At 39.9% G+C, this 72,089-nt stretch overlaps 2 long non-coding RNA genes across 2 annotated transcripts; both read right to left on the bottom strand.

Moving 5' to 3' along the window:
• Positions 1 to 31,361: 31,361 nt before the first annotated feature.
• Positions 31,362 to 64,439, bottom strand: LOC310741434. The gene is made up of 3 exons (XR_014537954.1): positions 64,100 to 64,439; positions 45,875 to 46,011; positions 31,362 to 31,526 (listed from the first exon to the last, which is right to left on the bottom strand). It is a non-coding gene; the product is annotated as an uncharacterized lncRNA (long non-coding RNA).
• Positions 35,727 to 36,663, bottom strand: LOC310741416. The gene is made up of 3 exons (XR_014537932.1): positions 36,309 to 36,663; positions 35,932 to 36,092; positions 35,727 to 35,773 (listed from the first exon to the last, which is right to left on the bottom strand). It is a non-coding gene; the product is annotated as an uncharacterized lncRNA (long non-coding RNA).
• Positions 64,440 to 72,089: the final 7,650 nt, after the last annotated feature.

Genomic DNA, 72,089 nt, shown 5'->3' with positions numbered 1-72,089 from the left:
GCTTGGCCCAAGGCCGGGTGAAGGCACAGGAGCACGTTGGTTTGGCGCAGGAGATGTAGGGGAATAATCATTGGGAGACCAGTGTGAGGGATAGGGAGAAAACGGTGGGGGACAGGAGCCTTCACTGCAGTTGTCATCATAAGCTCGATAGCGGGTAGCAGAGAGATCAGGAGAGGTCTGTGTGCCCATGTCGCGCGTAGCAGTGCTCTGCACTATGCGAGGAGGCAGATAGGGATTCGCTGGAACAGTTAGGCCAGAGAGTTGTTCAAGGAAATGAGCAAGCTCAGCAGCAAGTGAGGAGAGCTGGAACTGGCGGTATTGTCTGCGAAGAAGACCCATTGGAGATATTCCAGAACGTTTGCGTGGCGGAGCTGAGCAAAAGAGACCAACAGAGATAAGATGTTAGACAGGGTAACATCACGGTGACTGCTAGGTGTAGGCAAAGGATAACACACATTCAAGAGAAAATTCTATATACTATGCAACAATCGGTTCAGAATGCACAATTAAAATATAACCTGGGCACTTGCAGCTATCAAATAAAATAATATAATCAAGCACATGTATACAGACAATCTAATACACTGAGATAACTCAATTCAATAAATGTAGAATAGCAAACAGCATTATAAAAAGAGTAAAGCATAACACTTACCCATTGCAGGTGCAGGAAGACAAAATAGGCCGCAAAAATGGTGTTCACACTTGGAGGACTGAAAACAACGTATGGTTGGATCCAGAAAAATAAGGGCTTTATACTCACTTATTTTTTTTTATATAAAATCAAGGAAAAGGCCGAATATAAGGGGAATTGGGAAAAAACAGGAACTCCAAATATGGTGTTGTTTGGAGGAATAAGCACCAAGGTCAAAGATAAGGGGAATTGAAAAAAAGAGGGCAAGATCGGAAAATAAGGGGAATTACTCAAGGTGAAGAAATTAGAAAAAATAGAAAGATACGGTGGCTACAGAGTATAAATACAAGCGTGAAACAGACAGTACTTGTACTTCCTCACTTTGGCGTGCTCTATCATTTTTGATGTGCTGTTCATTTTGATGTGAGGTACCCATCTTCTATTGAGCTCATTGGAACGTGTATGGAATAAAGAAGTTTGCTTTTACTCACCTTAGACTGAGGATCCTTCATTGGCAGTTTGTGTCTATTATATTTAAGTTTTTCTAGAGTTGGCTGAGCATTATTGGGAATCTTTTAAACAAAAGAATCCACCCTCGATGTGTCGCCTCAGAGACGGGCTCTGAGTTCCGACATATTTAATGGCGCCCAACGTGGGGCCCTGAAGGTCAGCGTAAAGGTCGAAAACCTGAACAGGGGACCGAACATTCTGTGGGCTGCAGCCGCTGACAACAAGATTCAGAGAAAAAGGTAAGCAGACACCTGTTATACTCAAAGTCTGTGATTAGTAACTGTATGCCCATAGGGTTGTCGGCCCCGGGGAGGGTATAGACTGCTGACCTAGGGTCCAAAAACTATTGGGTGGAAAAAAATTTAGTGTTGGATGAGAAAAAGCAAACATGAAATAAAGTTGAAAAGGTGGAGAGTCACTGCGTATAAGAGGCGCAGGGTGGGACCCACATGAAATAAAGTTGAAAAGGTGGAGAGTTACTGCGTATAAGAGGCGCAGGGTGGGACCCACGTAGAACTACGGCTAATTATTTGTACCTTAGTCTGTTAGACTTTCCATATGGTCTAATAGGTTGCAGACTATGCAGACCGAAATCGCGTAGACCCAAAGGTGAAGCCTTGGTGATTCGGGTTCAAGTCCCGGTGTGAGAAGATAACACTTCTCATATGGTCTAAAAACAGGATAAGATACCATAGGTCTTTACTAGGGGATCCAGATTCGCAAACTGGTGTGGAAAGGGTACATTTAAAAGGTTGAGAGTTGTTAGTATAAGAGTAAAAAGGCTCGGAGAGTCACCGTAATGAGTACGGGGTGGGACCCAAAGATATGAAGTGATGGCCATGGGTACATGTACGTTGTGTTAACTGCAGTGTGTAAATATTTTGCTGTCATATTAGTTATAAAGAGTGTGTTTGTGAAAGCCGGATTGAAGAGTGTATTTCTATGAATGCTTGTGTGCTGTCTGTAGATAAAATTGTGATTATACTTGTATTATTGTCATATCTGTATTATTAATAAAATAGTATGATATATACGCGCACACATTAGAAGTACAGGAGAGCTGCGCGTGGACGAGAGAAGGAGCAGAGAAGGAGGGGGCGCGGGCACGCGCATACAGACACGGAGCGCACGAGGAAGGGTGCGCATGCGCATAGGCTCACAGAGCATAGTACACACACACACACACACACACACACACACGCAGCGCGATTGAATAAAGAATAAATAAATAAATAAACAAGTAAATAAAATAAAGGGAATATAGCAAAATAAATGCGTGAACTTGATGGACATAGAGATAGAAACGAACGGACTTAGAACCCATTTTTGGGACGAAAGGACATACAAAGATAGAAACGGTATAGAGAGGAGACAGACAGAGAAGCAGATACAAGACAAATTGTGGGCTATTACACGTTTACATGGTATAGAGGTATTACACCAGATATTTCCAGAGGAAAACTGGTATGAAAAAATAAGAAGCATCTGGAAACCCCAACTGTTAAGCCCAGTATTGCGCACCCTAGTGGAAGCCCCTACACCTAGTAAAGCAGTGATACACCTGTTTGATTTCATAGCAGACCCAAACAGTGAAGACGAAGAACCATTGATAGAATTAAATGCAGAAGTACCTGAACAATCTAATTATTGCTCGGGACTGACAGCAACTGTTGTAGTAGAGCCTAAAAAGGTAGTGTGGGAAAGAGGTGCAGCCACCTCAATTCTAGTTGATAAAATCAACTCGTTAAGTGGACAAAGCCGGAAAAATCCAACACGACCTTGTAAAACAGTGAGACGAATAAACGTCTACCTAAAGTGGTCTGCTCAAAATAGAAACCCAGGCCACCGTAGAGAAGCACACAGAGCGAGACAAGGGTGCATCATGAGTACGGAGGAATCTCCAATCACACCTGTGGATGTGATAATTATAAGGCATAAAGGGGCTGAAAAGGAGATCAAAAAATACATGAAAAAATGGAAAGACCTGACAACTGGGGATTTGCAATGGCCAGAAGAGGGAACATTTAATAAAGAAAAGTGTGATGTAATGAAGACCAGAATAAGAAATTGGGGAGAAATAAAGAAAGAAAAGAAGGAAAAGACAAAACGGAAATTAGACATCATTGAGTGGTTTGAGCATGAGGGGGAAATGCTAAAAGTACACAAGGAAAAGACAGAGAAAGGAACAGGAAGTAAAGAGGGAAAAGGGTCAGAAAAGGCCTCAGCCCCACCATTGGAGGAGTTTGAGGAACAGAAAAAACCACCTCCATATGCTGAAGCAAAGAAGCATGAGGTGATTAGCTTCTACCCAGTACTAAAGAAAGAGTATCATGACATACAACTAGACATAACAGGAGGACGGATTAAAGGGAGGATGGAACTTCCAGCTCCAGACAACAAGATAAACAAGGAAAGAGCAAGACAAACAAATAGAGTGTTATTTCAGACTCCTGATGAAGAGGAGGGGAATGATGAAGAAAGCGGCAACGAAGGGAGATATGACTATGAACACGATTATGATCTAGATATCCCACCTGAAGAATGGGAGAGAGAGCGAGAGGAATTGGAACCGCCTGAGTATGACCAGAATCAAAGACATTGCCAGAAAAAGCAGCCACTAAGACATACAAGGGGTGAAAGCACCCCTAAAGTACAAGAAAGACTAAGCAAAGCCACCTCTCTTTCAGACCTCAGAAACAAAAAAGAAAGCAAAGAAGATTCAAACTCAGGAGAAGAATGCAAGGAAGAAGAAGAGTTTATTATTCTGAACCCAGAAAGAGGGGAAAAAGTGCATGTTGGAAATGACGCCAAGAATGCCACAGAAAAGTGATCCACTGCACACAGAGGTAAAAACTCTGCAGGAAGAAATGACATTTCATGAAAAAGAAAATGCAGCAAACAGACAAGAACTGGCAGACACCCAAAAGAGGATGGAAAAAATGGAAGAAATCCTAAAAGACACTCAAAGGGAAATGAGCCAGACAAAGGAGATTATAACGAAAGTGACAGGTGAAAATCATCAATTAAAGGTGAAGCTATACCGACACGAAAATGCCCAACTCGAGGCAGAAATACAGAGAGCAGAACAGAAAAGCTCAGAAAAAATGGACCAGTGCCAACAATATCTTGATGAGCTACAACTTCAACTGTCAATGAATCAGCCAGAAACCAACGTCAAGGCCGGAAGAAAGGAAAGTCAGAAGAAAATAAGAGAAACAACAACGAACTTTCCACAAGAACACAGAATGACAAGGTCACAAGTACAAAGAAAGAATCATGATGATGAAGAGGAAAGCATGGAAGAAGAAGAAAGGATAAGTACTAAATACCGAAAATCCTTGCAGATGCCAGTCATTATAAAAGGCACAGACTCAGTATACACACCATGGTCATTTATGGATCTTACGGGACTAATAAGCAGACTGCCTAACATATGTGAAGGAGCACAAAGATGGATAACACGCTTTGAAGAACAGACTATGGGACAAATGCTGGCTATGGGAGATATCAAGGCAATTTTGACACAGTCATTGGGAAAAGCTAAAATGATAGAAATATTGGATCAGGCACACCTAGGAGAAGTGGGGAAGGATCAAAAGTATGATCGTTGGACATTTGGAGTGAAAAGAAATGACGTATGGAATGCACTTCGCTCCGCATACTCAACTCAATCTGATTTAACCAAGGTAGAAAACCTAAAAATGGACGAAAAAGAGGGGGCTGTTGCCTTTATTCTTAAATTACAGAAAGCATGGGCCGAAGAGATGGGGTCAGCATGGGATGAGACAACGGCTAACATCACATTGTTCAAAATAATGTTAAAAAGGGCACTTCCAAGTGAAGTACAAGAAAAACTTGAGTCCGTTGTGGGACTTAATGCCTTGCCCTGGGCAGCTTTCCAGGCAAATGTCACACATGCTGTGGAAATGTATAGGAAAAAGAAAGAAGCAAATAAACAGGCAGCAGAAGATTTAATAACATTGCTGCACAAAGCACAGCTTGGAGAGATAACTCGGAGCAAACAAGAAAATCAAGAAAAACGCAAAGAAGAGAAAAGTTCAGCTAAACAAGCAGCAGTCATGATGGTACCAACGAATACACAGAAGGATTCAGCTGGTCAAAACATACCAGATCAGGGAAATCAGCAAATAATGCCCGTGGGACAACCAATGATGGCATATCCAACATATCAACAATATCCACCACAAAACAGAGGGTGGGGGCAAGGAAGAGGCAGAGGAAGAGGAGGAATGTTTCAACCAAGATCAAGGAATTATCAACCACCGAGAGGAGGAAGATGCTGGAACTGCCAAGATCCCAACCACATGATGAGAGACTGCCCATATCCAATAAGACAACAGCAAGGTAACCAACAACAAAATCAAAGTTGGCAAGACCCCGGAAATTGGGCAGGACCATGGATGGGCCAGAGTCAGCAGAATCAACAGACTCAAGCAAACTTTAGAGGCGGCCCTCCGGGGCCACCTCAAGGTAACATGTGAAGATGCCCAGAGAAGCCAGAGGGGGAGCTGGTACAGTGCCCCACCTCACTGTACCCTGCACAAGAACCAACCATAATGGTGGATGTGAGTAACCAGCTCCAAGCATCGTTTTTGATTGACACAGGAGCAACATTCACAAGCATTGGAAAAGAAGGCTCTAAGCTCCCCCTCTCACGCAAAGCAGTAAAGACAGTAGGCTTCTCGGGTAAAACTCAAACTTTGCATTTTACAGAGCCACAAGACATAACAGTAGAAGGAATCACAATACAAGCACCATTGTTGTATTCCCCTGATACCCCAGCAAATCTATTAGGCAGAAATGTATTATGCAAGCTAGGAGCAAAAATCTTCTGTGGACCTACAGGAGTGTGGGTCGAACTTCCTGAATGCCTAGCTCAACAGTATGTGATGGTGGAAAGAAAAATAGAACAACAGACACTGGATAAAGTCTATTGGCTGGAACTCGATGTGACATCCTCAGAAATTCACAAGCTGTATGACCACTGGAAAACATGGTTCACGAACATGCGTCCAGAATGTGTGGAAACCAGGAAACCATGGCATTGCACAATAAGGTATGATGAGGGGGGACAAGATGAAGAATACGAGACTTTGTGGGGAGAACATGTAGAAGGAAACCAGTATAGTCTCAAAGCAGAAAACGTGATCATTGGTCCCCAAGGAATAGCTGCAACAGTACAGCTACCAGACCACATTGCACAGTGGTATTCAGTCGAGAACTCTGTTCCACATGTCTCCCTAATGATCAGGCAAAATTTTAAATCAAAAGACTTAGGGCCAATGGTCAGAGAAGCAAGTCAGAAAACTGAATGGATACCAATAGGAGAAAATATGAACGTGTCATTGGACAGGAAATATCTCAAAATAAAACTAACAGCTGAAGACAGTGTGGTAGCTCACACCGTTTTGATCAACAGACAGGTGCAGGTGAGAACGCAAGTAGGACAAATTGGACAATGGCAGCAGAAGGTAGAACAGACTGGACTAGAAAAAGAACAGGTACTGAAACAGATTCCGGAAAAGCTATGGACTAAACATCAGACAGATGTAGGGTTAGTTAAGTCATCAGGGTTGGCGATAATTCAATTAAAACCCAGTGTGCAGTTACCTTACCAGAAACAGTACCCATTGTCGCAACAAGCGATAGAGGGGATAAGACCAACCATCGAGGGATTAGTTGAAGCAGGAGTCTTAATTCCAACAAACAGCCCTTGCAACACACCCATTTTTCCGGTCAGAAAACCTAATTCAGACAAATGGAGATTGGTCCATGATTTAAGACCAGTAAATCGTGTGGTGGTAGCAGAAAATCCTGTAGTACCTGATCCACACACTTTGTTAACAAACATCCCCAAAGGGACTAAATGGTACACTGTGATTGATTTATGCTCAGCATTTTTTAGTGTACCTTTGCACCCTGAGTCTCAGTTCCTGTTTGCATTTACATATGGGGGAAAACAATACACCTACACGCGTCTGCCACAAGGGTATTGTGAAAGTCCGTCAATTTTTAACCAGGTGTTAGCACGAGATCTGGCAGATCTAGACATTCAAAGCAGTTTACTCCAATATGTGGACGACCTACTAATTTGTAGTCAAACTAAAGAACAGTGCATGAAGGACTCGTTAAAGGTCCTGGAAACCCTAGCTCATAATGGACACAAGGTCAGTAAGGAAAAATTGCAATTCTGCCAACAAAAGGTAGAATATTTGGGTAGAGTGCTCGAAGGCACTACACGCAAAATCTCACCCTCACATGTAGAAGCAATTCAGAAAACACCACAACCTCAAACAGTACAATAGATGTTGTCATTCTTGGGTTTAGCTGGTTTTAGTAGACCGTGGATTTGTGATTTTGCATTAAAAACACAACCTCTCAGAGACATGATGAAAGCAGCTGATCAGACAAAATCTAGCGCACGACTGGTCTGGACAGAAGAAGGCAAAAAGGCCTTTGAAATAATCAAAAGTGATCTAAAATCTGCCCCAGCACTAGCCTGTCCAGACTACACAAAACCATTTCACCTCTATGTCTCAGAAAGGCGAGGTTTTGCGTCAGCCATTTTAGCACAACAGCAACAGAGTATGGGGAAGAAGCCAATTGCATACTATAGCACAGCTCTTGACAATGTGGAAAAAGGCATGCCACCCTGTTACAGAGGATTGGCAGCCGCAGCGTTTGCCTATCAGAAAGCATCAACAATCACGATGGGTCATCCAGTGACCCTGTACACTTCTCATGCATTACATGCTCTGCTGACAAGTCAAAAGTTTGTAATCACAAATGCACGAAGAACAGGGTATGACGTAATTCTGTCTGCACCGGAACTGACAATTAAGAGATGCCTCACAAATAATCCAGCTGATCGAGTAGTCTTGACAGATGAGGGAATTCCCCATGAATGCACTACAGAGGCAGAGAAATTTCTAAAAGCCAGAGATGACCTAGAGAACCAACCATTGCAAGATGCCCAAATTGTCATGTTTGTGGATGGTTCATGCTATCGCTCAAATGATGGCAATAAAGCAGGATATGCCGTGGTCATGCACAATAAGGAAGATGACTCGTTTCGAGTACTAGCTAGTGTAAGTGTGCCACAAACTTGCTCTGCCCAATTGGCAGAAATAAAAGCTTTAGCAGCAGCATGTAGACTAGGAGCAGGGGGAAAGTGTACTATTTACACTGATTCAGCCTATGCACATGGGGTATGTCACACATTTGGACCCATCTGGGAACAAAGAGGTTTCCAGAGAGCTGATGGATCATCCATTTTGCATGGTCCCGCAATTTCTGATTTGCTCAAAGCAATGATGCTTCCAAAAGCATTAGCCATTGTGAAATGTAAAGCCCACAAATCTGATGGGGAGATGATTAGTAGAGGTAATGCAGCAGCAGATGAGGCAGCTAAAAAAGCAGCGGTAGGCGAAGACTGTGTGAAAGTGATGATGCAGGAAGGAGAGCATGAGGAAGTAAGAGGGCAGGTAACAGAAGAAGATCTTGGAGAATATCAGGATTTAGCAAGTGGGGAAGAGAAAGAAAAGTGGAAGAAACGGGGTGCAGTACAAGACCCCAACACAGGGTTATGGAGAAGTGTTGATGGAGTGTGGGTGGCACCGCTAGCTCTTCTACCGAGGCTCATTGCTGATTCACATGGGGTAGATCACTGTAATCGTAGGGAGACAATAGACACAATCCGAAGGAATTGGTGGTCGCCATATCTGGCCAGTATGGTGGACAAATTCCTGAGGTCCTGTGAGCTATGTGCAGCACGTAATGTCAGAAAACATTTCACAGCACCAATCAGTCACATTCCTGAACCAAGGGGACCGTTTCGACATTTGATGATGGACTTTGTGGACATGGCAGACAGGAAGGAAGGGAAAAGATATATCTTGGTAGTAATAGATCGTTTTAGTAGATGGGTAGAAGCAACAGCTACTGCCAAGAATGACGCAAAGACTGTGGCTAAGTTTCTGATCAGGGAAGTAATTCCAAGGTTCGGGATACCTGATAAGTTGAGCTCTGACAATGGACCACATTTTGTGAATAATGTGATCAAGGCATTTTCAGAAGCTTTGTGTATCAAGCAAAGAATGGGGTGTGTTTACCATCCACAATCACAGGGAATGGTTGAATGAGCAAATGGGGTGTTGAAGGAGAAAATAGCAAAAATTTGTGCTAGCACAGATTTGAATTGGGTGCAGGCTCTTCCACTGGCATTGATGAAAATGCGCTCTCAAACAAATCGCAATACACACCTGACACCACATGAGCTGCTGACTGGAAGACCCATGCCAGTCGCTTTTACACAAGGACCTTACACAGGCTCCTCACTTGACCAACTTGAAGCAGACATGTCTAGTTATTGCAAACATCTGACGCAAATACACAGAACTTTATATTCACAGGTCTGTGAAGCCACACACGGAGCACATGTTGATGAGCCACTGCAGCAGGTGCAACCAGGTGATTACGTGTACATCAAAGTGTTCAAAAGAAAACACTGGAGTGAGCCACGACGTGAAGGCCCATTCAAGGTGGTATTAGCGACTCCTACCGCAGTCAAGGTCGGAGGTAAGGAACACTGGTATCACCTTAACCATTGTTGCAGAGCTGCAGTGAAAGGACCAAAGTGGAGGAAATCTCAGGCTGAGTTGGCACACTGTGCCCACTCTGACGACTCAGAAAGCGACGACGACAGCGCTGGCCCAGCTCAAGACAGAGGGCCAGCATACAGAACACGTGCCAAAACCAAACAGCCATGACCAGTTGAAGGGGAACCGAAGGCAGGGTGCTCATATCAGGTTGATTCACAACCACAGCACGAGACAATAGATTCTGACAAACTGGAAGAGACTGTTCATAGACTACTAGACAGTGACGAAAACACTCTCATTCCACCTGAACAGTTTGGCACCCTTAATCTACAAGATCTAGTAGACCTAGATATCAATCTACCTATGGAACCATGATGGAGAGTTCCCCAAAATCCAAACAGACTCACCCCACCAAAAGAGACTGGGCGGTACTTGTCATGGCTTTAGTTGTATGGTTCATTTGCACTTACATTTCCCTTAACCGATATCTACAACATCCAGCAGATGTATCAGTCCCTTTGTCTAACATTTCTCTAAATAACTGCTCTCAGCCCGCAGCATGCCCAGAAAGTCGCAACATGTCCACACACAGATACAAGAGATCTAAACCTCTATGGTCCCTAGATCACCACGCTAAAACCAGTCTCACTTCAGCAGAAGCTGCTAGAGTTTCTGTATATTTGGCAAGAAACGTGCTTGCAGACCAATTCCGGTGTGCACTGGGTGTTTTGAATAACACCAAGGTCCTACCATTCTTTCCTGCAACTGCACAACATATATTTGTAACATATACTATATCCCTAGCTCATCCTCGTAACTCAACAGAAACAACAGACACTCCCGAATACGAGATGAGACTTGAGGCTCGAATGACCGACACAGATAAAGGAACAGACATTATAGTGGTCACAGGAGTACCTCTCAGAGTTGTCTCTCGTATGGCAGGCTCCCGCAGTTGTGCTGCTATCACGCTTTTATGGTTCTACGGTTTTCCCCAAGTAGGTCTCCCACATGGCACGTTCGAAAGAACCTCAGTAGAGTCTCTAGTGTATGGGACTGATCTATATAAGATTTTTGTATATGTCCCTAACTGGCAAGAAGGGATGAACCTACCTAGAATACAACTCAGTTTTAGATACAAGAACCCCATCTATCCCTCCAATTCAAAAGCCCCAACTTGTGTTAGATGCACTGAAAGGATCAACGTAACATCAGTGAAGCAATATGCAGAAACTACAAATATTCAGCCAAACCTTAACCTGTACAGACAATGGCTGGAAGAGTCAGGACGTGCAGCAGTGCCTAACTCTACATGTATTGTATGCGACAGAAGATCTCGTCGCCCACCTCGTGTTATGCCAACAGTAGGGTTAGAGGCATGCGACAAAGAACCCTATGATACCACTCATCTCTGTCCAGCAATATGTTTATTGGGTTCAGCCGCTGAAAATTATGGAGCCACATGGATGCGCTCCCGTAGTGCTTCATGCGAATATCAGCCCCTAGCCACACTCAGTAATGATGACTTGCGGGTGATTGTGCACCCAGAACAAACTTTCCCATTGTGCCTTCGTGCAAAAGGAGTAATTACTGTAGGTTCATTACCCGACAAGGCATGTGTACAACAGATTGACGCAACGTTCCACATACTTAACTTAAGACAGTCTTGTAATTCCTCCACACAAAAATGTGACATTAATGCACGTAGACAGTTTCATGTCCCGAACTTGAGGATGGGCACACTGCCCTTAGCGGACATATTTTGGTTCTGCGGAGGAAGTGAAGTGCTGCAGGTTCTACCTAGCCTGTGGCATGGTCTTTGCGCTCCAGTAGTTCTAGAAGGACGTCTCATTGTTATGGCGGTAAATGAGACCCGCTTAAATGACCTGTTTAGATCAAGACGACGTCGGGATGCTCCTCAGGGTAACATTGCACAGACCATTTTATCTAGTATCGTGAACGACTATAGGGATAAATATCTCACGATCACTAATAAATCTAGGTTACCCTTATGGGGCCCGGATCCTGAGATCTATATAAGTTGAAAGGGCACACCAGTAGGTGTTCCAGCTGAATTTGCCGCTCTAGACAAGGGTGCCTCCAAGGCATTGACAATGTTTCTCCCTTGGATCCAGATAGATCGCAATATGGCCTGGATAAATTATATTTGGTACAACCAACAACGTTTTATCAATCACACAATTGAAGCCTTGAAACTGATATCGGAACAACTTCATGCCACTACACTAATGGCTGTGCAGAATAGGTTCGCGATTGACAAAATGCTTGGCCCAGACCAAGGTGTATGCCATCTTATTGGGGAGGACTGTTGCGCGGTTATTCCTCTCCACACTGGCTCTGCAGGTCCGCTACACGCTCTACTGGACCGTATGCTGAAAGCTCGTGATGAGATGGTCTCCAATAATGCGAAGGAATCTGCTCTGTCCAGCTGGCTAAGTTGGCTTTTTTCTTCGAGCTGGTTGGCGGGACTGGTGCGCATTGGAACTACACTTGCCATTATTCTTGCAGCCGTGGCATGTTTTGTTTGCTGTGGAATTCCTTGTCTTCGTGCTCTTATCAGCAAGACTGTGCACTCACTGTTCGGACAATATGTACAGTTCCCAATGTCTGCTGTCACAGAGCAGGAATTTCCTGTAGATCACATCTATGCTGCCATGGACCATGATGTTTATGTGGACATGAATGCAAGGCTTTTTGCCCTGTGCGAAGGACACAAATAACTTTCCCCAGACATATCCTTTTTACTATGTATATATATATATATATATATATATATATATATATATATATATATATATATATATATATATATATATATATATATATATATAACTAACCATCTATTTATCCGTGTTTGATTACTGCTCTCGATAATAATGACATGCTCACTGAGTCTTCCTTCTATATTTCCACTTTTAGGAAAACTGCTTCGGATGCTTGCTGTCTTAATTCTGTTGTATGAACCATGTTGTTGTTGTGAGTTCTCCATGTTGTGTGCAGGAACATGGCCGCTGGTGAACCCAGGTGGCTACAGCCGAATCTGCGGCTGTTTCCTGGTGTGTGCGCATTCACTGACACGTGTTATGAGGGATATCGCTTCGCCTTCGACACATTCAGGGGTCCCTGTGAAGCGTGTGATGCCCTCGCCTTTGACCGTCAGACACATTGCTTGTGGTGCCAGGGCTGTGACGACTGTCCATTGGGAGACCGGTGCTATGATGGACCCCGTGATTGGTTCGGTTTTCCTCCACAAAGAGATGATTTTGTTTGGGAAACAGATGAGGACCAGCGTAGACCAGTGACCGCCATTATGCGCCACGCTAACATGTTTTCTCCGGAGGGAATGTGGTTAGACTCCATTCAGAACTCTGTTTATGATCTTCCTGGTGGACTCCAGCTGGTCACTCGTGTATTCACTATGCATCGTGCTATCTCCCTGGCCGAATCATTTGGAGCTCTTTCCTTCTCAACAAGAGCTCGTAACACCCATAGTTTCCTGCTCACGACCTTCGTCATGCAACGCACTACTGTGACATTCTACACCATTACCTTAGGAGGCTATGTTCTGTGGACAACGGAACCAGCCAAACATCGGAACTGGCACTGTCGCCCTATCCTGGTTCGCAGATGCCGCATGCGTGCTATAGACTCAAAAATAATCTCAATGCAGGGAAGACGTTCCCGCTTAAAATGGTACTACGCTGTGTGGTTCGCGATACAGACTGGTCGCCGTATAACTGCTCCCTTACCACATTGGATAAAGCGGTTGTCACCTGTCCCATAGCTCTTCCACATTTATGCGGACTATATTGTTTCGTTTTCATTTTAGTTCTATTTCACATGTCTCATATTTAAATCTGCATGTACAATCACGACTGAGGATGACCTTGGTGATGATTCTTCCACTGTCGTGCCACTGGCGGGCAGAGTGGGAATTTTCCCTGGCACTTGACTGTCTACAGGGTTTTTCGCCCACTCCTAGTTCATCAATGTTGTGATTAGGCACGGCCCTTGCATTTAGAGGGTGGGAGTAATGTCGATCTATTGTTTGTTCATTTATCTTTCCTGTCTTTGCGTTTGCGATCGCTTATCTTTGTTTATTATTTTCCTTTGCGTTTATTTACGTTTATTATTTTCGATTATTTTTCGTAATGTCGATCTATTGTTTGTTCATTTATCTTTCCTGTCTTTGCGTTTGCGATCGCGATCGCTTATCTTTGTTTATTATTTTCCTTTGCGTTTATTTACGTTTATTATTTTCGCTTATTTTTCCACAAGGTCCCCTGGTGGTCTAGTGGTTAAGATGCAGCGCTCTCACCGCTGCGACCCGGGTTCGATCCCCGGTCAGGGAACCATCCCCAGCCACTCTTAGTGCCGGTCCCAAGCCCGGATAAATTGGGGAGGGTTGGAAGGGCATCCAGCGTAAAACATGTGCCAAATCAAACGTGCGGAGGATCCGCTGTGGCGACCCCTAACGGGAGAAGCCGAAAGAAAGTTATTTTCGCTTATTTTTCCAATTTTAAGTGGCTTGATTTTTGTTCTCCTTATTACACGATTCTACGTCTGTTGTATTTACTTTTGATTACCGTGGATATTAAGCCTTAATGGACTTTTCCAACACATTCACGTGGATATAAACACACGAGTACCTGGTAAAGTGCTAGTAACCTCTTCCAGGGCTCCAACAAGACCCCCTGCGATACGTAAAGTATCTGGGTCAGAAGAAAACAACATGTGCCAAAGAACACAAAAGACTATTTACTTTGGTTTTACTATTGCATTACATGATATGTATGATTGGTAACAGGTTATCACGGAAGTAAGCGGAATGTGAGACTATGAAGTCTCAGAGGGGGGAGTAATGTCGAGAAATAATTTTAATCAACCTTATCTAGCGTATGTTATAATCAAACTAACATTAATCCAACAAAAAATAACCTAAATCAAATATAGAACTGATTAGATACAATAGAAGTAGTTTTGATAACACCTATTTAACTATATGTTAATCAAGTCTTTATTTACACCAAGTATAAAATAGTAATAATAAGATATTTACATGTGTGAGTAGGATAGATTCTCTGACTGAATGTTATAAGTGTGTGGAATAGATAAAGAAGGACAGAAAACGACCTTGAGGGAGTTTTAAGCATTTTTATTGGGATAGCAAGGCGGTTGGGCTGCTGCAGCTGCAGGAGACATGAAGGAGTAGCTTGGCCCAAGGCCGGGTGAAGGCACAGGAGCACGTTGGTTTGGCGCAGGAGATGTAGGGGAATAATCATTGGGAGACCAGTGTGAGGGATAGGGAGAAAACGGTGGGGGACAGGAGCCTTCACTGCAGTTGTCATCATAAGCTCGATAGCGGGTAGCAGAGAGATCAGGAGAGGTCTGTGTGCCCATGTCGCGCGTAGCAGTGCTCTGCACTATGCGAGGAGGCAGATAGGGATTCGCTGGAACAGTTAGGCCAGAGAGTTGTTCAAGGAAATGAGCAAGCTCAGCAGCAAGTGAGGAGAGCTGGAACTGGCGGTATTGTCTGCGAAGAAGACCCATTGGAGATATTCCAGAACGTTTGCGTGGCGGAGCTGAGCAAAAGAGACCAACAGAGATAAGATGTTAGACAGGGTAACATCACGGTGACTGCTAGGTGTAGGCAAAGGATAACACACATTCAAGAGAAAATTCTATATACTATGCAACAATCGGTTCAGAATGCACAATTAAAATATAACCTGGGCACTTGCAGCTATCAAATAAAATAATATAATCAAGCACATGTATACAGACAATCTAATACACTGAGATAACTCAATTCAATAAATGTAGAATAGCAAACAGCATTATAAAAAGAGTAAAGCATAACACTTACCCATTGCAGGTGCAGGAAGACAAAATAGGCCGCAAAAATGGTGTTCACACTTGGAGGACTGAAAACAGCGTATGGTTGGATCCAGAAAAATAAGGGCTTTATACTCACTTATTTTTTTTTATATAAAATCAAGGAAAAGGCCGAATATAAGGGGAATTGGGAAAAAACAGGAACTCCAAATATGGTGTTGTTTGGAGGAATAAGCACCAAGGTCAAAGATAAGGGGAATTGAAAAAAAGAGGGCAAGATCGGAAAATAAGGGGAATTACTCAAGGTGAAGAAATTAGAAAAAATAGAAAGATACGGTGGCTACAGAGTATAAATACAAGCGTGAAACAGACAGTACTTGTACTTCCTCACTTTGGCGTGCTCTATCATTTTTGATGTGCTGTTCATTTTGATGTGAGGTACCCATCTTCTATTGAGCTCATTGGAACGTGTATGGAATAAAGAAGTTTGCTTTTACTCATCTGAGACTGAGGATCCTTCATTGGCAGTTTGTGTCTATTATATTTAAGTTTTTCTAGAGTTGGCTGAGCATTATTGGGAATCTTCTAAACAAAAGAATCCACCCTCGATGTGTCGCCTCAGAGACGGGCTCTGAGTTCCGACACCCACCTTTTCCCCTAACCAAACCACTTCCCCACAACATTAACATCGACACTAAATCCTAACAAAAACATAACCCTCCGGGTCCCACCCTGTCCTAGTGACAGTGATTCACCAGCTCTGGATTTTCCCTACCAAGCAGACCTATCACAGATAGCGGTATCTAGGGGAGGCCTCTACACCTGTCCAAGCAGCCCTGCTCGCCCGTGAAAAATCCAGTTCACGTCAGCAGCAGTATCACAGGAATTTTTCTCTTTAATCCACTTGCCCAAGCAAACCTACAGTACAGACCAAAAGTTTGGACACACCTTTTCATTCAATGAGTTTTCTTTATATTCATGACTATGAAAATTGTAGATTCACACTAAAGGCATCAAAACTATGAATTAGCACATGTGGAATTATATATGGAATTATATACATAACAAAAAAGTGTGAAACAACTGAAAAATGTCATATTCTAGGTTCTTCAAAGTAGCCACCTTTTGCTTTGATTACTGCTTTGCACACTCTTGGCATTCTCTTGATGAGCTTCAAGAGGTAGTCACCTGAAATGGTCTTCCAACAGTCTTGAAGGAGTTCCCCAAGAGATGCTTGGCACTTGTTGGCCCTTTTGCCTGCACTCTGCGGTCCAGCTCACCCCTAAACCATCTCGCTTGGGTTCAGGTCCGGTGACTGTGGAGGCCAGGTCATCTGGCGCAGCACCCCATCACTCTCCTTCTTGGTCAAATAGCCCTTGATGCCTTCAGTGTGACTCTACAATTTTCATAGTCATGAAAATAAAGAAAACTCTTTGAATGAGAAGGTGTGTCCAAACATTTGGTCTGTACTGTATATCACATATACCATCATTACACCTGGATATGCTCTTGTTATATGCAAAATAATGCCATCGTGAGACTTCCTTTCACACAAGTTTACATTCATTCAACAACATTAACCCTCATCCAGAGTTTTTCTATTTTCTCTGGAGACACATTTTAGTTACATCTGTTGCAACTACTCATCCATTCACCCACAGGCAATTTGACTAAATTGTTTGCCCATCTTCCCAACTTTTGTACCTGGGGTCCTTTTCTTCGGGACTAGTTTTACCCTACCCCCACACCGGGCTGTAACATTCCCAGGACAGCAAATAACTAAGCAGAATTTTGATTAAACAGGCTTCTGCTCACCTTTTCCTAGTTGGTACCATTCTGCCGTCTGTGAGATGGCGCAGCCCGAGGTAGACGAGTGGCTCCACCAGCCTCGCCGGAATCCTGCCAACTACGCCAATTATGTTGGAGATTTCTTGTCTCTTGTCTCTCTATTTTGAAAGTTTAGTTGGGACTTTCAAAATAAATGTAAAATAGTCAATTAAAAAGAAGCGAAGACACTTGGATGAGTAGAGCAAAGGTAGAGTTTTATGTGGCAAACCACAATCAACCCGAAAATATCCGCTTGTCATGACATCGATTTTCTGACCACTCCTGTTTTTATACATTTTTACCCTTAAAATTGAAAACTCCCCAAACCTGGGCCCTCCTCAGTTACCATCAGTCATTACCATTATTGGAAATCTTTGGACGTTAGACCTCCCCCCCAAGTATTCTAACTATTATTAACATTCAAATATTCCAACATTCAAAAAGGTTTATTCTATTACCATTGTCTTCAAAAGTTTTCAAGAGGGTTAAATAACAAAAAAGGTGGGGCCATATACCACTGTTTCATTTCCTTGTTTTACTTCGCTTGGTGGACAGCAATTTGGTCATGTGTGAGTACTCCGCTCTTTTTTCCTTATTTCATAGATTATGCTATATTATTACTATATTATTAACAACACTTGTGTCATGACAAATTAAGTTTTGACAAAAATTTAATTTTTTTTATACAAATATGATTATGAAAAAAATTATTTTACTATTCACTATCTTAATTTCAAGAATTGACGATAAAAAGCGCACTACGTAAACAAAAAATGTGATAATGTATTGACAAAAATATAACTTTTTTTTTTTACAAAAATATTAATGCGATTCCACAAGTCTAAGCCTTGTAGTATGAGGTTTATTGGAGCAAGGTGTATTTGCGCATACAGCATGCGCTTCATCAGTATATTTTTACATGTTTATGATCTGATATATCATTACAAATCATGTTTTGACAAACATATGACTTATTTCACAGAAATATGATAGTTTTATGAAAATATTAATTAATGTTCTCAAGCATAATTTTATAAAATACTGTTAAAATCAGTGAAAAATCTTGTACGTGCTGTGAGCAATGTGAGCTTCTTAGGAGCTAAAAATGCAATTCCGCAAGTTTCAGCCTCGTAGGATGAAATAAATGTGGTTTATTGAACCATCTGCAGGTGTATTTGCACATACAGCATGCTCTTGTTCAGTATATGTTCACATGTTTATAATGTGATATGACATAACAAATCATTCTGTTCATTAGCAGAATAAAAAAATAAAAAAACACGACAATGGTGGCATAACAAATAAGGTTTAGAAACATTTTTGTTCTTCATAAAAATATGATTATGAAAAAATAGATTTTCATATTCATAATCTTAATGTCAAGAAATTACTTTAAAAAGTGCAATACATAAACGAAAAATGTGACTACAATGACTTTTTCACAAACATTAATTTTCATATTTAAAAACAATTTTATTAAAAACCGTTTAGAAGTGCAGTAATTGAACCAATTCAAAGTGACGACAAATCATGTTTTGACGAAAAGCTTTTTTTTTTTTTTTTTTTTTTTATAATAAATAACAAAATATAAATTTTTATATTCAGAAACAGAATTTTATGAAAAGACAATAAAAAGTGCAACAAGTGAACAAAAAAGTTACATGACAAATCATGTTTTGTCAAAGATATGACTTTTCATAATACAAGATAATTGGTAAAATATAAATTTTCTAAATCATGAGAATAATTTTTTTGACGAAATTCTAAAAAGTGTAAAAGGTGACAATAAAGGTGACATGACAAATCATATTTTGGAAAAAAGGTTTTTTTATAAAATTGATTATTATGGAAAAAAAGCATAATTTAATAATAAAACGTCAAAAACTGCAATAAATAAACGAGACAAATATAGTGAAATGAAAAATCATATTTTGACAAAAATATGACTTTTTTTCATTCAAATGTGATAGTTATTATGAAAAAAGTAATTTTCATGTTCATTAGCAGGATTTCATAAACCCAGCCATTAGGGAGGCACAAGCCAGTGCACTCTTAGTGCCGGTCCCAAGCCCGGGTAAATGGGGAGGGTTGCGTTAGGTAAGGCATCCAGCGTAAAACGTGCCAAATCAAATATGCGGATCACAAATGAGAATTTTATACCGGATCGGTCGAGGCCCAGGTTAACAACGACCGCCACAGGTATCGTTAGCCGACAGGGTACCGGTGGAAATTGGGCTACTGTTGGCTGAAGGAGGAGAAAGAGAGGAGGAAGACTTCTACAGAGATGGCAGGAAAAGGAGCAGTGTAGGAGAGTGGAGGTTCGGGATGGTACTTTAAATGTTGGTACTATGACGGGTAAAGGGAGAGGGATAGCTGATATGATGGAGAGGAGAAAGGTAGATATGTTGTGTGTTCAGGAGACCAAGTGGAAAGGGAGTAAGGCCAGGAACATTGGAGGTGGGTTCAAACTGTTCTATCATGGTGTGGATGGAAAGAGAAATGGTGTAGGTGTGATTCTGAAGGAAGAGTACAGTAAGAGTGTAGTGGCGGTGAAGAGAGTTTCTGATAGGGTGATGAATGTGAAGCTGGAAGTTGAAGGGATGATGATAAATGTCATCAGTGCCTATGCTCCACAAGTTGGCTGTGAGATGAAGGAGAAGGAAAGATTCTGGAGTGAATTAGATGAAGTGGTAGATGGTGTACCAAGGACAGAACGATTGGTGATTGGGGCAGACTTTAATGGGCATGTTGGTGAGGGGAACAGAGATGATGAGGAGGTGATGGGTAGGTATGGCCTTAAGGAGAGGAATGTGGAAGGGCAGATGGTGGTAGATTTTGCTAAAAGGATGGAAATGGCAGTGGTGAACACTTATTTTAAGAAGAAGGAGGATTATAGGGTGACGTATAAGAGTGGAGGAAGGTGCACACAGGTGGACTATGTTCTATGCAGGAGATGCAACCTGAAGGAGATTGGAGACTGTAAGGTGTTGGCAGGGGACAGTGTAGCTAGACAGCATCGGATGGTGGTCTGTAAGATGGTTTTGGAGGCGAAGAAGAAGAGAAGGAGAGTGAGGACTGAAAGAAGAATAAGATGGTGGAAACTGAAGGAGGAAGAGTGTAGTGTGAGGTTCAGGGAAGAGCTCAGACAGGGGCTTGGTGGTGGTGAAGAGGTGCTGGGTGATTGGGAAACTACTGCAGGAGTGATGAGGGAGGCAGCTAGAAAAGTACTTGGTGTGACATCTGGAAATAGAAAGGAAGACAAGGAGATGTGGTGGTGGTATGAGGAAGTGCAGGAGAGCATAAGGAGATAGAGGTTGGCAAAACAGAAGTGGGATAGACAGAGTGATGAGAAAAGTAGGCAGGAGTACAAGGAGATGCGGCAGCAGGTAAAGAGGGATGTGGCGAAAGCCAAGAAAAAGGCATATGAGGAGCTGTATGAGAGGTTGGACACTAAGGAAGAAGAAAAGGATTTATACCAATTGGCCAGGCAGAGGGACCGAGCTGGGAAGGATGTGCTGCAAGTTAGCGCAATAAAGGATGGAGAGGGAAATGTGTTGATTAGTGTGTTGAAAAGGTGGAGGGAGTATTTTGAGCAGCTGATGAATGAGGAAAATCAGAGAGAGAGAAGGTTGGATGATGTGGAGTTGGTGAAGCAGGATGTAGATAGGATTAGTAAAGAGGAAGTTAGAGCAGCGATTAAGAGGATGAAGAGTGGAAAGTCGGTAGGACCAGATGACATACCTGTAGAAGCATGGAGATGTTTAGGAGAGATGGCAGTGGAGTTTTTAACCAAATTGTTTAACAAGATTCTGGAAGGTGGGAGGATGGAGGAATGGAGAAGGAGTGTGCTGGTACTGATCTTTAAGCATAAGAGAGATGTGCAGACCTGCAGTAACTACAGGAGAATTAAGTTGATCAGTCACACCATGAAGTTATGGGAAAGAGTAGTGGAAGCCAGGCTGAGAGAAAAGGTGACCATCTGTGAGCAACAGTATGGTTTCATGCCGAGGAAGAGCACCACAGATGCCTTATTTGCTTTGAGGATGTTGATGGAGAAGTATAGAGAAGGACAGAAGGAATTGCATTGTGTATTTGTGGATTTAGAGAAAGCGTACAACAGTGTGCCGAGAGAGAAGCTGTGGTACTGTATGAGGAAGTCAGGTTTGTCAGAGAAGTATGTGAGGGTGGTGCAGGACATGTATGAGGGCAGTGTGACAGCAGTGAAGTGTGCAGTAGGAACGACAGACTGGTTCAGGGTGAGGGTTGGACTACATAAAGGATCGGCCATGAGCCCTTTCCTGTTTGCAGTGGTGATGGACAGGTTGACGGACGAGGTCAGACAGGAGTCTCCCTGGACTATGATGTTTGCGGATGATAGTGTGATTTGAGGTGAGTGTAGTGAGCAGGTTGAGAAGTGCCTGGAGAGGTGAAGATATGTGCTGGAGAGAAGGGGAATGAAAGTCAGTATGAGTTAGACAGAGTACATGTGTGTTAATGAGAGGGAGGGCAGTGGAGTGGTGCGGTTGCAGGGAGAAGAGGTGAAGAAGGTGGAGGAGTTCAGGTACCTGGGGTCAACAGTGCAAAGTAATGGAGAGTGTGTTAGAGAAGTAAAGAAAAGAGTGCAGGCAGGGTGGAGTGGGTGGAGAAGAGTGACAGGAGTGATTTGTGATAGTAGGGTATCTGCAAGAATGAAAGGGAAATTTTTATAGGACTGTGGTGAGACCTGAGATGTTGTATGGATTAGAGACAGTGGCATTGAGTAGAAGACAGGAGGTGGAGCTGGAGGTAGCAGAGCTGAAGATGTTAAGGTTTTCGTTGGGAGTGACGAGGATGGACAAGATTATAAATGAGTTTATAAGAGGGACAGCGCATGTAGGATGTTTTGGTGACAATGTGAGGGAGGCGAGATTGAGATGGTTTGGACATGTGCAGAGGAGGGACATGAATTATATTGGTAGAAGAATGCTGAGGATGGAGCCACCAGGTAGGAGGAAAAAAGGAAGGCCAAGGAGGAGGTTCATGGATGTGGTGAGGGAAGACATGCAGGTAGTTGGTGTGAAAGAGGCAGATGTAGAGGACAGGGTGGTATGGAGACGGATGATCCGCTGTGGCGACCCCTAATGGGAGCAGCCGAAAGAAGAAGATTAGCAGGACTTCATTCAAAAAAAGAGAAAAACATCTATAGGTGCTATAAATAGTCGAAAACCAAAAATGGTGGAATAACTAAGTTTTGACAAAAAAATATATATATACCTTAAAAATATGATGAATATGAAAAAATTAAATTTTGATATTCAGAAGCATAATTTCATGAAAAGTCCTAAAAATTGCAATAAGTGAAGGAAAAAATAGTCATATGTTAGATGCAACAAATGTTTTGTCATGCAGTGGCATTTTTCATTTACTTAATGCACCTTCAATTGGTTTTACATTAAATTATTTTTGAGAACATGAAAATTCATTTGATAATTATAATTTTGTATATATTTTTATCGTCACCTTTTTGTTTTTCAATCACTTATTGCACCTTTTGACGGTTTTTAATAAAATGATGCTAATTAGTATTAAAAGTAATATTTTCATAATATATTTGTTTTACTAAAAAAGTCATATTTTAAGCAAAACATCATGGCACCTTTTTGTTTTTCGTTAGCTCATTGCGCTTTTTTCATGAATTATTCATATTTTCATAATAATTTCTATATCTAATATCTTTTTTAATGAAAAACAAATATATGATATATGATAAAATATATAATAATTATAATTTATAATTATAATTATATATATAATATATTATAATTTATAATTATAATTATAAATTTGGCCAAAATTTTTCAACTTTTTCGTTCTCTTATTTCAATTTTTAATAGCTTGTAATCAAATTATGCAAATTATTATAATTTTTTTTCATCATTATATTTTTATATAAAAATATATAAAATATATAAACTCGTTTTTTCATTAACTTATTGCACTTTTAAACGTTTTTCAACATTTAATTTAATATTTTTATAAAATAATATTATCATTTGTCTTTTACGAAAAAAAGCCATGTTTTAGTCAAAACATGATTTGTCACGTCACCTTTTCATAATTTCCATCAAATTTGTTTAAAAAAAGTTATATTATTGTCAAAACATGATTCATTTTGTTATATCACATCATTAACATGTAAAATAATATTTGTCAAGTGCATGCTTTATGTGTACATTTACTTTGTTTGAAAAACTGTTTTGCTTTTGTTCTATGAGGCTGAGACTTGTGGAATCGCATTTTCCGCGCCTAAGAAGCTCATTCTTTACAGCGCATAGACGTTGTTGCCATACATAGGGTGTTGATGCATTTTTGATACTTTGGTTGGAAAACCGGTTTGCTTTCGTTCTATGAGGCTAAGACTTGCAGAATTGCATTTTTAGCGCATAAGAAGCCTATTTTATTTTTTTTTTACAGCACATTGCCATCCATGAGGTTTTGATGCGTTTTTGATTAATTATGATGATCCACACCCGGTTGTTTAAACAGTTTTTCTCGAAATTAAGATTATGAATATGAAATTTCAGTTTCAAGAATTTCAAAGGTTTTGACAGGTTTGAGTTTTTTTTTTTTTATCTAGGGTTAGGGCTAGGGTTATTATTTTTTTGGATGAGAGTTAATATGAATATATGAATTTTTATATTCGTAAAAATGAAAAACAGTAAAAAGATTAATACAGGAATGAAAAGATGACATGACAAACCATGTTTTGACATTTTCCTAAAAAAAAAATAAATAAATAAAATATATTAAAAAAACTTTAAAAAGTACAAGACAAACAAAAAATAGGTGACATGATAAATCGTTTTGACAAAAATAACTTTTTCATGAATATATGATATTGTTAAAATATGAATTTTCATATTTATAATAAGGTGACATGACAAATTCTATTTTTACAAAAAGTATGTCCTTTTCATAATAAACATTAATAGTTATTATAATATGTTCATGTTCATTAGCAGAATTTCATAAATTAAAATAAAAAACATTACAAGGTGCTATAAATAATTGAAAAACGACAATGGTGGCATGTCAATTTAGTTTAGACAAAAAGGTTATTTTTTTTCTATGATATGATTATGAAAAAAACAATTTTACAATTCATAATCCTAATTTCTTTAAATAACGTAAAAAGTGCAATATGTAAACAAAAAAACGAAAAAAGTGACAAAATAAATCAAACAAGAAATGTTTTGACACAAATATGAAATTTTTTATAAAAATGGTATTTTTAAAATATGAATTTTTATAATCCTGATTAGCTTTTCATAAAAAAAATAAAAATAAAAATTTTAAAGGTGCAATAAATTATTCTAAAATGGTGACATGACAAATTATGTTTTGACAAATAATATGGCTTTTTTTCATGAGAAACTAATAGTTATTATGAAAATGTGAATTTTCATGTTCATTAGCAGAATTAAAAAAACAAACAAAAAAGCAAAAACATTTTTAAGGTGCTATAAATAATCGAAAAGTTTTGACAAACAAAATATTTTTATTAAAAATGATAAATATGAAAAAAAAATTCATATTCAGAAATATTATTTCATGAAAACTCCTTAAAATTGCAGTAAGTGAACAAAGAAAATGACATTAAATATAATATATGACTTTAATGTATGACAATTAATATAAAAATATTAATTTTTTATATTTATAAACATAATTTTATGAAAAACAGTTCAATTCGGGAATGAAAAGGTGACATGACAAATCATGTTTTGACAACAAATATGCTTTTTTCAAGCAATAATTATTAGGTTTATTTAAAAAATATATTTTTAGTTTAATAAAAAAGCGGTAAAGAATACAAGACAAACTAAAAAATTATAAAGGTGAGATGATAAATCATGTTTTGAAAAAATTACTTTTCATAAATATATGATATTGTAAAAATATGAATTTTATGGAAATGTTAAAAAGTGCAAAAATTGAATAATAAACGCAACATGACACATCATGTTTTCACAAAAAAAACCATTCCTTTTTAATAAAAACATTTTATATATTATGAAAATATGACTTTTCATGATCCTGATCAGCTTTTTATAAAAAAAAAAAAAAAAAAAGAAAACTTTAAAAGGTGCAATAAATTATTGAAAATCAAAAACTCAAAAATGTTTTGGAATATTTTAGTCTTATATTAACTGTGTAAAACAAAGACGTTGTCTTTTAAACATCGTTACATTTGTTTAGCGGTGTTCCTTTTCATATCGTCTAAGTTTAAAGTTTTCAAGCATGCGTGGAGTAAAAGTGTTTTGTATATATGCGTCTATACATCTATTGTATGCGCGTAAGATTATATTTTATAAATATATGTCCGTCAATCGATCCATCCGTTTGCAAGAGTATTTTTTATAATATTCATCCTTCGGTCTATTGTATGTTTGCGTGTTGTATGTTTGAGTTAATTTAAGAAATAAATGGTCATTTATAATATATATATATATATATATATATATATATATATATATATAGGATTATTATAGGATTATGCCTGTTATTTTTTTATGAGGGTGGAGAAATATGCTGATCTAGTAGCACTAAATATTATTGGTCTTACTTTTTTTTTCAAAATAAAGTTGAGTAAACTCAAACTTTTGAGTTTATGGGACAAATATTTTCTTGTTATTTTTTACTTAAAACCTACTTAAGTTGAATTTACTATGTATGTCTGTATTAAGTATGATGCAAAAATAATGCATATATATTTTAAGTAAACCCAACACATCATTTTTCACAGTGTGGTATAACAAATTAAGTATTTAACAACTTTTTTTTTTTTTCATAAAAACATGATAAACATGAAAAAAATAAATGTTCATATTCAAAAGCTCTATTTAATGAAAACTTATTTAAACGTATTATTTAATGAAAAAATTGCAATAAGTGAACGACAAAAAATTACATGAAAAATCATGTTTTGACTAAAATATTCCTTTTTCGTAGGATAGGTAATATGAAAATCTGAATTTTTATATTCATAAACGTAATTTTATGAAAAAACGTTAACAAGTTCAATACGGGAATGAAAATGTGACATTACAAATACAGAATACAGGACAAACTAAAAACAAAGGTAATAAAAGTGAGATGCTAAATCGTCTGCAGCCGATGTGTTGTTTGCTTAGCTTAGGAGCGTGCTTAGTCGGCTCTCGAAGGTATCAGCTGTTAGCATTTAAGCCATGTGGCTATGCGCGCTCGGCTGCTAGCCAAGCTCCCGTTCCCGGGGGAGAGCGATCGTTTGGCGGTTTCTTTTCCCGGTGCGTGTAACGCGGCGTTACATGTCTCTCTCTCTGAGGAGGATGAGATGATGGATGCTAGCGAGCCTGTGGACTCCTCACAGCCTGTGCTGTACGAAGAGCTCCTCGAGGTCATGGCAGCGCGCACCCAGTGAGCTGGATGTGCGTTTCCTGCGCCCTGTGTCACAGCCTCAGCGCCTTCCCTGACCTGCCACTGAGGTGCGGCGCTTGCTTTTCCAATGTTTCTTGCTGTGCGCGAATGTTATTGGGATTGAGTAGCGCAGCTACGGGACGATGCCGCTTGTGGTAGAGAGGCTGGCTAGCTATCTCTCCCCGAGTGCTGCAGCTATGAAGGCTATCGGTTTGCCTAAGAAGAGCCACTTGGCTCTGGTATGTAGGGCTACGCGGCAGGTGAGGCTGCGGGTTGCTTCCACATGATGAGTGTGTTGCAGGCATACCCGGCTGGCCTGCTATGGGGGATGGTGTGAGCTTCCTTCTGAGCACCACGGTGACCCCTCCTGGCCTGACCTGGTGACGCTGTAGGTAAGGGCGATTGCTGGCTGGTTCAGGAGACCACGGTGGTGTTTCAGTGGTACTTCCTCGCCGCTCCAATGGGGCTGCTCGGCGGCAGCCTCGCCCTGGTATGTCCAGGCACAGCGAAATATCCCGGAAAGAGAGCGTTGCCACCCGTTTCCGCAGGGAGGTCCTAGAGGCCCCTGGTGACACTCTAAGCCCGAGGAGGGGCAGGATGACCTGAGGTTCATCCTCGCCCTTTAGTGAACAGGCTGTGGTGCATAAACCTGCTGGTGGGTAAACCTGCTTGAAGGGCGGTGTGCACCTCATGCTACGGTGCCCGTCCCTCCCCACCACCGGGAGGCCAGCTTGTCGGCCCTGCCACAGGGTGTTCAGGACGCTGCCTCTCTCCAGCAGTTAACTCCCTTATTCCACCCGAAAGTTTGTTGTGGATGGGGGGGGTCATCCGCAGTACACTGCTCCTGCCGTTTGGGTTCAGGAGGACTGTCTGCCAGCCCTACCATGGGATGTGTTCAGGGTGCGGCTTCCCTCCAGCGGTTTGCTCCCCGTATTCTGCCCGTAAGATCGCTGCGGATGAGGGGGATCCGCTGCCTCTCAGGAGGTGTAGTTGACTGCAGAGCACAGCTCCAGCTGCTCTGAGTGGGTCAGGGGCCAGCCCCGAGGGGTTGGTTCCCCTGTGAAACTTTCTGTCAGTCTGGAAAGCTGCCAGGACTCTCTCGGGGGTCCTGCGTACTGTGGAAAAGGGCTGCGCGATTCAGTTCGCGTCTTCTCCTCCCCAGTTCAACAGGATGTGTCCCACCCTTCGTTCGGCCTAGCACTCTCACCCTGCACTCTCACAAAGTGCGTGAACGCAGCACTGACCCCGCTGCGACACACACACACACACACACACACTCCTAGCCGATGGGCAGACATTAAACAGGTGGGTAGTGGATGCCATCCTTTCAGCTAAGAGTCCTGGTCTCGCTCCACCAGGGCTCCACCGGAGTGTGGACAGCTCACAGCTGCTGTATCACTCCAGGACATTGCGACGCTGTGAGCTGGTCCCCCCTTGCTGACCTTGTTGGGCTATGGCCTTGACCCAGAGCCACTCTGGGCTCCTCTGTCCTACGTGCAGGTGCCAAAGCCCTCACACACTGGGCAGGGTCTGGCCAGTGTGGCTTGATAGGACACTCGTTCCCAAATCGTTTTGACGCAGCTCGAGTTCCCGAAGGGGAATGTCTCTAGGTTACGAACGTAACCCTAGTTCCCTGGGGGAATGAGACGCTGCGTCCCCGTGCCACACTCCCTGCATTCCTGCGGCGCTTCCCTTCTCTCTTTGCAGAAGTTAATGTTGCTACCACCGCACAGCCATCTTGTAGCTTCCTGGTTTATGCGACGTCGCCTGTCTATGACGTCACGTCTTGCCCTTTGGCTAGATTTCACACGTGGTTCAGAGCGTGGACAATGCAGGGGCATTACCAAAGCGTTTTGATGCAGCGTCTCGTTGGGAACTAGGGTTATGTTCGTAACCTAGAGACGTTCTTCATTTCCTCCACTTACAGTCACGATGAATAGTCATTCATAGTCTCTCTCTCTCTCTCTCTCTCTCTCTCTCTCTCTCTCTCTCTCTCTCTCTCTCTCTCTCTCACACTCACACTCACACACACACACACACACACACACACACACACACACACACACACACACACACACTGCAGTGCTGCCTGTCATATATACCTTAAACATAGAGAATGGAAGACTCCTCTCACAGATCATAAATAAATACCACTTAACAAAAAGCAGATTTATTTTTTTAAACAAAAAACAACATTGATTATAAAAATAGTTATACACATGTCCAGGGTGGAGAGATCTATGTTAGTTAAAGGGCCACATTTTTATATATTTTTTATAGATGTGTGTGTCTGTCCCATGGAGCAGTGAAAGAAGGCAAAATGGTAGCATTGTTTGATGTTGTCTCTCATATAGGTCACATACCTGGGCAAGAGATGGTACCAGGGTGCAGTATGCTGATGCCTAATTTGATGACAAATATTTATAGTGATAATTCTCTTTTTTCTATCCCTTATGTTTTACAGATGGACGCATCAGACAGGGGGCTGGTGGCAACCACATTCGACCAGAGGGACACAGCAGTGTCCACAAAAGGATACATAGGCATGTCATTGCCCTTAACATAGGTACAGCAGGGGTGTCCAATAATTTCGACAAAGAGCTGTTGTGGGTGCAGGTTTTCATTCTAACCAAGCAAGTCCAAAACCAAATTTTACCTTTTTAAAGCTAACTTGAGAACCTGCCCTTTGTGGAAAAAGATTGGACACCCCTGGCATACAGGAACAGTGGCATCCTCATCTGGCCAAGGTGCACAACAATGTCATCAGCAACAGTAAAAGAATTTGAAATAACAACGGTAAAATCCTGTAAATTATAAAACATGAAATTACTGTTAATTTGACAGTTAAATACTGTAAATATATTCACAAGTAAACTTAATACATGTTGCATTATTGCTTTGTAAAACTATTCCCTACATTAGTTTACTAGTATAGTCCACTTGACAGAGTAAAAAAAAAAAAGAAAAGTGAATTCAGACACTGATGAACACTTGTACAAGCAGAATCACTGAAGGAAAGAACAAGAAACAAAACTACATACAGTTACAACCTTACTGAATCAGAACAGGATGAATAAACAACTCCAAAAACAGAATTACCAGCTTCACTTATTATAGTTTGAATTTATTTTTGTCAGATTTCTACAAAACATTCTTTGAGACTTAACAGGGGTTTATATTTTATTAAAAATGTTTTGTTTGACCACACCATAAGCGTGTGTAGGCGCCGCCCAAGTGGCAGCCTGTTGCAACAGCTCCCTTTAAGTTTGCATGTCTTTATTTATTTTCTAGTGTTTTGGCACTTTGTGGTTTTTTTTTCTTTTTGCGTGTATGCGTGTGAAATTGGAAACTGCACAATGGACATTAACAAAGTCACTAAATTTGCTATACTTTTTCTGCTATTTTGGACTTTGTTCACAGTCGCGTCTGAAAACTCTATTCACAGCCGCGGTCCTATTGTTTACACCAGGGATCAGCTGATGCTACTACAGGAAAAACCCAATATTCCCCGTGAGCTAAGAAGGAGACGACGAGGGAACCGTGCTGGAGCTATGTGTCGGACTAAAAGGAGAGGTTACAGACCAACTCACCCGTCCATCGTCAAGGGAAATGTAAGATCTTTAGCCAACAAGATGGACGAGCTAGTGGCTCTTACCCGACATCAGAGGGAATTCCGGGAATGAAGTATTATGCTGTTCACTTAGTCATGGCTAACCAAGCTAACACCGGATACGACTGTGGCTCTGGATGGATTTGAACTCCTGTGCGTGGACAGAACAATGGAGAGCGGTAAGAGAAAGGGAGGAGGACTGGCATTGTTTGTGAATAATAGATGGTGTAAACCTGGTCACATCATCAGATCGGCTGTAAGGATATTGAGCTGTTAGCCGCTAGCATGAGGCCATACTATCTGCCCAGGGAATTCTCGCATGTTATCGCGATATCTGCGTATATTCCCCCCTCTGCTGACGGTGAAACGGCATGCAATGTCCTGCATTCTCTTGTTAACAGACTGTTAACACAGAGTCCAAATGCCATTCTCATCATCTCTGGAGATTTTAATCATGCCCCTCCATCCTCCACTCTGCCCACATTCTTCCAGTATCATGCCACACCAGAGACCAGTGTTGTGCTAGTTACTAAGAAATAGTAACTAGTTACAGTTACTTCATTCAGAAAGTAACTCAATTAATTTGTTGATTACTTACACAAAAAAGTAATGCGTTACTGTTAAGAGTAACTTTTTAGTGGCTTCTGCATCATTAAAGCTGTTGTGTTGAGCTCTTAAAAATTTTCCTTTCACAGCTTAAGTATGAAAACTATCAACAATGTACAACATAACACCGGGTTAGCTTCTAGCTTCGTCGAGGCATGGAGTTTCTGGAGGAGCTTTGTCATTGTAGAATGCTGGGAAACACTGGGCTTTATAGAATGTAAACAAAACAAGGTAATATTACTTAAAAGCAATTAAACAAATATAGTCCCAGTCCCCTGCAAATTGAGGGATCTAATGTTAAATTTTCCCTGGTTTTGCCTTACATGTTTTAGCTTACCTCGCATATCTTCATGAATTTTTAAGGAGTCTCTCGCATGTACCATGGCAGACCCAGCAATGCTGCCGTCCTCATCTTTTGGTTTGTTGTCTGTAAAATATATAATGGTTAAAGTACCATCCTTATTCTTTCAATCATTTGTTTTTCTTTATTATTTCTTCCCCTCCCTCGTTCTTCGATGCTTTTGAAAAAATGAAAAAAATGTTTTCAAATTTGCACATTTACACTTGTATACTTTTATTGTAAATAAATCGACAATGATGTGTGCAACAACAGTTGTTTGTTAACTTTTTGTTTACCAAAATATGATTTAATAGTGGATGTAACACACTCATGCCACTTAATTCAGGGGTGTCTAATCCTGCTCCTGGAGAGAAAAAATGTATTGTAGAGTTTAACTCCAAACTGGTCTCCAACATGTTACTCACCAACATGCCACTCCAAACAAGGGCAAAAATTTTCATTCCATAAAATTACAATTAATAGTGTAATTATTAATTATAATTATTAGGCTGTTCAGCTCAAAAAAGCAAAGAATTCTGTAAAAGTAGTGGATCACTCATGTTGCCATTTTTAAAAAAACATTTTAGGATAACTTTGTGTTACCATGACATAATACATTAAACCTCAGTTGTTCTTGTGACATTTGATCAAAAGAACCAATGAGGTTTGATATTAACCCTCTGGATTCTGAGAGCCCTTTTGGCCCCTTGAGAGATTTTGACATGCTCTAACATTTGGTTCTTTTTAGTTGCTTTTAAATATATTATTGACAAAAGACTTATTTCACTGTATTCAGCACAAACTGGGCTACCAGAAGTATTCGGCCCAAATGTCAAGTATACATATGTGGGCCACATACGTATGGCTGATCTTAACCCATATTTAAAATCCATTTCAAATACCTTTGAGTAAAATCCCAATGTTTTAATTCACAAAGATATTTCCATCTTTCTGTGTCTAATGCCTTCAAGTTAATCCAGGCAACAATAACTGTAATTGTTTGATTTCAGTTGATATGGTTTTTGATTAATTTAAACTTGTAGACCAATAAACCACCAATTAAGACAGTCTAAACATTTTCATTATATTTAATCCTTAGCTAAATCTAAAACTACTGGGCATGCGCACATCAGTATACCGTAATTTTTGTCACACTGTAGTAAAGGTGAAATAGTGGAACACTTATTTTGGTCATGTAATGTCATTACACTCAGGAATTTTGGTATGATATTGGTGTTTTTGTTAAATTGAAGATTTTGCCAGAATTTTTATTACAAATGAGAAATGTTATATTTGGGTATTTTGACTCAGACCCCACAAAAGAAAATTTGTTTTATTATAAATGTAATTATTTTCTTAAGCAAAGTTTACCTGTATTTGTGGTCTTTTTAAGAGATAGAACATATTAATTTGATTTCAATATCTACTGATAAAGCTATGAAGACTGTTAAAATTTCTACTGTACTAAAAGTTTTTGTGTAAGAAATTTTATGTAAAACAATGGCCCTTTTTTATTTATTTATTTATTTTGTATTTTTAATTTTTTTTACTGTTGTATGTTTGTTGTTGTCTTTCAAGTATCACTACTGTTGATATTTTGTATTTTGTACTGATTTGTATGTTCTTGTTTTCAGCAAAAAATTAGATACTGTGTAGGGTTGGGGTCGGTGTAGACTTTAATAAAACAAAAAATAGGTAGATTTATTATTTTTTTTTACCAGAATAACTTTTACCCAGCGTGCACCAATCATGATTTTAAAAACCTGGAAATGCAAAATTGGCCTATCAGAGCAAAGTTGGCCCAAAAAATTTTTGCAATGCTTCATGGGATTGTAGTTTTATTTACCCAGTTAGCCGTGACACACATAGTCTCGTATTGCCTTTATTAAAAATGTTCAAATATTTTTTATTTTAGATCGAATCTTTTACATGTTGTAATTCAAGTTGTAGCTGATTGTTATGATTCAAGGCTTATAACGCTTTAAGCAACAAATCTCCAACGAGGAAAAGTGAATGAAAATACTCCAGGAACTGTCTGTTGAAAAAGTGGGTTGACGCCGTGTTGCTCGGAAACAGCCACTCGCACTGAACCTGGGAAAGTCAGCAGAGTTGGTAAGTGAGAACATACATATGTATCAATAAACAAATATTATATTCTTCTTAAATTTCGCCACGGTCACATGTGGACTTAATGATCAATTAATGCATTCACGTGCTTTTGAAATAATCGCATTGCTTTTCGGTTTTCTTGTGATGCAAACGGGGGTGAAATAAAAAAATACACCCGTACATGTATGAATAAACGGACGACAGCAAAAAAAAAAATTTAAACCAGCATGCACTTAAACGAGTGCCCTTGTTTCAGTAGGACGTTAACGCAGTTTTAATCTAATTTAACTGTTACGTGTTGTAAATACAATAAACTAACATGCCACTACTCCTGAAAAAGTCAGTCATTGTTTCAGGGACTCTGAAGCTCAGAGTTTTTGATAACATGTGAAATGTGGTTTTAATTATAATTAATGGTTTTTAATTAGTGGTTTTAATTCATTTTTCAAAGCTTTTTTGCTTTTTCAGAATCAAACAGAGGCTGAAAAAAGCTCCTCTTTTTTTGGTATTTCATTTTCATTATGGTCTATTCAAACTTTTTAATAATCTGTATTTTTTTAGGAGGAAGAACAAAAGGCTTCAGTAAAGACACAGTATGGTAAAGGTTTGGAAGTACAATGATAGAAGCAATTCCAGAAGGAGCAGAAACATGGACATTTAAGCATCATAGTTCGAGTAAATATTTTTCCTGACCAGAAACATCCCAGATAGCAAATTTTTTCTGGGCCAGAAAGGGCTGAGTTCAGGCTGTTCTTTTGGCTCACATACCACCACGGCTTACGGTCCTTAATTGGCTCTAAAGCTGCATGCCTGAAGTAATCCAGACTTTAGCCAAAAGCAGACCATAACTCAGCCACAACCCATTCACACCTCAAGAAATCAGCCACAGCTGTCCCGCCACAAAGCCAGAATTTCCAAATTGACCAGATTTACCCCAGAACCCACCCACAATTTATCCAGAAGCCCCAGATGTCTACCATAAAAGGCCCAAATTGACCATATTTACCCCAGAACCCACCCACAACTTATCCAGAAGCCCACCAAAAAAAGCCATAACTGTACCAAAATGATTTAACTATGTAAAATGTGTATATTCAAAAAGCACAACCACACAAATGCAAATTAACGTGTTTATTGTAATTGTTGTTTTAAAAAAAACATGGTAATAAAAAATTATACCAAAAGCAATCAAATCAAAATACAAGAATAACACACAGCAAAGAAAAACTACATTATAAACAAAATTAAACCAATAGTGCAATTAAAAACAAATGTAAAAGTGTTAAAAGTATTAAAAGAAACCAAACAAGAGCTAGTTATGAAAGACCAAAAACATTGTAATACCGTGAAAGGCAAATATGAAAAATGACAAAAGAAGAGTGAAAACAAAATTAAAACTAAAGAAAACAATAGTGCAAATTTGAAACAAAATTAACTTGTGTATAAATGGTGTAAAATAACCCAAATGAATGCTGGTTAAAAAATAAATAAATGTACAAAGTGTAAAGTAAATATAAATAAGACTTAAAACATCAGCCACAAATAAAATGGAAATTAAGCAAAGCCAAATAGTCACACAAACAAACAAACAAACAAACAAACCAGTAGTGCAATTTAAAACTAATGTAAAAGTTGTGCATAAATGAAGTAAAATAAACCTACAACCCGCATTCATTTGTTGAAGACAAATTAAATAAAGTAAATCTACATATGTGCAAATAAAGTAAATGAATAAACGTAAAGCAACAAAGTCACAATAAAAATAAGACAAAATTTAAACCAACCAACCAATAGTGCAATTTAAAACAAAATGTAAATGTTGTGCATAAATGAAGTTATGCTGGTTGTAAGAGACAAATTAAATGAATGAAATCTACATAAAGTAAATGAATAAACATTAAAGAAACAAAGTCACAATAAAAATAATTTTAAGACCAAATTTAAACCAACCAATAGTGCAATTTAAAACAAGTAAAATGTTGTGCATAAATGAAGTTATGCTGGTTTTAAGAGACAAATTAAATACAAATGAAATATACATGTGCAAATCAAGTAAGTGAATAAAAGCAACAACATAAAAGGATAGTAACAATTAGGCAAACAAAAGCTGGTTGTAAACAGAAAAGGGGTAAGGCAATGGTTTGATTAAAATCTTTGCAATGGTTTTCTTTTTTTTTATTCTAGCTCTGTTGTCTGAGAGCATGCAGGGTTTCGTCTCACAGCCTCTAAAATAGAAGCATACAGGTTAAATACATTTAAATTATTGCTTTCTGCCCCTATGTTTTATGTATTTAGATTACATGACACAAAGATTCTTAACATTCCTCCATATGAAAGTCATGAAAACAAAAGCTGCAAGACGACATATCATAAAACCACTTACCAATCACAACGTTTTTCAGTTCAAGACCTTGGAATGGTGTTTTTCCATTTGCGCCTTTCCAGTTCATCGTTTTTGCAAAGTCATTTTTTTATTGTCTGTTTCATTATACGCCAAATTTTGTCCTTAGCATCCACCCCACCAAGCAATCCAAGTTTAATTACCTGAAATGTTAAAACATGCTTTAGTGTTTGATAAATTTTTTAGTGTTTTTAGTGTTTTTATAAATTTTATAAAAATTGATAAAAGAACTGATAAATTCAAAGTATTTTTTCTGTTAGATTGTATGGCATTGATCACACACTACAACAGGAATTAGAACCAGGTTTGTAAGTGATAACAGCAGACAACAGTATTATATAACTTTTACGGTTACGTACCACTTTCCGTCTTGTTTCAGGACTGGATCGAAGATTACTTTCAAGGGAAGTTAGGGACCTTAAATCTTCCACTGGAAAAAGAGTGGGACTTAGTTCGTTTTCCTCTGTGATCTCCCTTACATTGTTGGATTTCAGGTCTTAAATCATCCTTACAATGTTTCTTTGCTGCTCCATAACGACTTCAAGCTTGGTTAACACATCATGAAGAAGTGCTGAAACATTAAACAGAAATTGTAAGGTTATCACTCCATCCCTGCTATGAAATAAGCCTTAAACAAACATTAAGACACGGTTTCCCAGACAGGGTTTAGATTAATCCAAGACTAGGCCCTAGTTATATTAGGACATTTATAGAAGAAATTGTCTAAATTCTGTTGCTTTCCAATTCAATCTTTCTTCCAGGCTTCTAGGCTTTCTAGCAAATTCAACTGGGACAAAAACTTTTAGATTACATAATCTCTCAGATATAGCTTTAACCTGATGCCCAGAAAGACGACATTGTAAAGGTCCAATACTACTCATCCACAAATTCAAAAGTCTTCGTACCACACCAAGACATACCAAATGCATATAAGCATGTGGAAAACATTCCTATATTCGATTCGACCAGAGGTGAATGTCCCAAGTGGTGATCTTCATCTACAGCTTGCCTAAAAGACTCCTCAGTCCTTAGAGATGCATTAATCTCAGGGAATGTCATGCGGTGGTTAGAGTAAACACCTGACTGAACACACTAGTCACATCCAGAATAGCCAGTATGATTTTTAATGCATTTGACAAAAGCTCTAGCTGGGGCATAACAGATAACTGATGTTATCTTCAAGCTAAAAGTCTTACCATGTATGACAAAACCATCTTTCAGGTTATTTAACTCCTTCACAAGTGCATCTAGGTATTCTGACAGGGGTGTTGGTTTTTTCACACCACAAAATAAAGCAATAACAAATGGCTTTTTAACAACACATTCCTGCAAAATACCCAGCACTGGCCAGAACTTAAGAGATTAACTTTTAAACAAAGGTAGACCATCTATATTTAGCTGTAACCTGAATACATGCCTGTCTGGAACTTTAAAAGACAAGTTTTCAAAAGCTTTGGCAAGGGAGTTTAAAATTCCAAAATAGTAGAAAGAGCCACCTGCTAATGTATTCAGCACATATGCATGTGTTGTTTTGAGCAATGAACGACCATCTTTTGGAAGGAATGGATGATGTACTCTGAGTATAGACAGAAGTGCTGTAAGAGCAACGAAAGAAACACCAAACTTAACTGCCCAGCCTGACAAAGAGCTTGACAAATCATTACATGAAAAACCTTCACAATCGTCATCGCTAGAATCTTGACTAGCAACCTCATCCTCACTTTCATTACCATCAGTCTCAAAACTCATATCAAGGGCATCTAAAGTTGGCCTCTTTTCAGGCTGACAACTTATTTCTTTTTCCAAAGACTCAAACATCTTATTTACTCTTCTAGCAGCCCTTTTTGGCATGTTACTTTGCTCACTGTATGACCACATGTTGTCCATTGTGCACTGTAAATGGGAAATGTAGTACTTCTAGCACAGCCACAAATAATGCACATGAGAGCCAGAAACTAACTGCACATGAACAATAAACCAATCGTTTACTGTGCAGTAAAATAATTACTCAAATCTCAGAGTAAATTGGGATTTTAAAACGTAACAACTTACCTTGATGTACTAGAAAATACTCCAACACCAAGCGAGTACCGCACTGTAGAAGAATGAATAAAAAAATCTACAGATTAATGGGGATTTTAAAATGCATCAGTTTATAAAGTTGATGATCGACTTTGTGGTCGTTTTATCTGACCTGCGGCTGTATGTCTTGGACACTTGGGTAAAGAGAGGGGCGGAGCTGTCAATTGATCACCACCTGGTGGTGAGTTGGATCCGATGGCGGGGGGAGGAAGCTGGACAGACTCGGCAGACCCAAGCGTACTGTGAGGGTCTGCTGGGAACGTTTGGCCGAGTCACCTGTCAGAGAGATCTTCAACTCCCACCTCCGGCGGAGCTTTGACCGGATCTCGAGGAAGGCCGGAGATATTGAGTCCGAGTGGACCATGTTCTCCACCTCCATTGTTGAAGCGGCCGCTCGGAGCTGTGGCCGTAAGGTCTCCAGTGCCTGTCGAGGCGGCAATCACCGAACCCGGTGGTGGCAACCGGAAGTAAGGGATGCCGTCAAGCTGAAGAAGGAGTCCTATCGGGCCTGGTTGGCTTGTGGGACTCCTGAGGCAGCTGACGGGTACCGGCAGGCCAAGCGAACTGCAGCCCGGGTGGTTGTGGAGGCAAAAACTCGGGCCTGGGAGGAGTTCGGTGAGGCCATGGAGAAGGACTATCGGCTGGCCTCGAAGAGGTTCTGGTAAACCCTCCGGCGCCTCAGGAGAGGGAAGCAGTGCCCTACCAATGCTATTTACAGTGGAGGTGGGGAGCTGTTGACCTCAACTGGGGATGTCGTTGGACGGTGGAAGGAATACTTCAAGGATCTCCTCATACCCACCGTCACCTCTTCCATTGAGGAAGCAGAGGCTGAGGGCTCAGAGGTGGACTCGTCCATCACCCAAGCTGAAGTCACCGAGGTAGTAAAGAAACTCCTCGGTGGCAAGGCACCGGGGGTGGATGAGATCCGCCCTGAGTACCTCAAGTCTCTGGATGTTGTGGGGCTGTCTTGGCTGACACGCCTCTGCAGCATTGTGTGGAGGTCGGGGACAGTGCCTCTGGAATGGCAGACCGGGGTGGTGGTCCCTCTTTTTAAGAAGGGGGACCGGAGGGTGTGTTCCAACTATAGGGGGATCACACTTCTCAGCCTACCTGGGAAAGTCTATGCCAGGGTACTGGAGAGGAGAATACGGCCGATAGTAGAACCTTGGATTCAGGAGGAACAGTGTGGTTTTCGTCTAGGCCGTGGAACACTGGACCAGCTCTATACCCTCTACAGGGTGCTGTAGGGTTCATGGGAGTTTGCCCAACCAGTCCACATGTGTTTTGTGGATTTGGAAAAGGCATTGGACTGTGTCCCTCGCGGCGGCCTGTGGAGGGTGCTCCGGGAGTATGGGGTCCGGGGCCCTTTACTAAGTGCTGTCCGGTCCCTGTACGACCGAAGCAGGAGCTTGGTTCGCATTGCCGGCAGTAAGTCAGACTTGTTCCCGGTGCATGTTGGACTCCGGCAGGGCTGCCCTTTGTCACCGGTTCTGTTCATAATTTTTATGGACAGAATTTCTAGGTGCAGCCAGGGGCCGGAGGGTGTCCAGTTTGGTGACAACACGATTTCGTCTCTGCTCTTTGCAGATGATGTTGTTGTGTTAGCTTCATCAGACCAGGACCTTCAGCACGCACTGGGATGGTTTGCAGCCGAGTGTGAAACGGCTGGGATGAGAATCAGCACCTCCAAATCCGAGGCCATGGTCCTCAGTCGGAAAAGGGTGGCTTGCCCACTTCATGTTGGTGGAGAGTTCCTGCCGCAAGTGAAGTTTAAGTATCTTGGGGTTTTGTTCACGAGTGAGGGAAGGGTGGAACGGGAGATTGACAGACGGATCGGTGCAGCTTCTGCAGTAATGCGGTCGATGTACCGGTCTGTCGTGGTGAAGAAAGAGCTGAGCCGCAAGGCGAAACTCTCGATTTACCGGTCAATCTACGTTCCTACTCTCACCTATGGTCATGAGCTCTGGGTCATGACCGAAAGGACAAGATCCCGGATACAGGCGGCCGAAATGTGCTTTCTCTGCAGGGTGGCTGGGCGATCCCTTAGAGATAGGGTGAGAAGCTCGGTCACTCGGGAGGAGCTCAGAGTAGAGCCGCTGCTCCTCCACATCGAGAGGGGTCAGCTGAGGTGGCTCGGCGTCCCACTGGGAGGAGACCCCGGGGAAGACCTAGGACACGCTGGAAAGACTATGTCTCCCGGCTGGCCTGGGAACGCCTCGGGTTCCCCCTGGAAGAGCTGGAAGAAGTGTCTAGGGAGAGGGAAGTCTGGGCATCTCTGCTTAGACTGCTGCCCCCGCGACCCGGTCTCAGATAAGCGGGAGAAGATGGTATGGTAAGATAATTTCTACAGTGACTTGTATTTGTCTAATTTTTCTCCAAAGGAGTGTGATGACTTTTTTGAAAAAATTATAAATTTTATTCCTAAGATTGACAATGAATTAAGAGATCTTTGTGATGCACTATTATGTATGAAAGAACTCGATTTAGCTGTACAGAAACTCAAATCATTAAAATCGCCTGGTCCTGACGGCCTTACAGAAAATGTTTATAAATTTTTTTGGAATGATTTGAAAATGTTACTGTTTAATGCCCTTATTGAATCTTTTGAAGATGGTTCATTGGGCCCCACAATGAGTCAAGGCTTGATTACATTAATCCCCAAACCAGATAAATATCATAGATTTTTAGATAATCTCCGCCCAATCACTTTACTTAACAGTGACTATAAAATTTTCACACACGTCTTTGTCAATCGATTAAAAAAAGGACTTAATCGAGTAGTTAATGAGGTTCAATTTGGATTTCTTAAAGAAAGCTCCATTCACAATAATGTAAGGCTAGTAATGGATATGGTAGAATACAATCACTTGATAGAGGATGATGGATATATTCTTTTCTTAGACTTTAAGAAAGCCTTTGAACATAGGTTTTTATTTAAAGCTTTAGAAAGCTTTGGTTTTGGTGAGCACTTTGTCAATATTATAAAAATGATCTATAAAAGGTATGAACAGTTCTATTTCTCTTCCTTATGGTACATCACAAAGATTTCCTGTTAATCGTGGAATAAGGCAGGGATGCCCTCTATCCCCTCTTTTATTCATTTTGGCTGCGGATATGTTGTCTACTTTAGTTATTCATGATCAAACGGTACAAAAATTAAAAAACAAAGACCAAATTCCTCTGGCTATCTCATTAGTTAATGTTTTTTCTAAGGCATCAGGACTCCAGCTGAATCTAAGCAAATGTGAACTTCTTGCCCTACATCAAAGTGATAGTGCTTGTTTGCATAATATTCCGGTAAAAGATAAAGTGAAATATCTAGGCATTATAGTTACCAAAGATCAGAAAATAAGTACGAAGGAAAATTTTGATAATAACTTGCAAAAAGCAAACCGAATATTAAATTGCTGGTTACAAAGAGACATTTCCATTTTTGGCCAAATCTTGCAAACGAAGGTTGAATATTTATCGAGACTTTTAGAGATTTATCCCGCTCTTTCCTTGGCTCCTCCCTCAAATTTCATTAAAATATGTTCCCAAAAAATGTATAATTTTATCTGGAAGCACAAAACCTATTATATAAAAAAAGCAGACACTACAAAATCCTATGAACAAGGTGGTTTGAATGTAATTAAATTTGAAAACATGAATATTTTGTTAAAACTAAAATGGTTAAAAATGTTTCTATGTAAAGAAGATTTGGTATACAGTTCCATCAGCTTTGTTTCAAGAACTTGGTGGAATTAAATTTTTTCTCAAATGTGATTTTGATTTATCTAAACTCCCAGTGAAACTGCCAGTGGAAATTGGCACATACACACAATTTTACACCTCATAATGCTTCAATTTGGAACAACAAATATATATTGCACAGGAACAGATCTTTATGCTATAGGAATTGGTTAAACAGAAGTATATGGTCAATAAGAGATCTAATGGATGAACAGGGTTACATTTTAGACTATAATGCTTTTACTTTGAAACATGGCTTTGCCTGTCACCCGAAAGAGTTTTTCACTGTTGTTAATGCAATACCTTCTGGCATAAAAATGCTGATGAGATGCTATCTTTCTTATACTGAAGTTAAACCAGTTCTTCCAGCCTTATATATTGGAGCTATGCAATTTAAAAGTGATAGTTGTACTAACAAATATATAAGACAGGTAATTTTAAAAACCTGTTATCCCTGTCAAGTAAAAAAAAAAAAAAAAAAAATTAGATCATATGTTTGAGAAGAATACTGTGATTCATCTTAGAACAGCTTATTTGAAATTTCCTGTTCCTCCTAAAGCTAAAGAAATACACTTTAAAATTTTAAATGAGATTTATCTTTCTTACAAATTCCTAAATCAGAATTTTAATATAGAAATTGTCCCCTGTTCCTTTTGTGAAAGCCATTCTGAAGACACGGATCATATCTTTCTCTTATGCTTTCTTTCTTTCTTTCGGCTTCTCCTGTTAGGGGTCGCCACAGCGGATCCTCCGCACGTTTTGATTTGGCACATGTTTTACGCTGGATGCCCTTCCTAACGCAACCCTTCCCAATTTATCCGGGCTTGGGACCGGCACTGAGAGTGGCTGGGGATGGTTCCCTGACCGGGGATCGAACCCGGGTCGCAACAGTGAGAGCGCTGCATCTTAACTACTAGACCACCAGAGGACCTGCAATTTCTCCTAACTCTTCTGGATATCAATTCAGGACTGGTGGATAAAAAAAGAGGTGGTTGTTGATAGTTTTGTTTTTTCTTTACATCATATTTTATTTGGAGTACCTAAATACTATTGTGTTAATTCTTTTTTACTTAATAACATTGTAATATTAGCAAAATATTTCATTCATAAATGTAGATTCTTTAAATCCCCCCACTACTTATTATATTCGAAAATGACTTAAAATGTTTTTCTAAAGCCCTTAATAAGACGAAAGGTCAGATTGCTATAAAGCTGCTTTATTTATTGACATAATTTAATTTATTGTGATACTGCCCCTAATATTTATATTTATTGAATTTTTTTTACTCACTATTTAAGTTCATGTAAATTATAATTTCAGATTTCTATCTATTTATTTTCTTTTTCTATATTTTCTATATTTTTCTAAACAATTTATTAGTTATACTGAGTATACTGTTTTGAGCCTGTAATACTTATCTACACTGTAAATGTATATTTGCCTTTGTTGTTTATATACTTTTGTATTCAATAAAAAAAAAAAAAATAATGGCACACCCTGACTATTTTATTCATTTTTAAAAAATACAACGTTTTGTTTATATAGTGAGCATACACAAATGAAAGTAGACCCTTTACAGATTTAAATGATGTATTACTTTGACATGTTTGATTCAAATATGACAGAGCAGTTAAGCTCTTTTTGCTGGCATCTGAAAAAACAGCACGTTTGGGCGCCTGCGGCGAATCAGACTCCAGAGGGTTAATCTAGTAACTAATACAAACTTTATTCTAAACAAAGACTGAAATTTTTATGTTTTTAATTCAATTCAATTCAATTCATTTTATTTGTAAAGCGCTTTTAACAATGAACATTGTCTCAAAGCAGCTTTACACAGATAATGTGGTGATTAAACGTAAATATGTTCTTTGTAAGTATTTTTGTCCCTGATGAGCAACTGTGGCAAGGAAAAACTCCCCGAGATGGCATAAGAAAGAAACCTTGAGAGGAACCAGACTCAAGAGGTAACCCATCCTCATCTGGGTTGCACCAAATGTCCATTTGAAGCAGATATACAATGTTGCGGGGTACAGTGATGATGATCAGAAGCAAACTGTTCATCATACAAAGATAATGTATGTTTTTTTAGAAGACTTGGAATATGACACAAATCATATAGGTTACTTTTTTTTTCTATGATTCATAGAAGAAAAAAGGTCATATAGGTTTGGAAAAACATGAAAGTGAGTAAATGATCACAAAATTGTCATCATAGCACAGAGACGGCGCTAGTTAAGGTGGTAAATGACCTGTTATTGGCCTCTGATCAGGGTTTTGTCTCCTTACTTGTTTTGCTCGACCTTAGTGCAGCTTTTGACACCATTGATCACACTATACTACTTGCTAGACTTGAGAACGTTGTTGGAATAAAGGGAACAGCTCTCTCTTGGCTCAGGTCTTATTTGACTAATCGCTATCAGTTTGTTGATGTAAATGGTGAGTTCTCCACACTCTCTGAGGTAAGGTTTGGTGTTCCTCAAGGATCTGTCTTAGGCCCTCTGCTTTTCTCTTTATATATGCTGCCTCTTGGAGAAATTATTCATAAACATGGTATTAGATTCCATTGCTATGCTGATGATACACAGCTGTATATTTCAGCAAAGCCAGATGAGAGAGATCAGCTTAACAATGTTGAAAAATGTGTAAAGGACATTAGACAGTGGATGCTCGATAACTTTCTTCTGCTAAACTCAGATAAGATGGAAGTACTTTTATTAGGACCACATGCAGCTAGAAGTAACCTTTCCGATTACGTAGCATCTCTGGATGGTGTTTCTGTTTCAGCGTGTACGGCTGTCAAAGACCTTGGTGTGATTATTGACCCGAGTCTTTCCTTTGAGGCTTACGTGAATAATATGACCAGGATCGTCTTCTTTCACCTAAGAAATATTGCTAAAATTAGAAATATGATGTCGTTACAGGATGCAGAAAAACTAGTTCATGCTTTTGTTACTTCTAGATTAGACTACTGTAACGCTTTACTGTCTGGGTGTGCGAGTAGGTGCATAAATAAGCTTCAGTTAGTTCATAATGCAGCAGCAAGAGTCCTCACTAGATCTAGGAAATATGACCACATCACCACTGTATTAATCAGTCTACACTGGCTCCCAATCAAATCTCGCATTGATTATAAAATACTACTACTGACATATAAAGCACTTAACGGTCTCGCACCGCCGTATCTGAGTGAACTTCTGTACCAGTATGATCCTCCACGCCTACTTAGATCAAAAGGTGCTGGCTATCTGTTGGTTCCTCCAATAATGAAGATTACAGCAGGGGGCAGATCTTTCTCTTATAAAGCCCCGCAGTTATGGAACAGCCTTCCTATCAGTGTTCGGGAATCAGACACAGTCTCAGTGTTTAAGTCGAGGTTGAAAACATATTTATTCAGTCAAGCCTTTACCTTTCTCAGGTAAAGGCTCAGATCTGGAGGGAACATGGATATAGAGTGTTTGGTGAACTTGGATATTTGTATGCTCTCTCTCTCTCGGTTGAGTTAAACATGCTCCTGAGGCTCCAGTGACCACTGTTCCTGCCCCTCTCCCCTCCGTGGATCTTCCCACTTCATCCAGGCCTGCCTCTGGATAAGTGTTCTCTTTGACTGGAGGCCACTCTGTGCAGCTGGGGTAGGTTTGTCATCAACGCCTTGGGTGGTTCCATGAAATTCCGGAGTAAGAACGGGAGCTTTGAGGATGGATTGGACTGTAGTTGATGTCAACAGTCTCCTACACTGACTCAGGAATACATTTCGCTTTTGATCATCATCACTGTACCCCGCAACATTGTATATCTGCTTCAAATGGACATTCGGTGTAACCCAGATGAGGATGGGTTCCCTCTTGAGTCTGGTTCCTCTCAAGGTTTCTTCCTTAGGCCATCTCGGGGAGTTTTTCCTTGCCACAGTCGCCATCGGCTTGCTCATCAGGGACAAACTTACTCATAAAGAACATATTCACTTATAATCACCGCATTATCTGTGTAAAGCTGCTTTGAGACAATGTTCATTGTTAAAAGCGCTATACAAATAAAATTGAATTGAATTGAATTGAATTGAATTGAATTGAATAGAATTTTGGGGAAAGAAAGACTGCTTTGAAATAGACTTACATCCTTATCAAGGCTCTGCAGTATTGACATCATTTTTGGAATGTCCTCATAACGCTTTGACCTGAATAACTATCAGCTTCGAGAGATAACGATCTAGGCCTTCAAAAAAGGACTTGCTCAGGTCTTTTGACACAAGCCTGGTGATTGATATATATATATATATATATATATATATATATATATATATATATATATATATATATATATATATATATATATATATATATATATATATACCATATATTCTGGGCAAACTTATATTATATTATATATTCATATAACAGAACAGCACAACTTATATAGCCCAAGATTCTCTGATAAATTCAAAGCACATAGGTCAACACAATTTACCTGTCTCTCTGTGAAAAGTGCTGGCCATCGAACTTTCATTTGTGACACTGGTGGCTCCTCCTCAACGACTTCTTGTCTTCTCAAAGAAAAGGTGCTGCTCATAGCAGAATCAACAAAGCTAATGTCTGTAGTCCTCTTCTTCATCTCCACAGCTATTTGCTCTCTTTCCTTATCCTGGTCTTTGCCCTGAGGTAGATCTGGAAGAAAATTAGTTTCACACCGTCTAGGTTTCTTCACTTTGTTTCGCTTTTCTCTTGTCTCCCCAAGACCTATCTTTTCAGAATTCACTTTCAGTTCCTGACAACCTGCATCTCTCAGCTTTTGTCTGCAGTTGCCCATCTTAAACTTTAAACTAATTTTTCACCCATACCATCCAGATGTAGAGCTTGGCTCTTTGAGACAGGGGTGTTTTTCAGTTAAGGCAGCTGCTACACTGTCAATCTCTTTATTTACAGGATAATCTTTGTATGAGTATAAAGTTTTTGCAAGTTGCTCTAGAATGTCAATCTTCATGTCTCTGGGAACTGACAGAAGTGTTCCATCCTTTCGAAATGCCTCATTAGCTTGTTTTAGCCTTAACTCCACATCATATGTAAAAATAGGGATGGGAAAGGCCAACACAGTCTCACCCCACATCGTCACATATCGACGTTGCCTTATGTGAAGAAGGTACCCCCTTTGTGTCGCTTTTCAACGTAGATGGCCGTCCTATACACTTCAATGCAAATCCCTCATCTTCGGATTTTGACGCGGCTGGGGGTCAACCAACGATTCTGCCATATGTGGTGGAAATTTCGTAACGCGGCCGGGGTCAACAAACGAATCTGCCGTATGTGGTGGAAATTTCGTAACATTATTATTCATTATAATAATAATAATAATAATAATAATAATAATAATAATAATAATAACTTGGCCAGATGTATGTATTATTTTGCGAAAAAAACACAACAGGTTTTATGCTACAGACTTTTTAATGGGTCAGACCGACCCTTAATGTCGGATTTTGATGCACGCAGTGGCTGCAAATCGGTTTTATTTGAAAAAAACGATTTGCCCAGTATATTTGTAATAATGCTTTGATATAACCGTACCAACTAACGAAGTTTAATGATATCGAATGATATTTTCTACCGTTTAGTTTTCATTTCTGTTCGTACATCCTCTGCCCCAACATAGATCCAAATGCCCAATCAGAAACTGGACCTAACAGAAACTGTTGTAGAAAATAATAATAATAATAATAATAATAATAATAATAATAATAATAATAATAATAATAATAATTGTTCCTGCCTCTGTACCCTACTTCACGTTGGCCAATCAGCTACTTCAGCGGTGACACCTCATTGCGCGCGACGATCCCAAGCACCTTTGCGATTTTCTATTTTCATACTAAGTATTGGACTCAATCTAGAATTAGATATATTCCACATATCATCACATTATTTATTTACGTTTGTTTGGAAGCACCTTAGCCCACAAGAACGCTGATGTTAAAATTATATCTTTTTCGCACATGCGCAAAATGAATCACGCAGGTGGACGTATTCGCCAGCAATCGGTCCCATCGTTCTCAACTCAACTGCAAGGAAGTAAATGTTGCTTGCAAATTTATCAGAAATTATATAAAATAATTATGTGAAAATTTATTGTGTTAGTAGCTGCTGTTTTTTGCTGTTCTAGTTACAAGAGATAGAGTACACGATGAATAAAATGTGCGGTATGCTAGACAGAAACGTTAGATTATCTTATGTACATTTTTGGAATATGGTACGAAATCCATCTAAACCATACATTTTCAGAAAGCTTATCTCGCCTATATGTGATTAAATGTGCGTCACACTTTTCTCAAATCGAAGTAAAGGAAGGTCAAGGTGATGTTGAATACACTGTAGCTATTTAATAGTGTTTAAAATTTAAATTAAGTTTATCATTGGTAACCCAGTAAGTAGTTTTTTTCATATTGTGCCTGACATAATCTACCCAATAAATTTTTAGATCACCAGAGACCATTTAGCCATCCCAGTGCCTTTAATGTGCCAGGGATATATGGATAGAAAATATAAATGCTTATTACATTTATAATATAAAATATTTTAATGAAATTTTTACCTGAATACTCAAACCAGTAAAATTTTTGTCTGCCTAATCTTGTCATTGTAAGAATATGTTTTTTATAAAACATACAAAATAATTTTAAATAAAATTATTAGTGTAACATTTTACACAGCTTTGCTTAAACTTAAACCATGTCAGCTCCTACTGTGGACTCTGGCGCCCCATGCGGACCCCAGGTTGGGAACCACGCATATTTTCAATAATTTAAACTGTACATAGTTTATGACGGTAATAAAGAACTTATTGCAGAAAAGTCCAAGCCTAATAGTTGGGCAACGAAGAGCCCACCCAGATAGAACACGTACGTCTATAATATGTCTGCTAAAGATCTGGAGGTCTGCTAAAGATCTGCTCTTTAATTCATCTGTTAAACATCTTAGAAAGAGCTGCTGTACATCCATTCTAAATCATGAACATCTTAAAGAATCTTCTTGAGGTCTATAAGACATCTGACAGAAGACGTCTCAGAGATGTAGGGCAGCTGAGCAAACAGCATCTGTCAGATGTCTTGCAGATGAAAATGCAGACATCCAATAGATGTCTGCCAGATGTATGTGTGCTATCAGGGCATTCACAATTGGGTTGGTCTAAATGAATTTAATTTTGACATTGAATGTGCCTTCAGGCTATTAATGTATGTGTGTGTTGTGGTTTTACTTGTATAACAACCTATTTGCCCTAAATGTGCTATGTTTTAAAATATCGTAATAATCTTTTGTGTGTGTGTGTTTGTTGTACATTTCAGAATGACAAAGCGAAAATTCAGGCATTGCCCTGCTTGCCAGGTCAAGAACCAGGCTATCAGGAAGTGCTGCAGCGCCTGCTATACAAACCTCCGCAAGACTAAAAAGATGGAGGGCCTCAAAGACCACCTGGATAATGCGTGGGGGCAGGGGGTCTGGAAAAACCGGAATGCGTCACGAGTTTTCTTGGTTTCTTCATGGTTTCTTCTGCTCAAGTTGCATTAAGTAAAAATACTCATGCTTCATGAATTGAATGGTAATCAATATGAAACTCAAAGCACATTACATTAACATCAATACTGTCCTACTGTCAAACAATCAACATTTTATTTTCTAACTGTGTAGAACAATCCAGCGTGAATCAACCCATATTTCTGTTGCTTAAGATTCACTAAGTGCTGTTGGTAGTATAGTATCTTAACTATGTAATATCTTTAATATGCAATATCTTTAATCTGTGTTTGACTTTGTTCTGTGTTGCTGGAGGCAGAACAGATGTTTCTCGTTAAGCCAATGTATGAAAGGCCATAGTGTTTAGAGCCATGCCTGGGAAAATGAGACTGTCGTCCTTAAATCAGTATGAGTCGAAGTATAGAATATGATCCAGGATGCATGTCCTTTTGGGAGACGACCTCTGACCCGTTCATTAGATAATTAAGATGAATGATCTGGGAAAGGGAGCTCCGATACATCTGGGATACATTTAGTCTGGACAAAGACAGACTTTGCTTTGTGTTAAACATTGTTGCGAAATGAGATCATATGCATCTGCTATACCTTAAGAGGCGGACCCAGAGATCGGGCAGACTATTTAACATGTCTGGAGCAATGAATCGGGAGTAAATAAAAACTTTATTTACAAAGATATATCAGTGTCGGCGAGGATTCATTCGAAGAAACAGCTACACTCCATCAAGACAAGAAATATACATCCTTTCCTGGCGTCACGAATCCTGGGAGTGTTGTGGCCTTCAGCTTCGCGGTTCTGCTCCATCGTCTGCTCCCGACTCTGTCCGGCCGGCTGAAACGGTGAGCTTTCGCCCCCTGGGGTGGTTCTGTTTTTCTGTGGCTGGGTCGCACCGTATAAAGGGCCTGTGTGTGGGTTGTGTGTTGTGGCTGTCCAAGGGGGGATTTGACTATAATAATGTTTTAAGGAAAATTAAACGTTGAATTACAATAGAAAAGAAGTGAAGTAAAAAGTTTAAGAGATAAAAGGAACAGGAATAAAGAGAGAAGTAAAGAAAATAAGAGTTGAGAAAGTGGGAAAGGTCCAAGTCCAGCACTTTTGGAAGACGAAATGCGAACTTATGTAACATATATGGTCAGCTTACATAAAACGATATCCGCTTATGTTTTTGACAGGCAGAGGAAAGACGAGGTGCAGCAGAAACTTGATGAGCAAAAGAGTACCACAGTGCAACCTGGAGACAAGGTGTTTGTGAAAGTGTTTAGAAGGAAGTGGTATAACGAACGTCGGGAAAGACCATTTGAAGTGGTCCGCAGTACTGGAACAGCGGTCCAGGTCAAAGGATCTCCAACGTGGTATCATTTATCACATTGTGTTAAAGCACCGAAAGAGGATATAATGTGTTCCCAGAGTCAAGATGGTAAGGGTTCAAGAAAGTTGGAAGAAAGTGTGGGCATGCAGCAGGAAAGGAGATGCATGTAAATAACCAGAGTCAAAACCCAGAAGGGGAGATTGTCCGTGATGTGGATGATGTCAATGATGCTGTGTATGTTTCTGACGATGCCAGAAATGACGTTACAGTTAACGGACAGGGAAGAACATTTGGGGACATTGATTTCCAGCAGGTTCCTGAAACAGCAGAGCTTGTGGCAGTCGAGAGACAAGCGTCCCAGGTTAAGAAGGACTGTGTCTCAACTGCAGGAGAATCAAGGGAGACAGTTGAAAGAAGGAGTCCAAGACCAGCTCGGAAAAGGTTTAGACCAAAACGGTACGAGAACTAGAGCCCATGCAACTATAGTTCCTCAGCAGATTGCTACAACGCCCTCTCCTCCGAAGGTTGTTATTAGAGTTAAGTTAGGGAAAGCGACTGTTCTTCCTTGTCGATGTGGAAGATGGAATGTTGGTAGTACTGATCCTCCTAAGTGGAGGAATAATCGTGGTGAAGATCTGTTGTTGACAGGTGAATTTGAAAGTGTGCCTCGCGATCAAAGGAAGTATTTTTTGTATAATGACATGAAGTTGGTGAAGATGCAGACAGATTGTTCACTAGTCTTGTGTAATGCAACATGGGAAGATGAAGGTGAATATGTGTGTACTTATGTAGAACCAGCATTTAAATTTGTAACAATTCTTAATTATTGGGTGGATGATTATGTAACGCGTAAAGTGACACTTGTGGTAAAAGATTTGGAACCCAGTGGGAGTGTCACAGATACTAAAGAGGTTCAAGATCAACCTATTACAATTACTACTCCAAGGATGAATAATACTCGAATGGAGCTTGTTACTGTAGCTCTGGATACAACTAAGAAGGTTAATACATCAACCCAGACTACTACTACTTTATCTAGGACTGTGAAGGAGAATAATGATACAACAGTGACGACGCCTTTGATGTCTGTGAAATTTGTAAACGTAACACAGGCACCTGACATAGTGACCTTAAAGTCAAAAGAGGTGGTAAATGTAACTCAGAAGCCTATGTTAAAAACTGAGCCTAAAGTAAATAGTAGTGAGGAGACCTTTGAGGCTGGGGAACAGATGATGGAAGAGCATGCTGTAGAATCAGCTGAGACAGCTCAAGAAAAAGTATTAGATACAAAGAGTGAGTATTTTGATTCTACTCAAAATCATGCCTTACAAAAGAGAAACAGTGACTGGAAAGCATATGGATTTGATTCATCAGTGTTACAGATTGCTGACCCATGGGCAAGTCGGAACTTGTGGTTCCAGCAGATAACTCATTCTGTTAGATCAGTTAGAAATTAGAATTGTCCATGTGTGGTGAAAGTTTCATCACCAGGCACATGGCCTTCAATCTTAGAAACAGTGCCAGAACCACTAACTTCTAAGTGTCAGTATTCTGCATTAGCGTGGCTGTTATTTCAGCAGCAGGCATCATCGGATATAATAATGGTTAGGTCACGCCTCCTGTTTAAGCCTAAATATAATTGTTCATGGTTGGAAGAATTACCTTATGTGAATTTGCTAGATCAACATGAAAATATAATAAGTGACATGGAAGTGACACCTGTGAAAGCTGCTAGTTGTTTCTGTTCAAATGAAACGTATACTGGTTCGGGTATGTTTAGGTGAGTATCTGATTGTGACAGCTTTTTGATGAATTTGGGCCAACATGATAATAAAAATATTAGTAAGTTGTATGAAGTGAAGTTTTATGCGCCACATCAGAAATATAGTAAAACTTTGATGGTAAGGAATCAAGACTTGCCTGGAAATGTGACAGTAGGGAATTTTAGAGATATTTGGTGGGTTTGTGGTAATGAAGCATATTTATTTCTGCCTTATGGATAGATATGATGTTGTTACATGGCAAGGCTGAAACTTCCATATGAGGTTTTTGCTGTACAGCAGGGAGAAGGACCTGATAGAAATCAGTTGAATGTTGTTTCTACAAACAGGATGAAAAGAGCATTGGCACAGTTCCATAATTTGGAGTCCTATCATTGGAGGATAAGTCTAGGAGAAAAGTGGGGTAAAGGACTGTTCCCATGGTACGGTGTGACATTTTTAGCTGATCATATTGATGACATCACTTATACGTTACAGGGTTTCGCCAATGAGACAATAAGGGGGTTTGATTTTCTGTCAAATACTCAAAGGAGTCATAGATTGACATTGCTAAAGCATGACATGGCTTTAGATTATATATTGGCCAAGCAAGGTGGCCTATGTGTGGCTTTGAACTTGACTGGAGATGCCTGTTACACCTTGATCCCCGATTCTTCTGATAATATGATTAGTGTTATAGAGGCATTGCGAAACATACTAGATGCGTTTGGTCCATCAGAAGGAGCTGGATGGTCTGCTAATTCTTGGCTGCAAGACAAATTAGGACCTGTAGGTGCAGTCCTGGTACAAATTTTTGTGGCAGTTATCTTATCGTTGTGTGTGATGTTTTGTTTCTGTACGCTGTTGTTGACCTTTGCGAAGGCAATGATATTGCGATGTGATGCCTGGGGACGGTACTCAGATGCCACTGCTGCGAACAGCAGATGTAGATGAAGTGGAATTAGAAGGTGAACTGGTGGAGAAGTATCCATTTTGATATTTGTTCGTATTATAATTTTTAATTATAATACGAATTACATCGAATTACATACGAATTACATCCGCTGTGGCGACCCCTAATGGGAGCAGCCGAAAGAAGAAGAAGAAGTTCGTATTATAATTTTTCATATATTTTGAACATAGCTTTTTAGTAGTTTCCTCCTATACTGTGTTAGGATGAAAGGGGGGGGAATGGAATGTGATATGATTCATTTGTTGCCTGAGAAGACGATACTGTTTTTTTTTTTTTTCTTTTCGGAAGGATCAGAACGAGGAATGCTGTGATTCTACACATCAGCGACCCCATACTGAGAATCAACGCAGCCGCGGATGGACATTTTCCCCATACATACATATATATGTTTATTATTGGATTTTATGTGTTGCAGTATATCCAGTGACATTGATAGAAAATGTTTGTATGCTAGTAGTAATCATAGTAAGTCATGATAGTTTTTAAGTTTCTTCTGTTGCATAACAAATGCATATGTATTACTTCTTGTTAAAGTTTTGATTGGGCTGGAGTACAATTTGTGGCCACCTGGGGCAGAGGGGCCGTGAGAGTGGTTTTCCTGTCTTGATTGTTTAAAGGATATTTAAGGAGAAATGGCTGCCTGACAGGTTTTTTCACTCTCACACTCCATAAATTCATTATATTGTTAAGGTTATGTGACAGAAAGGATTATTACCATTTCTGTAAACAATGATGAACATGTATGTTATATTCTTTTGTTTGTCGAGGGCTTATTGATCCCTCAAAGGGGGGAAATATATAGTATCTTAACTATGTAATATCTTTAATATGCAATATCTTTAATCTGTGTTCGACTTTGTTCTGTGTTGCTGGAGGCAGAACAGATGTTTCTCGTTAAGCCAATGTATGAAAGGCCATAGTGTTTAGAGCCATGCCTGGGAAAATGAGACTGTTGTCCTTAAATCAGTATGAGTCGAAGTATAGAATATGATCCAGGATGCATGTCCTTTTGGGAGACGACCTCTGACCCGTTCATTAGATAATTAGGATGAATGATCTGGGAAAGGGAGCTCCGATACATCTGGGATACATTTAGTCTGGACAAAGACAGACTTTGCTTGAGATCATATGCTTCTGCTATACATTAAGAGGCGGACCCAGAGATCAGGCAGACTATTTAACATGTCTGGAGCAATGAATCGGGAGTCGTCGACTCATCGATACGGCGGCTCCGAGCTAAACCAGGAGGCTCGTGAAGATGCTGAATCTCTGTGTTAAATAAAAACTTTATTTACAAAGATATATCAGTGTCGGCGAGGATTCATTCCAAGAAACAGCTACACTCCATCAAGACAAGAAATATACATCAGTAGGAAGACTGAATTTACTTAACTTTCATACAACAATAAGGACACTTAATAATCCATATCCTTCTCTTCCTGTCACCCTCCTCTCTCTCTCTCTCTCTCTCTCTCTCTCTCTCTCTCTCTCTCTCTCTCTCTTCTCTCTCTCTCTCTCTCTCTCTCTCTCTCTTGTCGAGTTAAACATGCTCCTGAGGCTCCAGTGACCACTGTTCCTGCCCCTCTCCCCTCCGTGGATCTTCACACTTCTGTGCAGCTTGGGACGGTCTCTCATCAACACCTTGGGTGGTTCCATGAAATTCCGGAGTAGAACGGGCGCTTTAAGGATGGATTGGACTGTAGTTAATGTCAACAGTCTGCTACACTGACTCAGGAATACAGTTGCTTCTGATCATCATCACTGTACCCCGCAACATTGTATATCTGGTTCAAATGGACATTCGGTGCAACCCAGATGAGGAAGCTGACCATTGCTGAAATAAAAGGGGCACAGAAAACCCTCATTACTTAACATTAGCTGGCATTTTGCTATTCTGTTATTGTTGCATCAAATTTTCTTGTTCTTCTACCTTACAACAGCACTTGCTGATTTCGAGGAATAGGGATATGGGTACATTTACGCTGGAGTTGTCGTTTTGGTTGGTCAAAGATTGTGTTATCTTGTGAATTAGCGTACAGTTTCAAAAAACTTTCCTTTCACTGACAGGCTTATGCATGCCACAGCCATAATACCATAAACCGGATGACATTTGGATCGATGTGTCCAAAATTACTTATTACTTACTCTCAATTTGCTTATAAAATATTACATGTTACATCCTGTATGCAACTGATACGCTTTCTAATAGTGGTTTCCTTATAAATAAATTGATTACAAAAAATAAGATTTTGCACCAATGACAGCTTAGTTATTTTTCTTTTATTCAACAATTAGTTATTAAATTCCTAGTGTTTAAGTCATAGTTATTTAAAGGACTGCATGTATATGATGTACAGATTTTTTACTTCCCTGAACACTCAAAACACCTTTCGTTGTATGCCTTGCATTCATCCACACACTCATACACCATTGGCTAGCATGCAAGGTGATAACCTGCACACTGGGTTTAAGGACACTTTAATGAGTGCAGATGGAGCTGGACTTGAACCTGCAACCCTCTGGTTGCCGAACAGCACCAGAGAGAGAAGTGTTTATGGTCCTTGCACAGCAATGGAATTTGACTGTCAATTCTTATTAGGGCAACCTCCAAATCGTTGCCAAAAGTGATGTGGATGTGAATTGTGTATTCTTGATATTAATGCAAATGCACATTTTTGTACTTTTGTTAATTTCAGGTGCAGAAACCTGCTGCCTTGGGCTATATGCCCATTTTATTTATGGGCAGAAAAAAAAAGAATTCGTTGATCGCCGATATGAATTCTGTAATACCACTCAATGAGGACACACAACCTTTTGTTGATGCCAAGAAGAAGGCTTATGAGTATTTACTTAAAAAGCAAGGTTATAGTTATGCAGAACTCGTTACTTTTTAAAATATATTCAAAATAAAAATATTTGGGGATGTATACATATTAAAATGAATGCCAACTTGTGACCTCATTTACCCCAGATGTCTCCTTACATCCCAGCCTGACCAGCATATCCAAACCCCAACCCAGCCTGACCAGCAGATCCAGCCCCATCCTGACCAGCAGATCCAAACCCCAATCCAGCCTGACCAGCAGATTCAACACCATTTTGACCAGCAGATCCAGCACCATTCTGACCAGCAGATTCAGACCCATCCTGACCAGCATATCCAAACCACAACCCATCCTGACCAGCAGATCCAAACCCCAACCATGCCTGACCAGCAGATTCAGCACCATTCTGACCAGCAGATCCAGACCCAGACTGTAGCTCAACAGATTGATGATGATGTCATCCTCAAACTCTATTTTTCGCCCTTTCCATCCCATGTCCAAACTCACTCTGAAGCTCAACAGCTCCAGGTCCAGCCACAGCCCCAGCAAATTCAGCCGCTGACTGCCAAACCAAACCCTCAAAAAAATAAAAAAGGTAAAGTAAACTTTCTTGCAGCTAATCTCTTATGCAGAATTAATTATGGTTTAAATAACCACTGTGCAGTTTTTGATGTAAAAGTAGTGGACTATCTAAAAGGCACACAAAATCTTCCAAACAGTCAGCAGTGCTATGCTGTAAATATTTTGGCTGCAACCTGGATGTTTATTCCATAAACATTAATGATGATTCCAGATTCTTTGAAACCCTGCCTAGTGCATAAGTTGCGGTTTCATATAAATACACAAAGCCTCAGATCAAGTGCAATACTTTTATTTATTGATTACCGTTTGTTAACAATACCTTTTTTGTCTTTGTCATTTCAGGGTGCCGAAAATGCAGCGGGCAAAAAGTGTGGCAATACGACACTATCGTTGACAAAAGAATGACAGGGGTCAGATTTAGAACCATATTTTTTATTAATGTCTCTCTAATATTAATGATGTCCTCCTCATTGTACAATATTACTTTATAGCTTACCTACTGATGTTTAGCCCACATCACCCGACCAGTGTATACAGCCAAGCATGAATGTCATTCCTGTCTGTATGGTTTTGTGAAGTAAATACACAATTATGCTTAAAAGTGTTTGTGTGTTTCTGTAGGATAAGGCTGAAGTAAAGGTGCGCTGGTTGCCTTGTTCTCAGTGGTAAGTATTGACACACAGTACATATCCATTCACGCTTGACTATGTTTCTCATCAGCCCTTTGGCATTTTTGGTATAGTGTTGTTCTAGGATGATAGAGTAGTATGTACACATTGGCTGCAAACTGACTTCAGGCAGTCTTAGTTGAGAGCTTACTTTGGTAAAGCTTGTCCCCTAAACAGTAACACAATGTAAAAACAGCATGATGCCTACTTGGTAGGGCTGTGCAATTAATCGAGGTTGCATCGAAATCGCAATTTGGTATGTTGCAATTTGCTAATCACCAAGGCTGCAATGTAGACACAATGTGAAAAATATAAAAGGAAATTTTAATTGGTTTAAATGCAAACCATTATAATTTTTGGGATGTTTTTAATTGTTTTTTCAATAAACATAGTGTGCTGCACACTTTTGGAAAGTTTTTGAGCTGAAGCTTGACTTGCGCATTACATCGCAAATATGTTAATAAAATCGCAAATCAATGTTTTTACTGAAATCGCACAGCCCTACTACTTGGGTAGCAATGTGCTTTGTGATATTTAAAAGGAAATTAACAATAAATAGAAAATTGGAAAGACATTGTGAAAATGTACAGTATAAGCTGTGAATGCTATAGACATTGTGTACACAAATAGACTTATTCTCCTGATCTAATGTAAGATGTGCTATACTTAATTACAGTGGCAAAGCCTGGGAGGACACATGGGAGCCAGCCAGCCAGTTCACTAAATTGTCCAGTAAATTTTGAAAAAAAAAATATTGTATTTCTGATTATGGTTCTAATAAAGCACTGTTTATTACTTCTTGAAAAAAAAAAGGCTATTCTCTCTGTTGTCTAACTCTGTGATTCGCGATGCAAATGCATCGTTTTTTACCCACTGCATCGGTAAAAACTGATTTATGTATGTATAATTATTAGTAGATTATTATTTAGAAAGTGACCAATATTTTAAGATTGCTTTCTCCTCTCTAAACTGATGCTACGTCCTGCAACCCCACAGAAAACGAAGCGTGTCATGATTTGAAAGTCAGATAAAGCATAAAAACGCGAAATGGAGTTTATTTATTATATGGACTCTAAATGAGTGATGTGGAATGGATTTGAGGAAGCAGCAGCAGGAAAGTCAAGGCTCTAGCTAAAATGCTGAACGGAGTTTAATTTATTAGGGCATTTCTATCTAGTAATGGAATGGATTTGACTGACAGCGCTCTAACAAGTTAGAGAAAAAGTAAGTGGGTCCAAAATCCACTATCATTAATCTTAAAGTGGTCTTATAATGGTTCAGACGCACATGTACAAATCCAATGTGTGGAAACTGTACACTCTAAGAAAGGATGTGTTAATTTTTACTTATAATTTTGTGTTATTTAATTTAACATACTATGTGTGATTTTAACACAGTATATGTCATTGTGTGTTGATTTTGTGTTAAAATAAATAAAATGACAACACAAGATATGTTTAAACACCACAAAATAATGTGGTAATAACACAGATTTGTCTAGTTAGGGACAACACATTAAAATTGTTGTGCTTAACTAGACACAAAATGTGTTGTTTAACACAACTGTTTTAAGAGTGTACCATATTAAATTGCATAGCATCATATTTTTTCATTGCATCAGACTGCACTGCATCCTGAAGGGGTGAATCGTATCGCATCGGTAGCTGTTCATATGTATCTTTAATGTATCCCATCGTAGGCTATGCAGTGAGATGCGTATCGCATCAGACTTTGTTATGAATATGCACATCCCTACTTTGGCTCAGCCTCCTGGCAACACACAAGCAGCTGGAGGTCTCAAATTTGACAGACAACTTTGTTACCATCTCCTGTATCAAAATCTGTGCCACATGCTGACATTTTATCAATTATCTGGCTGAGCATTCTACACGCATAGGTCTTCAACCCTGCTCCTGGGGACCCACTGTCCTGCAAAGTTCCTTTCCAACCTGCTTCAGCACACCTGACTTTTCAAGTGACCCTGAAGACCTTGATTAGCTGGTTCAGGTGTGTTTGATTAGGGTTGGAGCAAAACCCTGCAGGAAAATGGGTCCCCACGAGCAGGGTTGAAGACCCACTGCTCTGCACATTTTGTATGTCTCCCTTATCTGACACACTCAGTTCAGTTCATGGATCTCTCTCCTAACGAGCTGATGATCTGAATCAGGTGTGTTAAATAAAGGAGACACACAAAATGTGCAAAGTAGGTCTCCAGGACCAGGATTGAAAACTACTGTTCTACAGCATCTTTGCTTCTTTCAGTGGTACATTCCAAGGACGTCTTTGGTCTCAGACTTGACACAGCATGTGGGGTCAGTGAAAGTGAAGTGTATTCTGCAAATCACACTTTTATGCATGAAGTCAACTTCATGCTCTTGAGCTCTTGTGACTTTGGGAATTTTTTTGGGGTGGGACCTTTTCGGATGAATTTTTGGGGCTTTGAGCATTTCCTTATTGTCTCTGATGAGTGTCGGTGGGTGTGTCTTCATATTAGGTGTGTGTGTGTGTGTGTGTAAAAGAGAGAGAGAGAGAGAGAGAGAGAGAGAGAGAGAGAGAGAGAGAGAGAGAGAGAGAGAGAGCGAGCACATGAGCTCTAGTGCACAATTTTAGTTTTTTTCCCTGTCACATTTCAGAAATCCTCTACAGAACAAGAGTTTCTGCAGGGAATGAAGTGTAAAAAAACTCAGGCAGGGTGATGCATTGATTTCTTCGGGGGGTGCGCAGCATACCATCTCTAAGTTCTGAAGCAGTGTTAAACCTGACCAGGTCAGTAAACCTTTACGCAGCGTTTCCCACTGAGGGTGCTTGTGCTGTTCGGAGGTCAGCGCAGATTAGAACGAAAGCTTCCGACAGTGAAGTGCTTGGTTTTTTTGTCAAAAGTCACCCGTTGGGTGCCAAATCTGTGTATTTCCTTGCATCTTTGTGGCCTTACACTTGCCATAGCAAGTGAAATTATGTATTTCAGAACAATACACATCAACATATGAAGTCAATGCAAATATGGATGTGTAGTGGGTTTTGAATTTGTATATAAAATGACAATGTCCAAACAGAAAAATCAATCAAGTGAAACTGGGTATTTTTTACAATCATCAGTGAATCAAGATAACTCAAAATATGAATATTTTAGTGGGTTTTGAGTAATTACAGATTTCATAGCCATTGAGTACCAAAACTGTTCATTTACAAGGATCTCTGCTGCCTCAGACTTGCCACAGATGGTGAAATTAAACTGGATTATTTCAGGATAATAGATATCAGTGTATAAAGTAAACTCAAAATATTTTATATATATATATATACATATATACATATATATATATATATATATATATATATATATATATATATATATAATTTATTATATATAATTTATTAATTATTATTTATTAATTATTATTTATAATAATATATTAATTATATTATATTATATTAAATATTCATTCATCCTTTCATTCATTTTCTCCCGCTTATCCGCAATTCGGGTCCCGGGGGCAGCAGTCTAAGCAGGCCCCCGCCTTCGACTGCTGCCCAATCCTCACAGCACCGTCCCTTATGGTCCCTCCTGCAGGTGGTGAGCCCACGGGAAGGCGGCCCCACGTCACTCCGACGTCATGGACCTTGATATTTCCCTCGTAAGGGACCTATGTAATATATAATATGTATGTATATATATTTAGTATGTATATATAATGTTTTATTGCGTTATGAATGAGTTAAGGTACGTGCATACCCAAAACAGTATTTCTCAGAAGATCATGCTGCCACAGAAGGTCAAATGTGTTTAATTGGAATGTTTTATTCACAGCACACAGCAATCAAGATAATCCAAAAATGTTTTTTAATGATTGGTGAATTATTTAATAATACACATTTACATAAACTTATTTTAGATGTAAACATTTTGCGATAATGAAAAATGTGAATGGTGTTGAAACCTGAATGTGCGAAGTGTATGATGTGTGTTGAGTCCGGTTGTTCAGATCAGTCACACAGTTGTGTGTAAGTGTGTGTGTGTGTGTGTGTGTGTGTGTGTGTGTGTGTGTGTGTGTGTGTGAGTGAGAGAGAGTTCAGTTCAGATGTTTGTTGAGGAGCCTGATGGCTTGCAGGAGATGCTCAAGATGCTCTCGATGGTCCCTCTGTAGAACATGGTCAGGATGGGGGGAGGAAGATGAGCTTTCCTCAGCCTTCTCAGGAAGTAGAGACACTGCTGGGCTTTCTTGGTGATGGAGCTGGTGTTAAGTGACCAGGTGAGGTTGTCCTCCAGATGAACACCAAGGAATTTGGTGCTCTTGACGATCTCCACTGAGGATCCATCGATGATCAGTGGAGAATTATCACTCTGTGTTCTCCTGAAACAACTTTATTACAGACTTTTAGAAACATACTGGTAAGTATAATGCATGCCAAGTGTAACATACTTGATGTGCTACTTGCAAAGCTGGGATGACATCTCTTTCAGGGTGTCTGCACGGGTGCAAAGAGATGTCTAATGTTTTTCCATCTCAGTAATGAGAATTTTCTTCTCCTCCTCAAGCCTCCTTACTGCCATTATCATGTCAAATGCCTTCCTTTTTGTCCTTAGACCTACAGAGTCTGTAATAAATAAAATCAGCTTATTTAAAGATTTCTTGATATTCCAGATAATGTAAGAAAACCTTTAAATACTATGTTTTCTTACATTATCTGGTCGAACATCAATGAAAGATTGTGTGCTACTATGAGACTTATTTCACATCGTCAATGGACTTATGTACATACCATTGTGTGGAAGCTGCCATGCCATGCCAAATGATGTCATTGGAAAGAACGGTGTCCAAGTCCAGGTTTTCTGCATTGGTTCCCAGACGTTGTGATCTCCTTTTAATACTGGTGACCAGCTCCTCAATTCATCTGGCCACAGCAGCAACATCAGAATCAGTTGAGGATGTTGTCCCTGATAAGAAGAGAAGTAGGAAATGTGCTTCTTAATTTCAGGCGTATGGGCCAGTGAGCCTAAACATTATTTTCTGCAACTTAGTGGCTACCCTACTGTATAAGGCTTTGTACCCTACAAGTTCAAGGCTATGTGTATTTGCAACAAACAAAAGCTTGATGAGAAATTCAAAGTGTGGAAGCAGTATATCAAGCTGACTATTATACATTCTGCCCACTCATTCACATCAGTGATCCAGCCCTCCAGTTGATCATCTGTGACTGCCATTTCAGTTTTCATGATCTCCAGGCTCTGCAACTGTGCCATTTCAGTTTTCATGATCTCCAGGCTCTGCAACTGTCTTGGCAGGGCTTTTGTGACCTTCAAACACAAACAACAAATGACAATAAAGCCACATACAGCACTCATTCAATATACTGTACAGAGACAATAATATATGGCAATTTCATGGAAAGTGGAAAATTTCATCGCATTTACAATGTCAATAAAAGGTCCCCTGGTGGTCTAGTGGTTAAGACGCAGACCCGGGTTCAATCCCTGGTCAGGGAACCATCCCCAGCCACTCTCAGTGAAAATTAAAAAAAAAGTAATAAAAGAGTCATGAAAATAAAGAAAACTCTTTGAATGAGAAGGTATGTCCAAACTTTTGGTCTGTACTGTATATATATTTAAAACATAATGACACAAAGTTTTAGCATTGCTTTTCCTTATAGTATGTATAGTAAGTATGTAGAATTATACGCATATTAACATATTTTCTAATTCAGACCCATGACTTAGTGACATGTTTATATATCATTCCAAAAGGTAAAAATAGATCTAGAGATAAAATCTAGATCTTAATTAACATGAATGAAAAGAAGGTCTTACCTGTTTGTTTTCTGCCTGGTTGACAAGACTGTTGATCTCGTACAAGAGCTGGTTCAGCTTAGGATCTGACATGGCACACAGGTGTATGTATGTTTCTTAAACGATCAGTCGTTAATTTTTTTATTCAAATTTTTAAAAATTAACGACTGATCGTTTAAGAAACATAAGTCAATCCAGCATTTTTATAATATAAAAACAAATGAGAACTAAATGTTGCAACTATGTATAAATAAAAATACATATTTCTCATTAAACATTAAAGAACACGGTAAAAAATCACTTATATGTATTGTTTTATCTGTTTATCAACATTAACTTACCATAATCTAAGACGACTTCTCTTTCTGCTCACGTCTCGACAGCAGCTCACTGTCTAGCAAGCAACATTTTACTAATGGCCGGTTCGCAAACGAATCATCACGTCCAGAGTCATCACTGTTACACAATTAGTAATTTTCCGTGAACTGGTTCTTTCGGACAGTTCGTTTCAATGAACCGATAAAAAAAAAAAAAAAACGCTTCACCAGTTCTTTTTTACCACCTCAAGTAACGAAGTTGTTTCTATCGTCCCATGAAAATACAATTAAAGACATTTAAAGAAACTAATTTGTAATCATAACTTCAGTTCAATAATAATATCATCGTTATCTTGGAAAAGCACCCATAGTGTTCTGATGAGCAAACAGATTTTTTTCTTATAGTCTTATAAATTGAACTAGTCTCCATTACCTTTTTACAGAGACGAGGATTAAGCTAATAAAGTTTAAACTAGAACATGCTCAGCACAGCAGGTCTCAATTCAGTGAACTGTATTCAGTATTAATGAAGTTCGCAACATATGATTGAATAAAATCAAAACGCGGACGGTGAGCGCTAACGAAACAAGTCTAAATTAACATTAAAGAAAGTATACTTACTCATTTCATTATTTGCAGTGAATAAAGTCCATCTGTAATCGCGGGCTCCTTCATCTTTTCTGGCATAATCAGCAACTGCAGAAAATGGCAGATGGCGCGTCTGTCTCAACTTCGTTAAAATAGTACGTTATAATGACGTAGAGTTTCTGGCACATGCGCATTACACAGAAAAATGTGTTGTTATATGAACGAGTTATTTAAAGTTTTCCATTTCCCATCAAGTCGAGGTTGTTAGAACTCATCCAATTGTGTAGTGAGGCACTGCAAGTTGACAGGACATGATTTTACTTGTTCACTTGACTAAAACTCTAAATAATTTTTTACAGTGTACCTGTGTACAAACCCCTTGTATGCAGGCAACCAGCTGCCTCCCGCACAGTGAGGACATGGTCTGATGAGACCAGTGAGAAGTGTGTGTTAGAGAGAAGAAGAGGGTTTTTAAATCAGGAAACAAAGAAGAGCTGAAAACTGTCCAGAGAGAACAGAGAAAAAAGATCAGGAAAGGAAAATGCTACAGGAGGAAGATGGAGGATCAGCTGCAGCAGAACAACGTCAGCAGGGTGTGGAAGGGGCTCAAAACCATCACTGGTCATAAGGAGTCCAGCTCTCAGGCTGAGGGTGACCAGAAGTGGGTGAATAATCTTAATCTATTCTTTAACAGATTTAATCAGCTACCCTCCCCTGCCCCCATTCAGTCCCCCCTGCTTCAATCCCCCTTCTCTGCTTCCACAGCAAGCAGCTTCAGCCCCACCTCTCTCTGCACTGCTATCAGCTCACAGTCAACACACAACACACCTAACTTCCCCCCCTGCTGATTTCCTTCAGTCAACACGCCAACCAATACACATGCCCCTCACAGAAGCCCAGGTGAGAATGGAGCTCAGGAAGATCAAAGCGAGGAAGGCTGTGGGCCCAGACGGCATCAGCTCCAGGCTCTTTAAGACCTGTGCAGGATCCAAACAGGATAAACATTTATTGAACACACTAAAACAATGTTTTTTGAACATAAATATGAATAAAAACAAACAGGAATATTATTCCAGAATAAATAAATTTAAACTTTGAATACCTTAAAATACTTTGTTCTCCATAAAAATATCTCCTGTCAAAATGATACAAGTTAGAACTATGAACATGCTGCAAAAAAACCCTGAACAAATCAATAAAAATTGTGCTTTTAAGTAAACGTTAAAATAACAACAAATCAAAACAATCAGATTTCTTTGCTCTTATGCCATTTTATAAAAAAATTATCTTAAACTTTAAATAACTTTAAATATTTTGCTCTTCATAAAAATATCTCCTGTGAAACACAAGACATCTCACAGCTTCATCATGCAGCTCTTCAGAAACTCTCCCTCAGTAAATAACCGGCTGATGTGCCTCTGATTTCTCCTCTGTTTTCACACCAGCTTCACTTTGCGATTTTGCTCTGGTGAAAAACGTCTGCTGAAATGTCAGATTCTTCTTTAACTCTTCTACTTTCTGTATCTTCTGTTCTCCAGCTTCTCCTGATGTTTTGTCTCGTAGTTTCGTCTTAGATTCAATTCCTTAATTACAGCCACATTCGCTCCACTAATAAGACACACGTGTTTACCGGCAGTGTCAGTAAACATCTACTCAGAATCCACTTTTCTCTTCACCACTGTGAGGCGCTGTTTCACAATAACTGTAAAATAGGGTTAAATACATCAACAGAAGCTCGACTTGATTGACGCTGGAATGTTCCCAGGTAGTCTAGCGTTCGGTAAGGCAGCTGAAGTGCTGCATTATGGGATCTGTAGTTTGTGTTATCAGCGCTTCATATCGCCGGGACATTAATAACAATAATGATAAATCTATATAAAATCATCTCGCGGGCCGGATTCGACACTGAGTTTGACACCCCTGATCTATGTGAAGACACTGATAATGTTAATGATTTCTCATAATAATAATTTCATAATAATAAATAATTATCAACAATGATTTAACAAGGTAGGAAACAGCTATTTTCATAAAAGGCTCGCGGGCGACTCATGTGGTCCTTGCAGGCGACCTGGTGCCCGCGGGCACCACGTTGATGACCCCTGCTATAGTATGTGTTTATTATTTATATATTTGCATTTATTTATTTTTTTCTTTGCTGCTGTAACAATAACAATAACAATCTTATCTTATAATTTTTGAGATCAGTGGTTGCTTTAGTTGGGCTCTTGACTCTTTAACATTTGTAAAGCACATTTGTTATGACAAGAAAAGTCAAGAGAAATTTAATTTTGGTGGTTTTGGTTCATTATTAGTTGTGATATAATCATCACCTAATCAACTTATTTTTGTTTTGGTGGTTTCTAAGTAATTTCCTATTCTTTATGATAGTTGTATGACTTTACGGTAGCTTGACAAACTATTTAGGATTTTGAAAACATTTATGGAACCTCAGAATGGTGATTATTAAAAACTTCCATACTGCAATGCATGCTGGGTGACAGAATAGTACAAAACTCCCAGTATGCATTGTAGCACAAATAAAACTTTTACTAGACTGTTTCATGGTGATATAATCTAATAAGTTTTTTTTTTTTTTTTTTTTTCAAGGTCAAGATTTAAGAGCAACACTAAAGCAAACACTAAACTCCATTATGGTGACTTTAAATGAAGGTACACCTAAACACCTATAATCTCAATTAGAGCTTTTAATAAATGAAGCTGGTAAGGCTGTTTTAGGGGTTGTTTAACCAACCTCTGCTGATATATTGAGAGATTAAATTTTTTCAGTTCATTTCATCTTTGGCTTTGGCTATAAGTGTTTATTTGCGCTTGATTCTCAGGGATCCTGCTGGTTCACATGTTTTCAGCAAAATTAAATTCTCATTTAATAATTAGTCACTTCATTATCTTATAAACTTCATCACTGCTTCAGTGTTACATCAACACGCTGTTGTGTGGACACACATAAGTGCTATTTTAAAACTGAGTATTTTGCTGTAGGATTTAAGGGTTTAAATATGTAAAATAAAAAAAAATAAAAAAACTGTATGAATGTATTTTAACAGTAATATACTGTAAGTTTATTTTACAGAAGCAAACTGTAAAAACAAAAACAGAAGACTTTCTTACTTTCAACCCTGTTCCATACCGTAAAATCAAGAAAAAAGCAGACCTAACACTCAAATTCCTGTTGTTTTTTGTGGCTTACCATTGTGTAGGAAGAGTATAGCCTGTAAATAAATCAAGAATGGACAGAGAAATGTTGATGTTATGCTGTATGTGTCAGAGAACCACCAGCCACGGCTCCCTCCTACACTCAACACACTCGCACAGCCTCGCCCTCCTACTAATCACCTTCACCTGTCTCCAATCTACTTTCTCCTTCATAAGGCCCCTATTTCCACTTGTTTACCATCCAAACAATGGTTCACACTGGCGATCATCACTGGACTGGCATTACGGATTATACCCACATTACAGATTATATCTGCTCTCTGGTTCGTGCTTACTCTCAAGCCTTGTGTATTCAGATGAATAAATAATTTAACCATACTCTGGTTTTCGACTCTTGATCCACGCGTTACAGAAGATCAACCCGTTTACCAGGTTTCACCTTGGATGCCATCAAGGAACTCACTGCCACTCTCCAGGAGGCCTTCGCTTCCGATGGCTCTTCCGGGTTCGTATTCCAGAGACTCGGCCGAGTGCAATGGCTTCCCAATCCCAGATAGCGTTCCTCATCTCGTGACTGACCAGGAGGGCACTGTCCTGGGTGAGGGCTATATAGAGGGCCAACGGCGCCATAACCACATTATACGCGCTATTCACCAGCCACTTCCCGGAGGTGTTCTGCACCGCCACTGGGGCCCTCACTATAGCAGATCAGCTCCCTACACTCAAGGGTCCTCCTAGCTCGCCGAGTACAGCCTCCGCTCTGCACCCTGGCAGCCAGCAGTGATTGAAACGAGACCGCTCTCCTCGGGGCATCCCGCCAATGAGGACATTAAGCTGGCTATGGCCATCTACAATGGTACACTGGGGCTAGAGGTTTTCATTCAGCGGTCTATCCGCATTTCCCCACGGCTGGCAGCTTATCACTTCCCCGAGACGGAACCTGCCCCCTCACACACCATCTCTTCTACTCCGGAACCTGACACAATACAAGTCACTCCTGGCTGGCACTACATCGCTCCACTCCCTTACCTGATCCCCCAGGTCCCAGCCACCCTAGAGGATCTACAAGGAGCACGGATCTTCACGAAACTAGACCTCCGCAGTGCATACAACCTGGTGCGTATCCGCAAGAGGAATGAGTGGAAGACAGCCTTTATTACCCCCTTTGGTCACTACAAGTACCGCGTCATGCCATATGGTCTTTTCATTTCCCCCGTGATGTTTTAAACCTTCATGACCGAAGACTCTTCTTCTGGCCCAAGCTTGGTACTGGTGGCCAGGGGATGAGCAGGGGTGTAGCACGCTACGTCCAGGGCTGCCCTGTCTGTGCAATATCCAAGACCCCACGACACTGCCTATTCTGCAGTGGCCGTGGTCACATCTAGGGGTAGATTTCATCATGGATCTGCCCAACTCGGACGCCAACACCTGCGTCCTAGTGGTAGTTTACTCTCCAAGGCCTGCAAGCTGGTTTCCCCTCCACGGCCTGTCCACAGCCGTTGAGACCGCAGAGATTTTTTTCCATCACGTCTTCCGGAACTTTGGCCTGCCAGAGGAGATCATGTCTGACCGGAGACCTCAGTTCACGTCCTACGTGTGAAAGGCGTTCTTCCGACACCTAGGGGTCACTGTAAACCTGTCGTCGTGATATCACCAACAGACCAACCGTCAGGCGGAGCGGAATATACAGGAGCTGTAATCAGGATCAAACCACCTGGAACCGCTTCTTCCCCTCGGCCGAATATGCACCGAACTCCCTGCGCCAGGATGCCACCGGCCTAACCCCGTTCCAGTGCGTGCTAGGTTCACGCCCCCTCCACGGAACACCAGGGGGTCACTATAGATCCTCCTCCCCTGAAGATGCTGGACCAGCCGTCGGTCTACTCAGAGATTCTGGACTCGCGATGTAGGGGCCCTGCCCTGGAATACCTTGTGGACTGGAAGGTGTATGGACCAGAGGCATTCCTCTACATACACCCTTACATCGCGAGTGTGAATGAAAAGACCACACGGCATGACGCGGTACTCGTAGTGACCAAAGGGGGTAATTAAGGCTGTCCTCCACTCATCCCCCTTGTGGAACCGCACCAGGTTGTATGCACTGCGGAGGTCTAGTTTCGTGAAGATCTGTGCTCCTTGTAGATCCTCTAGGGCAGCTGGGACCTGGGGGAGCAGGTAAGGGAGTGGAGCGATGTAGTGCCAGCCAGGGGTGTCCCAGGATGTCGCTTGCCGTGGAGTTCTCGAGGACTAGGAATCGGATCTCCTCACGATGGAACAAGCCAACCTGGAGTTTCATGCCAGCCACCCTAGCTGCCCCACACCCCGAGGCCGCGGGCGTCCGAGGCGCCGCGTTAGGGTGTCGAGAGCCGCCCCTGGAGGAGGGGGTAATTTCAGGCAACCATCATTCACGCCTCCCTACAACACTTAGCACATTTGCACAGCCTCGCCCTCCTACTAATCACCTTTACCTGTCTCCAATCTACTCTCCCCTTCATAAGGCCTCTATTTCCACTCGCTCACCGTCCAGCCTATGGTCCACACTGGCGATCATCCCTGGACTACACGCATTACGGATTATACATGCATTACGGATTATACCCGCTCTCCAGTTCGTGCTTACCCTCAAGCGTCTGCCTTGTGTATTCAGACGAATAAAGCGGCACGTGTCCACGTGTGACAGTATGTTGCTTTATATAAATCTCTTCACTAATTTAATTGCACATGAATGTGTGCTGCTATTATCTATAAGAGATTTGACACAAACTGATACTTTTAATGATTTTGCATAATTATGTAAGTTTTTTGTAATAAACTTAAATAAAATACATTCTGAGTACTAATACTGTATGTGCACATTATTTGAATATTATAAAAATTTGTTAATAAACAAATAGACTTGGCCATAAAATAGCTCAACATTTCCGATCATCACAGATCCAACACCAGCTTCAACACCTCCGTCCAATGTCAAAACTACACATGAAGTGGGATCCAATTGGCACTGGTACGTCTTTAGATGGTTCGGCATGTTTATGGGGTCGGCATATGCTTCTTTAAAGGTCCACAATCTTCATAAGGTGGGACGTGACTGGGGCTAGAGCAACATCAGGATGCCTCGGGATAGGTAGAGAAAGAGAAGCAGTGGAGAGAAATTAGCGTAGCTGCTGTTTATGATATTAACAGCACAAGTTAATAATGTGCATGTGATCAGATGTTCTGGAGCACAAGGATATGATGTGATGTTTGTTATGTGTAGGCTTTGCTAAAAAGATAAGTTTTTAATCTGCACTTAAACTGGGAGAGTGTGTCTGAGCCCCGAACATTGTCAGGAAGACTAAATAGGGTTAGGAAGGGCATCCAGTGTAAAAACATGTGCCAAATCAAACATGCGGATGGTCTGCTGTGGCGACCCCTAACGGGAGAAGCCGAACGAAAGTTTTCAATAACATCATGCAGCTCTTTCTGTCCTACACATGTAAAACAGTGTAGTTGTGGAGTTTTAGGTGAGATTGGGTCAGGAGATGCTGTCAAAGGTTGGACCACCACAATTGTTTTTCTAATACTATCAGTTTTTTTCAGAAATTCATAAAGTCCTCACTACTAAACTAGGATGGAATATATTTTTCAGATACTCTATTTGTTGTTAATTTAGCTACTGTACTGAAAAGGAACCTGGGATAGTTTTGGCTGTTTTCTATGAGTTTGCTCATTTGTTCTGCTCTAGCAGCTTTTAGCGCCTGTCTGTAGCTGAGCATACTGGAGTTTTCCTCCATTTTCTCTCCAGATTACGGACTGTTCTCTTGAGGGCATGCGTATGACTATTATACCAAGGTAGGGGTGTTTTTTCTCTAACCTTTTTTTAACCAGATGGGGGCAACAATGTCTAATTTATGGGTTTATGGGAATCTGTCCATAGTGGTCGGAACAATAGTCCTACCAAGTGAATAACGTGGTGAAACACAGCTAATTTGCTCTACCGGTAGTGTGTACAATATGAGGTAATGGCCTGTGAATATCTATATCAGTGACGTCTGCTCCGTGTAATATTATTAAGTCTAGTGTTTGGTTAAAACGATGAGTTGGTCTGGTGATGTTTTGTTTAACCCCAAAAGAGTTTAATAAGCCCACGAATAATATTCCTAGGGCATCGTTTGTATCATCTACATCAGGGGTCTCCAAACTTTTTAGCCCGAGGGCTGCATCAATTATCAAACAGCAGTTCGGGGGCCGACTACACACTCGAGGTCCAAATAAAAAAAGAATCAAAACATGGATGTTGTTTTTAATTATTTATGTAATATTATTTTATTTAGTTATTATTTAATAACACATTGATACACTACACATGAACACCTGTATTAGTGGGAATGGTGAAATTCTTTCCTGTATGCCAGTATAGAAGACATTTCTGGCTTTAGTTTTGATGTCCCTAACATCAACAGTGACCTGAGATTATCATCAGACAAGTTTGTTCTCTAATTGTTCTTCACGTATTTTATTCTTGTGAAATGATGATCAGACCAATTAAATTGCCGAACAGGTTCAGGTGAACCAATAAAACTCTTTATATTAAATCGTGCTTCCACTGAATGTAAGCGGCAGCTGATCTTGGCAGGTCTCCTCGGGCCGGTTGAGAGGGCTGCATGCAGCCCGCGGGCCGTAGTTTGGAGACCCCTGATCTACATGAATATTAAAATCTCTTACAAACAGCACTTTATCAAATTTATCAAGAGGTCTGAAAGAAAACGAGCAAACTCTTGAAGCGTAGGGCCCTGGAGGTCTGTAAACGGTGGCCAGAGCGAGAGATAATAAAGGTTTCCTATGAA

The sequence above is a fragment of the Silurus aristotelis genome (genome assembly GCF_946808225.1).
Source record: "Silurus aristotelis genome assembly, chromosome: 18".
NCBI classification, from domain to species: Eukaryota; Metazoa; Chordata; class Actinopteri; order Siluriformes; family Siluridae; genus Silurus; species Silurus aristotelis.
Note: the sequence above shows the minus strand (reverse complement) of the source record. Positions and strands in the feature narration are given on the sequence as shown.